At 37.6% G+C, this 52,550-nt stretch overlaps 2 protein-coding genes across 2 annotated transcripts; one reads left to right on the plus strand and one right to left on the minus strand.

Annotated features, from left to right (window-relative positions):
• Positions 1–229: 229 nt before the first annotated feature.
• snx33 (sorting nexin 33) lies at positions 230–31,831 on the minus strand. The gene is made up of 2 exons (XM_033968157.2): positions 29,512–31,831; positions 230–1,355 (listed from the first exon to the last, which is right to left on the minus strand). The coding sequence occupies exons 1-2, from the start codon at positions 30,986–30,988 to the stop codon at positions 1,102–1,104; spliced, it is 1,731 nt and encodes a 576-aa protein (XP_033824048.1). The 5' UTR covers positions 30,989–31,831; the 3' UTR covers positions 230–1,101.
• Positions 31,832–33,052: 1,221 nt separating this feature from the next.
• Positions 33,053–47,134, plus strand: snupn (snurportin 1). The gene is made up of 9 exons (XM_033967900.2): positions 33,053–33,151; positions 34,129–34,293; positions 35,089–35,284; positions 37,793–37,897; positions 40,428–40,524; positions 41,446–41,543; positions 42,328–42,405; positions 44,328–44,408; positions 45,780–47,134. The coding sequence occupies exons 2-9, from the start codon at positions 34,136–34,138 to the stop codon at positions 46,098–46,100; spliced, it is 1,134 nt and encodes a 377-aa protein (XP_033823791.1). The 5' UTR covers positions 33,053–33,151; positions 34,129–34,135; the 3' UTR covers positions 46,101–47,134.
• The last annotated feature ends 5,416 nt before the right edge of the window (positions 47,135–52,550 follow it).

The raw sequence follows: 52,550 nt of genomic DNA on the forward strand, positions 1-52,550 counted from the left end.
AAAAACACATGTAACTGGGTAAAAGTTCATTGTCACACTGTGGAACATGTCCAGACAAAGCATTAACATCTTTATGGAGGAAAGTTACACAGCGTACCTTTAGTCTGTGCTTAAAGGGCCCATATTATGTGATTTTCTGACATACCAACAACAAGTTTACTGTAGATTTTATGCTAAATGAATATTCAAAGTGCATAGTGTGAGAGAAGGAGACACGATTTCCAAATCACACCCGTTGTATGGCTTTATTGTCATTATCTATAAACCACTATGAATTTAAAACCTAGATCTTCTTTTACATGAACATAAAACATTAAATTATGCGAGTCGACAGTTTGCTGCTGTTTGCCGATGAGTGGTGTGCTACATCAGTGAGTCTGAATATGACACGGAGTTTGTTTCAGTTATTCAGTTTAAAGAGGGATTGAACGCCTAAGCTCCGCCCACAACCACATGGAATTAGACCTGCTAAACTGGGCGGTGCCTGGAGGGGTAAAGGGGAGAGTGAGGAGGGAGGAGGAGGGACGGGGTCTGGAGGTATAAGGAACAGTGCAGCCGGATGTTTGTAATCAGAAACACCTGGCTGTAATCAGGGCAGTCTTGTGTGATGTTACCAGCTACTTGAAAAGGTATTAGTTTTGTGTCAGTGTGAATTCAAAATCTATTGTAACTCTGCAATTACAAGTGCTTCCAATTTGTAATTTTTAAAAACCTTTTACACAAATTCATCATCACTTCAGTATAATGTTTAGGCCTTATTTTTACAATTTCACCCCAAAAAACTGCCTTAAAAATATATATAGAGAGAAATTATTTTACATTCCATATAGTGAATTTTTAAATAACGTTTAAAAGTTTGAACTACTGAAACAAACTCCAACATATTCTGTCATCTTAAGACTTAGAAGTATGTAAAAAAAAAAAACTAAAAAAAACTTAAAAATTACAGTAGCTCTTTAAAAGCATTGCATCAACAAAAACTGCCCAAGTAGTAGTGTCCATTTTCAACAACAACCCACATCCTTAATCCCATAATCCTTTAAATATTTGGCATTTTGGTCCATGTGTTTAGTCTATTTTGGTGTGTTTTCCTCCCATGGTTCACAGGGTCTCATACATGCGCAGGGTGCGTTCCAGTTGCTGTGTTACTCTCTGGTAGAATGCGATCTGCTCTCTGAGGTAGGCTTGCATCATGTCCTTAAAGTCCACCTCCCTCCGCTGATGGAAGTGGCTCATCTCGGCCTGGAGCGCGAATCCCACCGTACGGCAGCGCTTCCTGATCCCGTCCGCCTCGTTCTGGTCCATTTTTCCCTCGTCGCTCATCCTCTGAGACTCCTTCACCTTCGCGAAAGCACCTAAAAGAAACACAGAAATTCAAAGTTATGATTTATTTCCAAATAGGTTGAGTTCAGGTGATGTCATTCGATTATTCTGCACATCAATAGGTTGTGTTCATGATCCAGACTTTGATGATGTCATGATTTCAGATGGAGGGCAGGGGTCTTTGAAAGAAATATCTGAGGATATCATCATATTCACGATAAGCTGAACCTTATCTTAACTTGTTTGGAATTGACTACAGAAATTTGCCATATTGATCGTATGGTTTCAAGTCTTTTCACCTGACAACAATCCCGTTAATGTGGAAAAAAAATAACTTTTGATTATTTAAACTGACAGAGAAGACACTGAACTTTGTGCCAGCTTTTGTTTCATCTGAAAAACCCAGTAACTACAGAGTTATTAACCATAAACCAGGTCAACACATCTGGTAAATGGTAAATGGTCACTTTTTTATATAACACTCTCCCACCTTCAAGGCTCAAAGCGCTTTACATCAAGAAACCACTCACCCATTCACACACACATTCATACACCAGTGTACACAGACACGGGGGTGAGGTGGGTTAAGTGTCTTGCCCAAGGACACAACAACAGCGTTCATTCCACCATAGAATTCTGACCCATCTCCAGCTCCATTTTAAACTCTTGTGATTCTTGGATGTGATGTTACGTGAAAACAACCAAATCACGCGCGGTCAGATTCTATGGTAGAATTTTGCTTTTTAAAGGTTTAAAGCTGTGTAACTTTTCTGGTGTTGGGTCAGCCACCTGCTTGTCTCCATGGCGACTGTCTTGTCTAAGAATAAAAATCAATTTATTTATCTTGGAGAAGTTATAGCTTTACCTGGAATATTCCACAGTACAGCATCTGTTTTTTCTCCATTTTTCAGATTTTAGCAATTAAAACAGCTCTAATTTAAACCTCTAACTCTACTAACGTTGAATAAAAGTTTGTAACATTTAAAAATATCTCTATGTGGTGGCACCCAACCAGAAAAGTTGCATAGTTTACCTTTAAGGATTGTATTACATGTATGATGTCTGTGTCAACACTGGGACTAAAGCATCGGCTAAAACGGATTGGAACAAACAACACTGAACAAAGAAAAGTGAAGAGTTGAAATCAAAAGAATAACAGTTTAAAAGAAAATCCTTGTCATGTTATTAAGAGTAAATTGATTATACGCTGACAGTCGGAAGTGCTCCTTCTTAGTGAAATGGGAGGCTACACAGCTGTAAGTTGTAAATGCCAAAGTTTTAGAAAGAAACCCATAAACTGCACTGAATATAATGTAATAAAAACCCAAACTCTTTCACATTTTACTGCGCTGCTTGGGCTCGGAGGGTAATTTGTAATACATTTTAAAGAGTAATAATCCAACGTTTTGTTTTTTTTTTCAAATAAAGACGCTCTGACGTAAGCTTTCCACATTAACTGCTCTTACACTGTAGCGGCCTGAGAGGACACAATCCCTTTCTGTTTAAGCACATACCAAACCTCCACGAGACATAACCACAATTGGCCAGACCTGTCTTACCTCACTCAAACCTGGCAACCCAGAGGAAAGAAAGTAGATACTAGAGCTCGGAAACACAAGTACACAAGAAAATACCACAATGAACAAGAACCACAGAAACAGTGCTTTTAGTATCCTATAAATATTATGTGAATTTAAAGTTGTTTTGTATAAAGTGGCTATGACAGGTTCAACTGCTCAATCGACAAAAACGCAGTTAAGATCATTATATTTAAGATTTCACTATAAATTTTACAATTTCTTTCCCAGTGCTGCCATTTTTTAGGTTTAAAGCAGACCTATTATGCATGTCAATTCTTTCTCTGAAGTTGTATGTGATTCCTTTGCGTGATTCGTGCATGTTTGAGCAATCTTTAATCGCTTATTTTCACGACACTATATTGCCGATATATCTGTTTTCACCGATACACGCCCACTGTGACGTACGCACTTCGTTCTCCAATATTACTTTCTTAATCGATGATACATGTAGGATTTGGATTTAGATTTGTTTCTTTTATGAAGTTGTTTTAAATGAATATTGCGATTTAAAATGTGCAAATTACAACATAATGATCCACAGGTGTCATAGATTAGAATTACACTCACCTAAAGGATTATTAGGAACATCTGTTCAATTTCTCCTTAATGCAATTATCTAATCAACCAATCACATGGCAGTTGCTTCAATGCATTTAGGGGTGTGGTCCTGGTCAAGACAATCTCCTGAACTCCAAACTGAATGTCAGAATGGGAAAGAAAGGTGATTTAAGCAATTTTGAGCGTGGCATGGTTGTTGGTGCCAGACGGGCCGGTCTGAGTATTTCACAATCTGCTCAGTTACTGGGATTTTCACACACAACCATTACTAGGGTTTGCAAAGGGAAAAACATCCAGTATGTGGCAGTCCTGTGGGTGAAAATGCCTTGTTGATGCTAGAGGTCAGAGGAGAATGGGCCGAGTGATTCAAGCTGATAGAAGAGCAACGTTGACTGAAATAACCACTCGTTACAACCGAGGAAAGCAGCAAAGCATTTGTGAAGCCACAACACGCACAACCTTGAGGCGGATGGGCTACAACAGCAGAAGACCCCACCGGGTACCACTCATCTCTGCTACAATTTGCACGAGCTCACCAAAATTGGACAATTGAAGACTGGAAAAATGTTGCCTGGTCTGATGAGTCTCGATTTCTGTTGAGACATTAAAATGGTAGAGTCAGAATTTGGCGTAAACAGAATGAGAACATGGATCCATCATGCCTTGTTACCACTGTGCAGGCTGGTGGTGGTGGTGTAATGTGTGGGGGATGTTTTCTTGGCACACTTTAGGTCCCTTAGTGCCAATTGGGCATCGTTTAAATGCCACGGGCTACCTGAACATTGTTTCTGACCATGTCCATCCCTTCATGACCACCATGTACCCATCCTCTGATGGCTACTTCCAGCAGGATAATGCACCATGTCATAAAGCTCCAATCATTTCAAATTGGTTTCTTGAACATGACAATGAGTTCACTGTACTACAATGGCCCCCACAGTCACCAGATCTCAACCCGATAGAGCATCTTTGGGATGTGGTGGAACGGGAGCTTCGTGCCCTGGATGTGCATCCCACAAATCTCCATCAACTGCAAGATGCTCCTATCAATATGGGCCAAGATTTCTAAAGAATGAATCAGCACCTTGTTGAATCAATGCCACGTAGAATTAAGGCAGTTCTGAAGGAGAAAGGGGGTCGACCACCATATTAGTAAGGTGTTCCTAATAATCCTTCAGGTGAGTGTATATAGCACACACAAGCTCAACAGGTCTGCTTTAAAATTTTACTTCCTGGTTGAAAATCATAACATTGCACTAGGGAATTCCATAGCTGTTACCTAGCAACCATGTTTCCTCTAATTTACACAGAAACACAGGTCCAGTTGTGATTGTAATAGTCTTTTTACGAGTGTAGTGTTCCGAGAAGAGGACCAATATCCCCATAGCTTCCTCATTATTTTCTCAATAAAAAATAAATACATGCATGAGTGATATTATATAGTTTTAATGCTAGGTTGGAGTTGTGTTTCGTTTCATTCACACATGTTTGAGTAGGTCTGTTTGTGATGAGGAAACAACATAGATCAGAAAATAGTGTAATATGGGCTGTTCACGTTGCTTATTGCAAATGCTTTCTCCACTTAGCATCAGATGAGTGTCAAATGTTGTCTCGGCCCCTTCTGTTTCTTTTTATTTTTTTATTATTGTCACATATTTGTATGCCGCAGTGGGCTGTTACCGTGGCAATGTACACTGTAGACTCTTCTCATGTGTAAAACAGCAAATGTAGGTCACCTCCATAGACTGGTGCCGTGCCAATCTCTGCTCTAAGTGCTTAAAGCTTTCTCAGGCTCCTGCCAAGTCCTCCGCTACATCTAGAGACACAAACCTAGATGGTGCATGTTTAGACCGCTCTAGTTCAACAGACTTCACCCAGCTACACCCATTGACTAATCTATTGGGAAATATAAGGGTGGAGAATGTATTTAGATCTGCAGTAAGTTAGCACGGTTGCTTGAAATATTATAATCTGAAGGAACTGTATGTTGCCTACGCTTTACAAGTTTTCACATTCTCAGGATATGAACCGGCCGTGCCTCATGTGAAAGCTCAGAATCTGCGTCCTGATTGGATAACCGTTTTGAGAACCAAAACACCACATGATTATTTCTTCATCTATATCTTATCAGTCTATATTTGTCCCTTAAGTAATGCAAAATACAGTCACATATAATAGCACTTGTAATGTCACATATTTGCAGTGAAATAAAAACAGCTTTAAGGGAAAGAATGTTATGGTGCTTGGAGACTGAACTATGGTATTTCCCACACAGTCACAAGGGTCAAAGGTCACTGAAATCTCTCTCACAATCTGTCTTTATCTTACATTAGGCCAACACTCTGATTTTAGAGCCAACACATCTGTATATCACATTACAAATAACCCCCAGGTGTAAACATAGGTACTTCACGGGTTTGTTTTGAGTTCACTGATTTAAAAAGGAAGAGCTCTGCTGATAAGAGGAGCACTGCTAATGATGGAGGTAAGTGACAGATGGGGGTGATATCTGCTACATCAAATAGTCGTGTTTTTTAGACATATAAGCCGTTAGAAAATAAAAAATACAAAAAACTGAAATTGAACTTGCTGTGTAATTATACCGTTACATTTCTTCTGCCTAGATAGCTAGGACTAAGAAAAAAAATCAGGAATCAGGTATCAGACACAGTCCAAACATGCCAGTTTACAACAAAAACATTTCCATTCACTTTTTGTGTGATGTTTTAACCAAGATATTTACAATGAAATTATCATCCAAAAAATATACGGACAATTTACACATAAGAACAGCATTTTTTCTAACTGTTTAAATCTTCATTCACCAAAAGGAATGGGTTGATGTCTAATTTGAATAGTCTAATGATAACTATTGTACAGTTTAGACCGGTTTTGGTCTTTGTTAACATTATGGTTGTCAGGTAAGAATGGTGGAATAACCTATATATGTCACATCTGCTGTTCATGTTCAAACAGGAAGTAAAAATGATAACCCAGATGAATAAACTAGAAAAAACTAGGCCATATGTTTGGTTAATTTGGTAAATATAATGACGTTAACAATGTTTTAGTGAAATGAGTAGATTAAACTGTCAGCTGTCAAGTTTAAGTGTATATTTAGCCGCAGTGGTGGCTAAGCTCTTTCTCATCTCGTCCATGTGTCACAGTGACAGCTCATTAAGGCGTCTTGTTAAAGAGGAGTCAATGACCCAGAATGTATCCTCTGGAGCTGTTCAACGATAAAAACAATATAAAAAAAAACAGTAATTAAATAAAGACAAGATATAGATGTTTAATGCTTACTGTGGAACATTTCAGGCATAGCATTAACACTTCCATGGACACTAGAGCAAAAGTTCCATAGTGCAGCTTTAAAACACAGGTCTCAAACATGTACAGCTCCCTTTGGTTTTCATGATCTTTTTGGGCGTGATCTGTAATCCGGTCTGTCAGAACTGTGCATGACCTCAGCTCTGCTCCAAACCACTAAACGTATACCCACACCATTCCCCTTAAGACCCTCTGAAAGAAAAGGGGAAAAATTACCAGGAACATAATGACAACATAATGTACTGCACTTTGGAAAGAAAATATTTGAAAACTGTAACATTACTGCAATAGGCTGTGTTCACGGTCTAGAATTTGATGACGTCATAATCTCAGATGGGGGCGAGGGCTGATGTGAGTCTATGGGGGATTTACTGATTTTGGGAGGAAAAAAGTTGGACCTAATCATTATTTCTTAGGGTTTGGGTCTAGCTCTTTCAACTGACAACGATTATGCCTTAGAGTTGAATAAAGGTGCAACTTTCTGAAGCAGTTGTTAACAGATATTTCACTTTTGTTTATTTATGCCATCGACTGTACAGTTGTCCCTCACTATATCACAGTTCACCTTTCGTGGTCTCGCTGTTCGTGGATTTTTTTGTGCAATTTTGTATGCCTTTTTTTTACAGCATATGAACGTGCATTGTGTTCTGCGTCCTGATTGGCTGAGGGACTCCTGTACAGTACAGAATGTGTTCAGACAAATTTGCATATACGTTGGATCGCAGTGTGACTCTGAAGTGCTGTATGTTTGGAAGTTTTCTCCCCGACAAAACCCACAATGTCGATGAAACATTCTGCACCGACAAAGGCGCCTACGAAGGTTTGAACTTTAAGAGAGTTTAAACAAGAGAGAAATGTGAGAAAATGTTAATGCTTCTGTGAGAAAAGTGTATAAAGTGTGTGGTGAGGGGTTTTACAGCCGCAAAACATATAGAATAATTGTAAAAAATAAAGCTGACTACTTCGAAGATTTCGCCTATTGCGAGTTATTTTTAGAACTTAACCACTGCGATAAACGAGGGACCACTGTATAATGAAGTGGATCAGTGAAGTGCGGTGTCACCCATAGTGTTCAGCTTCAGTCAAATGATGTTCGTTGAGGCTAGCAGTTACAGGGGTTAATTTGGAGCTCAGCAAATATGGAAATATTTGGAATCTCGGCCGCACGCATTAGAGCAACCAAAGAGCCAATCTGGAGCGAGGCTGTTGAAGGTAACGCCTGCACCCTGTGTGTCAGATGCCCTCTCTATGTCTCTAAGGTGCAAAAAGCTGCTAACCCTGTAGCTTATACCTCTACAAACATGTTCTTAAATGTCCATGTGTGTCAGATGCCCTCCCTGTGTGTCCATGGGGGTTATTCTGTGCAAAAAGCTGCTAACCCTGTAGCTTAGACCTCTACAAACATGCTCTGAAAGCTTTAGATTCTTGTATTAGCTCAACAGTTCATATTTCAGTCTCTTCTCAAATGTCCCTGCAACACAATCGCTACACCATACAAATCACAATTACATAAAACCACTCAGCTGCAGTTCAAACCAAAGAAAAACATTGTGAAAGAATGAGATTAGTGGCGACTGCTGCTAACTTACTAAAGCAATAATTAGTGACATTTTTCAGTGCAGACAAATGGGGTTTGTGACCACAGATACTGAAGCTGACGTCAGTGACAAGCACAGCACTGAACTCATCGGATCAACCAGCGACTCACAAGGGAGAGAGAACAGTACAGATATGAGACTGCTCTAAGTGTGTTTATATTCACTAGTGTTTACATTTACAAGATGTTGTTGAAGACAGATAAGATAAGAACTAAGATTTTTACATTCCACAGACATTAAAGAGGGAGTATTTTACTTTTATGGGGTATTAACAGCTAACACAACATATTTAGATCACATGTTACCTCTTATTGTTTTGAAAATGCATTATTTGCCAAAAACAACATATTAACATGTTTTATAAGTGATCTTTTTTTTTTTTTTTTTTTGATGCTTTGAATGCCCTCTTCTCTTTGCTCTCTGCACTAAGTCACCCCTCCCTTCAGAGCGCTATTACCACACAATCAGCGTGCATCCTGCTAATGAAACTACTGCACATAGCATCAGGTTTGTAAAGTTGTAGTGTACAGTTTTGTATCATATTTTGGTATATTTATGGAGAATTGTCACGTGGGAGCGTGGGTGATACAGGCTTGTGGGCGGAGCCTTGGACAGAAACTTACAGCTAACGGTAAGAGGAGCTTGAATAGGGCCCGGGAGAGATTGCTACATTGCTCAAACATGCATGGATGACACATAAAACCTCTTCAGGCATGTTTTTGATAAGAGAACAACGTTATAACATGATAGCTCAATAAAATAGATTCTGCAGAGACACAGCAGAAATGACATAAGTAATTCCATAGCTCTGGCCTGACAACCATAATGTTCACGGGCCAAAACTAAATATTTTAGATCAGACTAACAGAAACAAATGTCAACATATTTATTTAGTGAAATGAAACTTTAAACTGGAAGAAAAAATATGTTCCTTGTGCGTAAATGGGCTCTGTGCACAACAACGCCCAGCAACCTAACTGTTAGCGTCACTACTTCCTGTCCAAGTCAAGCTAAAATGAATACATATTTAAAGATCAAGCAGTGCTAACGTTGTACTGGACACAGAGCCTATTGTCTCTGTATTTTGGACAGAATTTTTCACATTGATGACATAGACAGACGTGCTGTTTTAAAACTCAAGGCTACTTCCTGTATATTTGTACTTTTCTAATCAACTTTTACTTTCTGCCGCTTAACTGATGTAAAGCTATGATAAATATTTACCACATTCTATCCCGTCAAACTATGTCATAACAAGAAAAACATGACAACCTGTCATATAACATTTCGAATGCCGTTTTGATAGAAAGCACTGACGCAACAACAGAATCGCCTAATGAACCCTGTATGTTGTAACTCAGATTTCGGACGTTTTTGAATTTGTTTACCAGCTCACGGAACAATTGCAGCCCACAAGAAGGACCTCAGGCTCTGTCCCAAATCTTTTTTATGAGGGTTTTCAAAGGCATAGCACAAAAGGGCTTTAACACGGTTTAATATACAACATGCCGAGAAAGACAACACACAAGAGGACACGTGGACATCGAGGAGGGTCCAAATGTAAGGCATCAGGGCCGGCCGGGATGCTGATGAAAAATGAACTGTGCTGCTCATGATTCAATACTTTTCGCTATAATGCAGCTCTATGCTCAAAAATAAACACTTTACCCACCCATTCCTCTTATGGGTCAGGCTCAGTCATGCTGAGTGACAGGTGGAACACAGTGTTTTCTGTGTGAGAGACGAACTCAGCCTAAATATGCAGGGGTTTTGTGTGTTAAACGTGTGTGAATGAAACAAAACACACCTCCAGGTCTGTTTGTGATGAGGAAACATTATAATATTGATCAGAAAATGTGGTGGCATTGGGCATTTAGCATGGACTGTATATATAAATGGACATAGCTAACCTGCTAGCCGCCACATTTCCAATAAGAAGTGAGCGTAGGTGCGCTTCCTGCTCCAATTAACTATTCTATTCAAAACTGTCACCGCTCTGTCTGTAGTTGCTGCAGTGAGTCTCATCATTCTGGTCTCGTATTAACCCACTTTACATGATCTTGGTATTTTTATTCCACTGTTGGGTCCGTAAATCAAGGTATGAACATTAATAACAGACAAATCAGGCACCTTCTTTCCCCGAGGTCGTTCAACGTTAGCAGTAGGTTTGGGTGGGAAGGGGCATTGACTTAAACAACCTCGCTCTGGATTGGCTCTTTGGTTGCTACGATACTCACGGTCGGAATTCCAAATATGGAACTCGTCTCCAAATTCGCCCCTGTAGCTGCTCTAGCCTTGACGAGCTTCATTTGACTGAAGCCAAACGCTGTGGTTGACGTCACACTCACTTAGTCCACTTCTTTACACAGTCTGTGGTATTTAGTCATAAGACTGTAATTGTATTTTAAAGTTTAATCAGTGAACATCTAATCCAGTGTAACCCATATTTGATCATATTGTTTTAGCCTCGTTTAGTTCAGCCTTTATTTGAAGGGACAATGCAGAGAGACATTAAGATTATTATAACCAGAGCAGTTCTGTATCAGATTATAGCCAAATAACTCATTCCCATTAGAGATAAATCAATATAATGGTTTGCAGATATTTGTACTTAATAGTGTATCAGCTATCAGCTTTAAATCTCCATAGACAGCGTTACTAAAGGAAAGAACATTTAGTGTAATTATAAAAACATGACCTAATGAACCTAATCTAGAGCAGGTTTGCAGACCTTGAGTATAACGTTTGTTGCAATTTCAAATGATATTTTTTGAGTGAAATGATCTAAATTAGCCCTCGATCATCAGCGGAGCTTGTCGACCATCGTGGCTCCGGTTTTTAAGCCTCAGATTAACAGCGTTTACTGCTCTACTCTCCTTTGGTATCATTTGTTCCCTTTTTTTTTTTTCTCATAAACCACTATGCTTGTTTTTATGCAGACAAACCATGCGTGTCCCTGATTGGCTACTCCACCTGTCAATCACGCCAAACTGCACTCTGGGAGACAAAAACCGGTATCCAGACTTCACAGTTTGGTAAAATATTAGAGATGGATGTATTGTTGACTGGCCGGGTTATATTTGACCAGCCTGGTGAGCACAAACTTTCTTTCCTCCTCTGCAGAAGGTTGAAGGGAAAATGAGCTGAAAGAATGCGTGTCGGGGTCAGGGCTCGGAGAACTTGGCAGTCGACTTTAAAACAGTCCTTAAAAGCCTCCAGCAAAAGACACAAACATGAAAAGTCCACTGCTGAGTTAGCTAACAGAGACGTGTTTACTGTCAGGCTTAAGACCAGAGTTTATGCCCCTTGAAGAATGTTCTCTGTTATCCCCTATACATAAATGCTAATGCTAACGCTAATGTCTCCCTGTAGGACTGGCGTTACACAATGATTCAATCGCTTCTTACTTCAGTGACAAGGAATGTGCAAAACAAGAGGCAGATATGAAACCTGGAAGAAGTCGAGTCAATGAAAGTTGGATTATAAAGCAGCAGCAATCTCATTTTGCAAGCTAAAGTGATTCATATTGTTATTTTTAGTCAAACAAAGGTTCAGTGGTGCCGGCAGAGTGGTTAGCCCTAGAAAGATCCACTGAGATGTGAGTCTGGACCCTGGTGAATCTGCTGGAGTTCAGATGGGTGTGATTGACAGGGGGATTAGCCAATATTTTGTACATTTTAGATATGCAGAAGACATGAAATATATAAAGCGAGATGTGTGGAATTAGGTTTATGAAGCAAAGAAAAAAGTCAAATCCTCAAAGTGTCCACCCTTTACCTTGTCGACAGAGCTCCAAACCCTTGTCCTTCTCTCATTCAGCTTCAAGAAATGCCAAAAGAGCAAAGTAGTGATCAAAGCAAGGTGTGATTATTTTTAACAATCTAAAATCTAAAACACATTTTGAGTTATTTTGAGTTTATTTTCTGTTTGCTGTGTTCCATCAGTGTCCATTCACAGTTTTGAGGCCTTCAGTGTAAATAATCATGGAAATAAAGAAGTCAAAATAAGTCCACTGTGCACTGTCTGCATCTAATTATAAAGCGTTTTATTGTCATGAAGTGCATATTATCCTGCTAGTTGTTAGGATATAAGGATAGTTAGGATGCTTGAGATGCAAAGAAAAAAAGATAATTTAACTTTTTAAATATTTTTTTTTCATTCAATTCCTCAAGGTAGCCACCCTGTGCCTTGCCAAAAGTGCAAAGTAGTGATCAAACAAAGTGTGGATATTTGTAGCAATGTAGAATCTAAAACTATTTAGAGTTATTTTGAGTGAATTTTTTGTTTAGTCTATTCCATATGTATCATTCGCATTTTTTGATGCCTTCAGTGAGAGTCTACAATGCAAATAATCAAGGAAAATAAATGGAAAAAGTGTGTCTTTTGACTGTTAGTATATATTTCAAAAACAGCTATTGAGGTCAAAATAAGTCCATTGTGTACTGTCTGCAATTATCAAGCGTTTTAATGTCCAAAAATCATGAAGTGTGTATTAGCATGCTAGTTGTTGTTACCTTTACCATGACTGGTCTCTGAAAGTCATAAAAAGTGTTTAAACTTGCAGGGGAATAATGAGGATGCTCGGGATACAGCTCTGTTTCTCACATTTTCAAGATGGTAAAAATCAGGTAAAGCCCTTTTAAAAAATGACTTCAGTCATTATTGAAATCTCTGTTTTGTTGTGGTCCATATGTAGTCGAAGTGCATACAGGGACACACACTGACAGGATGAAAAACGCATTTCTTTGCACAAAACATAACATACACAATGTTCAGTGGCTCCAGTACTCCAGGCTGTACATGCTGTGCATGTGCTTGGGCCTATAGCTTCTATAGACAAACATCTGTATGTAGTTTGGGTTCATCTGCCCTTTATCCAATAAGCTCCTTCACTTCAGATAACACTTGGTTTTGTTTCCAGTGAATCAGAGGTGGAAAAGAACTAAGTGCAAAAGTAAACTACTGTACTTTTTACTGATAATTTTATGTATCTGTTCTTTACTTAAAGGCCCCATATTACGCTATGTTCTGCTATGTTATAATGTTGTTTTCTCATCAAAAACAGAGTTGGAGTTGTGTTTTGTTTTCATTCACACACGTTTAACACACAAACCCTGCATGTTTAGGCTGTGTTCTTCTCTCAGACTGAAACACTTCTTGTGATGTCATGTGGTAATACAGGAAGTGCTCCACTGTGCAAGATTGTTCAAATGTGCCTGAATGAAACAAAACACAACTCCAGGTATGTTTTTGAGGATGTAACAACATTCTAACAGTGCTTATAGCTCACAAGAACCAATTTTTTATAATATAGGTATCCAAGTAAATTTTACAGTGTACAGATAAAGTAGAGTGGGTAGAGAAACCAAATATTCTACTTAAGTAAGAATGGCGTTACTTCAAAATAATATTACTCAAATAGAAGTACAAAGTAGTGGTCCAAGAAATTACTCAAGTAAAAGTGAAAATGTATTTAAGAAAAGTGCTATTCAAGTAGGAGTAACTTAAAGAGTTACTGCTGGGACGTAACATCTGATTTATAATTTAATGTAATGTGAAGGACAAAACATAAAATAATCCACAAAATCTGGTATGGTCAAAGGACAGACACAAAAATGAGCCAAATTAAATCATATCTAAAGGAGCGGTGCCAGAAACACAAATGTTCAAATAATTTCATATTGTCAACATACAGTTTTTGTCACTTGTAGATTCACTCATAGTAGGAAGAGGAACCAAAACGTTCTATCATCTAAAACTTATCTCCTCACCTAACTCAGGAAAATGTTTACATGGAGCCATAAACTTGACATCCACCACTTATACATCTTCTTAAAAATGGATTATTACTATAAAAAGACAAGAGTTTACACAAATAGCTCCATGATTGTATTGTATTGTTTTGAGGCCCCTGCAGCTCTTATCTGTTTGTGATCTCGATTTATGACTGTCCATGTTTTTATTATTGAACAGATGTAGGATTCTGGGGCCAGTTTCTGTCCTACAAGCGTGCTTTTAATAAGAGTGCACAGTCACGAGAGTTTCTAAGATGTTCTTCTACTAAAGCCGGTTCGCATGTTTTCAGTTAGCCTGTTTAGATGGCCGATCAAACGTTGGGTTAATCCTGCAGAATAGTGCACTGAAACTGATGCAAAGGAATAGAATAAATGTCAAATTAAAATGAGTAATGTACAAATAACAATAAATCCAGAGGTATTTCCAGGGAGCGGCTTTTTACAATCACAACTGAAGAAAGGTCCAATATATCAACTGAACTGAACCTGCAGATGGAGGGCACATACGAGAGAGTATTGAAACTGGCAACCCAAATGAACGACTCACGTGAGGCTCATTCTGCTTTCTGATTGGATAATCGTCTCGAGAAACAAAACACCAAATTATAACATTATTAAAAAAACAGCATTACCATTGTTATCAGTAAAAACTATACTTGATTTGAAGATGTTTACCTCGTATCTGGGCTGACAGGTCATGTTTATGAAATTTTTAATCTTACATAGAGTTCTTTTAATTTTTACTGCTATTATTTTACCAAATTACAACAAAAAAGCACGCTAGAAACATTTGTATTGATCTGGATTAATTTTGAGTAAAAATTTTCACTAGTTACTCGCTAATAGGAGAACTTGGTCACATGGTCGCATTTTTATATAGCGCTTTTCCATCTTCAAGACACTCAAAACACTTTACATCAAGGAACCACTCACTCATTCACACACACATTCATACACCAGTGCACACAGACGCTGGGAGCGAGGATGGGGTAAGTGTCTAAAATTGCATCGTGAAACTGTTGGTGGGAATAACTTGATTATTCAGTACATTTTTTGATAGATTAATGCCATTTTTCTTTGTATCTGAAGTACAACATTACCACATTACATTACAATATGAATCTTAGCTATAACTGAACTCATAGTGTTGTTTTTACCCTGTGTTTTTTTCACAGACACTACCATCCTTCCCTTTATTCAGCCTATTGTTCTCACTTCTATACAGACTACAGTTAAAACAATAGCCCTATTATTATACTGTAATGCCATGACACTAAAACTCTACTGAGGAACCTGGGGTATGGAGTAAGCTTGGTGTTACCATGGCAGCAGCTCCATTCTTTTTGGCAGACACCCACGTACAACAAACCGGCTTAAATCTTCATTCCTGCCTGAGGAGGGAGAGCCTCAGTGATTCTATCTGTTGAGCCAAAGATAACAGAGGACAGCACATCAACACAGGCCAAAGGAAGTTACCACACAGACCTATGGGACCTATGGCTGGATACATGCGTGTTTTGTTTAATAAGAGCTTCGCCTAATTTTACATGTGGTTTGAATCAGAACTTTTGTGGTTAGGTCTCCTGCCTCACAACAACAGGGTTTGGGGTTTGATTCACAGATAATATTTTGCAACTGTGGATTTTTCAGCCAGTCCTGGTACAGATACTTGTCTTATTGTTGTAGCGATATTTGCTGATATCAATATTAACATTTTAAGATTTGTAGCCAACAATTGAACTTTTATTTCACTTTTTAGCTCTTCTATTTCCATCTTAAAGTCTTAAAACATAAAAAACACAGAGCTGGTTCATTTTAAACATTGATCCGTGAGTATCGAGTATCCTAGTTATTCACTGCAATGAGTTTATAAGCACTTTTCACAAGAACAGTGCAGAGTTTTGCTGTCACGGTAATGCTAACAACTACTAGCATGCTAATCACGCACTTGCTGATTATCGTACAATAGACAGCACGCAGCAGACATATTTTGACCTCGAGAGTTGCTTGTACAATATATCTGTACTAGGCCCAATTTTGCTGAAATGCATGGGGAAAAAATTGAGTACAGAGCCTTTAAGTAAGTGTAAGTATCAAAGAAGTATCAGAAAGTAAGTAAGTAAATAAGTAAGTAAAGTAAAAGTACGTAAGTAAGTAAAAGTAAAGTAAAAGTAAGTAAGTAAATAAGTAAAGTAAAAGTACGTAAGTAAGTAAAAGTAAAGTAAAAGTAAGTAAGTAAATAAGTAAAGTAAAAGTATGAAAGTAAGTAAAAGTAAAGTAAAAGTAAGTAAGTAAATAAGTAAGTAAAGTAAAAGTACGTAAGTAAGTAAAAGTAAGCAAGTAAATAAATAAGTAAAGTAAAAGTAAGTAAGTAAATAAGTAAGTAAAGTAAAAGTAAGTAAGTAAATAAATAAGTAAAGTAAAAGTAAGTAAGTAAATAAATAAGTAAAGTAAAAGTACGTAAGTAAGTAAAAGTAAAGTAAAAGTAAGTAAGTAAATAAGTAAGTAAAGTCAAAGTAAAGTAAGTAAATAAGTAAAGTAAAAGTATGAAAGTAAGTAAAAGTAAAGTAAAAGTAAGTAAGTAAATAAATAAGTAAAGTAAAAGTACGTAAGTAAGTAAAAGTAAAGTAAAAGTAAGTAAGTAAATAAATAAGTAAAGTAAAAGTAAGTAAGTAAATAAGTAAGTAAAGTAAAAGTAAGTAAGTAAATAAATAAGTAAAGTAAAAGTAAGTAAGTAAATAAATAAGTAAAGTAAAAGTACGTAAGTAAGTAAAAGTAAAGTAAAAGTAAGTAAGTAAATAAGTAAGTAAAGTCAAAGTAAAGTAAGTAAATAAGTAAAGTAAAAGTATGAAAGTAAGTAAGTAAATAAATAAGTAAAGTAAAAGTAAAAGTACGTAAGTAAGTAAAAGTAAAGTAAAAGTAAGTAAGTAAGTAAATAAGTAAGTATCAAAAAGCTGCAAAAAGATCTGGTGTAAACAAACAGAGCATGCTATCTAATTGTTCAAAACAGGGAATTAAGAGATATTTTGCAGTCCACTCACAATTTGAACATCAACCCAGCCTTGTTCTAGCACATTTCTGATGGACTGCAAAAAATATCATTTGAAATAGTTACAATCCCCCAAATATCTAAATATTAATGCCAAAACAGAGATGTCTTCTTATGCATGTGTGTATAGAACATGTTCAAAATATACACAGATTGGCAGTTCTGCTCTCGACATAAACATCATTGGTAGAGCAGTAAAATCCACTGACCTAAAGGTTAGCAGTGCGATTCCAGGTCACAAATGAATACTGCCATTGTGTCCTTGTGCAAGACACTTAACCCACTTCGCCCTGAGTGTCTGTGTACACTGTTGTATGAACATGTGTGTGAATGGGTGAGTGGTTTCTTGATGTAAAGTGCTTTGAGTGCATAGAAGTTGGGAAAGCGCTGTATAAAAATGTGACCATGACGATTTACTATTACACAAAAAAAACCTTAAAACTCTTTTACATGTTGCCATCCAAAAATTCCACAAAATTCCATGGAAGAGCTGACCATAACATATTTGCTGGTTTCTACTGACACAATAAACTGAATTGGAAACATGCCATTTGCTCCTATATCTTTACATCCCAGCCCTGTACAGTCTTCCACAAACACATCCCTGTAAAAATAATGACAGTCCTGGTAACTGCAAAACACCAACTTGAGCAGGAATGTGCAGCGGATCCGAGACAGTGTGTGAGAAGGGGCCCTGAGGTGGCACTACTGAGATTTACGGATGAGAAAAAACTTTCCGAAGTCACTGGCCAATGAAATGTTGGAACTAAGACTCAAGATTTCAAGATTTGAGGTATGTTTTAATGAACTCATGTTAACATTCAAGACAGGACTAAAATCTGAACTAATGCAAGAACAAATGTCATGAAGTTTGGTACAACGTAGAAGTCTGAAAATAATTACAGAATATTTTTTTGTTTGCAGATAATTGTATTAACAGTATTTACCAGGTTATTTATTTTGTAGGTTATTTGAACAAAATGTGTCATGCCCCAGTTCAGATATATTGTATAAGCAGCTCTTGAGTAAAAAAAAAAGTCTGCTGTGTACTGTCTGCATCTAATTATAAAGCATGTTATTGTCCAAGAATCAGGAAGTGTCCGTTAGCATGCTAGTTGTTGTTGGCAGTACTGTGACACTCAGGGAATAATTAGGATGCTCTGAATGCCTAAGGTAAGTGAGGAATAACTTTGAACCACTAATCCTGTTTCTTTCCATTTTTAAAATAGTGAAAATCAGGTGCAGCGTCTTTAAACGGTTATGATCTTTACGATTCGCCAGTTGGGGTTATTCGAATTGCAATTATTATCCAATTGTGATGAATCTTACGAGTCTAATAACTATATCATGTTGTACAAAACGTGTAGGCTAATTCTAAGCAGGTTCTTCGTAACATCAGCTATGCCTGGAATTTTTATTGACAGCATAAAGAGCACATAAAACACCACATGCTAAGCTAACTCATTCATTCTTTCTTTCTCCAAGAGCAGCTAACAATATGGTAAACCAGTGTGCATATCTGAAGCAGTGTGTAATGGGTAAACAACAGTGTCAAATCGGTATGAGGGCTGAGCGATGTGGGCGAAATATTGAATTGCAAGTTTTCTGACAAGCGTTGGATTCGCGATTTATGTTTCAATAATCGAATTCTGTTCAAAGTTTGCATTTTAAACGTCTCTGGACAGTGAAAATCAAGTACAACACACATATATTCGCTTACAGACAGACTCCAATGGGAACTGTAACTAATATCTTGGTTAGAAAACACTGCAGAGCCAAGCCTCAGACTGCGTTATGTAGAATGGCATTTGGTGAAGACATTTCCTGCTCTTCTCCTCTGAGCTGATGTAGTCTCCATGTGCTCTGGGCTTGTGCAAACTGGAGTGTGACTGTTTCGTTGGATTGGTCCCAAAAGACGGGATCATTTCTGAAACTCCATAAGGCTCGGCTCTAGTGGGGTTTGTCTTATACGCGGAACAGCTGAGGCAACGATAACGCTGCAGTTTTATCAAGACGTTAGTACAGCCAATTTGTGATGCCGTAGCGCTCTCTTTTTGGCTTGGAGAATGAATTTAAATCACATGTTGTTGCTTACGATTATGCGGTTTATCAGATTTTAATTAGGGATGCGTCGATATGGATTGTTTTGAGCCAATACCGATGTTGTTGCTGTGGCTGATAATTGATATTTGCTCATACACGCAAATACGCAATAAATTACGCAAAATTTAAGTCATGTTATAATGTTTTTACCTAATTAAAACATACGCAGTTGTGTTTTGTTTCATTCACACACGTTTGAGTTACACTTTATTTGTATTCTGTCTACATCGCCAAAGCTCAAAATGCTCTGTTCCACTTTATGATGTCATGAAGTGGTAGTTTTCAAGTTAACAGTCACTTTTACCTTTAGTTCAGTAGAGATTGGCAATTCCAGGGCTGAAATTATCCAAATGATTCTAGTGAAGGTGTGTGGAGTTTAAAAACACAGTGAAGCACTTCCTGTATTACCACATGATGACATCACAAGGTGGAATGAAATGTTTTTAGTATGAGAGAAGAACTCAAAGCCTAACAAAACACAACTCCAGGCCTGTTTGTGATGAGGAAACAATATTATAACACAGATCAGAAAATAGTGTAACACGGGACCTTCAAGTTGATGTAAAAATCACAAATGAACTTTTCGCTTTTGTAAAAATAATGAAAAAATGGATTTACCTGGGATATAAAATCATTTGTTACATGACTGTGTAAAGATACAGCCTGATAACTCTGGCACCTGGGGACAGACTGCGGCTACGCTGGAAAAACACTGGTATCGGATAACGTTATCGAACAAAAAATGTATTGATATCAGCCGATACACACACTGGAACCGATATATTTCCAATTCCTACTATTAATCGGGATTTTAATTATTGCTCCAAACGTTCAGTGTCCTAGATATGGGGTAAAGGTGGAGTACCTGATTTTGACAGTGCAGAAGGAGGAAGTAGGTGTTTAAATCTGTCTAACTCGCCTGTAGCTCTCACAATCTCTTTGGCACAGTGTTTCGTTTCTTTCTTTCTTTCTTTCTTTATCTTTATTTACACAGAGGAACCCTAAGAGAGCACTTGGGTTCTCTTTTTCATGGGCGCCCTGTTTAAAATGCAATACAAACAGAAAACCAAACAAGTATACAAGTCCATATAAAACATTAAAAACATGTGCAGGTGTTTATAGCCACATGCATTCAGGCCTGTGCACGGCTTTAAAACAGCTTTTTACAAACGGCAAAGTGAAACTGGGGTCGAGCGCCCAAGCCCAGCCAATCAGAGCACTCAGATGATGAGAAATAAAAATACTAATTACTCTGTTGTTCAGATTATTGTTTTTATTTATTTAAAGGTACAGTGTGTAACTATCAGGATTATTACATAAAAACAGAAAGTTAAAACCATACTTTGGGAACATTCTCCATGGAGATAGATACATTTTCATGCCATATGTGGAGGAATATAGACAAAGGAACATTTCCATGGAAACAAGGAGGAAGAAAATAAATTAGGCAAGCCCATTCACAGCAGGAACGCACATTTGTTCAGTTTTTTCAGCGCAATAAACACCCAAACTGAAAAAACATGTTTATATGTGTGCATTCTTGGCTAAAAATATGACATACTGTGGCTTTAATGACTTATTTTTGCTCGTCAGTCATCTTGCTCAATTATCTGGCTTCGTTTTCAAGGGGACCAGTTACATTTTCATTTAACAACCTGAGTGCATCATCTCATTCTGTCCCTCTGATAGAAGATGTTAAATATTGATAAGATCTAATCACACACATCATCGATCCTCCCAGAAAACAACCTTAACTTGATCCCCAGACAATTAGATCCAAGGCTCATATTTCACGGAACAGTCCAGATCCCAGCGGTGGAGGGAGTGTCAGTTTCACTCTTTTGTGTTTCGGTTTGAGAGCACGTTGTCCCAGATTACAGATTGTGCGGTTGCCGGGTTCAAACAACAATAAACCTCTCTATAAGTTTCACAATACACTTTAAATGCCAACGCAACTTCCATTCAGAAACCAAAATACGGTACAATATATTTGCCATGTTAAAAGGTAAAATGTGGAGAAGATGAGTGATAAGTGATTGTCAAGAGGGGCCGATGGCTCAGAATGGCAGCCTCGCTTCTGTCAGTTTACCCCAGGGCAGCTGTGGTATCGAGAATGAAGCGGTTGAATAAAAAGGATGAGACCAGATCTTTCCAGAACAGCATGTGCACATGAGGAACATTATCTGCTGAGATATGTTTAATTGCCTCATATGTTTGCATTTGGATTGGACTGGCGAGTTAACATTTTGAGAAAACAGTAATAAAATAAATGAATAATCGTCAGGCCAAAATTGTAAACTGTTTAATGTAGTTCTGATTTTTAGCAAATAACATTTTTCTTCTATGTCTGGCAATGCAACGATACAACATTTCAAAGCTAATCCTAAATGCAAAGTTCTCAATCCCTTTTTCTTTGACATCAGGAAAAAAAAAAACTCCAGATGTGAATGAAAACAAAAGTTATTGCTCGATACTGCTCGATTAGGGAAAAACATAAGCAGGATTATTACACAACAACCCTAAAGTAGAATTATCCCCTTAAAACTATTCTAAATAGTTAATATTTAAAAACATGAATTGCAATAAAAAAATAAAAAAAAAACTACTCAAGTATTTCTATCTATAATGAGTCATAGAGGTTATTTATTCAACCCACTGTACCTCAAATCTAATCGTAGAACAGAAAAATAACAAAAAGTTCCTCACTAGTACGAAGAAAAAGTGCTCACGTTAATATTGATCACCTAAAATGTTTGTGGTTTGTCATGTTTTCAAGTCGATATAGTGATTATCATGACAGGCCGACCCTCTGGTACAAAGAAAAAGAAAAGGTACACATGATATACACTGAAGATGGATCTGTAATACAAACTGGCTAAGACGCTCCCCCTCTGTCCCGGGGCGAGATCGACTAGTGGCCGCTCCGGGTACTGCCGCTTCCAGGAGCTTGGGCCCAGAAAGAATTTTCCCATAGAGCACAATGCATTTTGAGGGAATTCAAACTGCCTGTGTTCGGCTGACAGAACATCCACAGCTTTCACAAAGATTGGATTTGTGGGGATTCTTCTCTATTTTCACAACAGGAACATTTGAAAAATTTTAATCCTCCAAAGCGCTTAAAAGTTAGCTTTGTAAGATTTAGTCTGTCCAAGCTCTGAGTGCACGGCAGCTCCGCTCTAGCAGCTCTCGCTTTAATTCTAACACCTTCCAAATTTGATGATTCTTCCATAGTACTGACCCCAAAAACGCTTGTTCAGTCTATCACATATTGAACGCTATAGTAATCATTCTGACCTAAATAAATGAAACTGTACTTTTACTTGCGTACAAATGTGAATTCTGTTTCATCTTCATATTTGTCATTGAATTTTGATTAATTGCAGACTTCTAAAATGTCCTTGAGGAAAAACATACAGCAGGTCAGTGTTTGAGGATGCACAGCCCGGGACATACTTATGATATGAGTCTTTCCTCTTTAAGGCCTTGTCGTGATCAGGACCACATGCATTCAGACACACCACATTCCTCCTGCTCACATGCTCTCTGCAATCACACTCAAAACTGCTGCAAGACAAACCAGCACAGCAGAGAGGCTTCTCATGCAAAGAAATCTGAAAAATTTCCACTTGAGATATTTTCATTTAAAAACAGCTGCAGTCACGTTTAAGTCCTGGTTAAAGGGAATGTACTCAATTATTTTCGTGCCATCGTGCCATTACAGATGTATTGTAAGCTGTGTAATGTGAGTGTTTTATCCTCCGCTAACCAGGAAGTAATGCTTATGCGCTGTTAGCATGCTAGTTGTTGTAAGCATTACCGTGAAGGCCTTTGTAAGTTGTGACCTTTTTTCATGTATTTAAGCAAAATTTGCCAGCCTCAGTACAGATATAGTGTATAAAAATCTTTTGAGGTAAAAAAAAAAAAAAAAAAAAAACATTAGGAAGCGCACGTTTAGCATGCTAGTTGTTGGCAAAACTACGCCCTTGTCTGTGAAGTTGTGAAAAGCACTTATAAACTCCTCATGGTGAATAATTAGGATGTTCTGTATGCATAAAGTGAGTGAGGAGTAACTTTGGACCACTGCAAACTGTTTAAAATGAACTAGATGTGTGTTTTTTATGTTTTAAAACTCAGGTAGCGCTTTAACTTTCTAAAATGGACTAAAATCTTGGACTAAAACAAAATATGAAACAATACTTTTAACCTGAGTCAAAATCATATCAAAACTCTGATTAAATGAAGAAAGTTGAGCTTAAAGGGAGGAGCGTTCCCCGGAAAGGCCGCTCTGACTTCACAGAGTCCGAGTGTTGCTACAGCTGCAGTGAGTTTAGCAGAACACTCACATGAAGCAGAGCTAACAGGACCAAAGGGAGGATGCACAGGAGGAAGAGCAGTGTAAACAGACCTGATATCTGAGGGAAGGGCCCGGGACGGCTCACAGAAAGGAGCCCGCACTAAGACAATACAGCAGGGATGGGACGAGAATATTTCGACAACGCAAGACATGAGATTATCACTTTTCATGTTTTTCTAATTATTGCTTGGTTTGGTGGGATAGTGTCTGTGGTCAAGTTTGTTAAGAACACAGGATACAGGAAGTAGCTTTGAGTTTTAAAGCAAAATCCCTCGACCTATGTCATTGAAAGAATCTGTGCACACAACAATCTCAGTGTTAGCGTCACTACTTCCTGTTCAGTTTTAACTCTGTTGGTTTTTTTTCAGTGTCACAATAATTTTGAGGCATAGTAAATATAAAAACAACATAACAAACTTAAGTATTCTACATATAAACATAACTTGTGTAGTCTGTTTATCTGACAGTTTAAACATTGATTTAATAAAATAAATTCGCTGTCATTTATGTTTATTTGCCACATCACTTGTTTACACTATGGTTGCTAGGTAACAGACCTCTACCTATGACATAACTGTTGCCCAGGTCCAACCAGGAAGTAAAATTATAACCTTCATTAAAAAATAAAAAACTAGAAAAGACTAAGCAAGCTTTTTAGTAAAATCTGGTAAAAATATAATGATGTTAACGATGTTTTAGTTAAATGACTAGCCTAATCTGTCATATGCACTTTACAGAGGAGGTTAATATTCAACACTACTGTTATACTGGTGATTCCTCATTATTAGTTGTATTTCAATTGATTCATGTTGGAGTAACCCTGTAATGTACTGTTTTCAAGGCTTAAGTGCACAAATATCTGTTTTCACCTACCCCCCATCTCCGCCCACTTCCCTGCACTTAAACAGAAGGAGAAATGAGCTCACGATTTGATTTTTATCACCGTTTTTATCACCCAACCCAAATGCCAACCCTTTCAGTCCGAGTCTTAGAGTGTTCTGTGATTTGGGTGGACATTTTCACACAAATCAAACCACTCTAATCCGTTTGGGTGGAGTCCCTGTGCTCTTTGTTATTCCACTGACCTCTGCTATAATAGAGCACAGCTGTTTGAAGAAGATAGGTCTGTTTACCATTGGCTACTACAGCAGGCCTTTCCTCCCTCTAATCAGCTGATATGACTGTGTTTAATGTTTGCTAAAAGGGTCTGTAGAAATGCCAATAGAGCAGACTTGTCTTTAAAGGGTAATTAGGGTGAAAAGATTTGGGTAAAAATCACGAACTGCAATTTTTCTGATAAGATTTGTGATTTTTGTTTTAAAGGTCCCATATTATGCTATTTTCTGATCTGTTGCAATGTTTTTTCCTCATCACAAAAACACCTGGAGTTGTGTTTTGTTTCATTCACACATGTTTAACACACAAATCTTGCATATTTAGACTGAGTTCTTCTCTCAAACACTCCACCTCCACCTTGTGATGTCATCATGTGGTAATACAGGAAGTGCTCCACTGTGTTTTTAAACTCCATACACCTTCAGTAGAATCATTTCGATCACTTCAGCCCTGGAATTGATGATCTGGACTGAACAAAAGGTAAAAGGAGCTGTTAATATGGAAATTTCTGCTTCATGACATCACAAGGTGGAACAGAGCATTTTGAGCTTTGGAGATGTAGACTAATAATAAAGAATTACAGAAACATGTGTGAATGAAAGAAAATACAACACCAGGTATGTTTTTGAGGAGGTAACAACATTTTAAAATGGGTAAAATTTCATTTGTGTCCATTTTGCGTAATATAGAGCCTTTAATAATAGGATTCTGTTCAAAGTTTGCATTCAGGAGAATTGACAAAAAGATTGAAATATGGATTGACAAACCAACAAACGAATCATATTTCAGAACATGTTTGTACAGATCTAAACTACAGGGTTAGCAGTTTTATGCAGAATAAGACAGGAGGTTTGGGTATTTGTGGGCAAACGTTTGGTACTTCAAAAATTGCAGCCTTTGCGATTTTATTTTGGACATATTGACTCAATTTCGATTAATCTTGTAATCCAAGGTGAAGTTTGACCTGAGCGGAACTGAAGTGTTGCTGTGGGAGTATGGAAATCACCCTAGGTAAACTAAGCACATGTATTCAAATCAGGAATGTTACAGTTAAACAGGTCCAATGACAGAAGACAGGATGTGACCGTGAGGTTAAACACGACAATGATCTGAAACTAAGACTTGGGGTGTGTTCACATTTGACCTGGTTTGGTCCTGGTCTAGTTCAGGTTAAGGTCTGAGTTTAGTCCCAATTTAGTTCCAGTTTAGTCCCAGTTTTGATGTGCAAATGAACACAGCCATAAGTTCACACTCTTTCTGGTTTGGTCCTTGGCCCAATTCCAGTCCTGGTCTAGTCCTGCATGGCTTAGTTTCCAGGTTTTTGTTGTGGTGTGTGTGCAAGGGAAAGCACTCTTCATCTGACCAGGATGGGAACAAAAATTGTGTAAAAAAAATAAGATTTTAAATGTACCATATTGTTCTTTAAATGGCAGCGCTACATTTAACCAAAATAATTCCTGATTGACTAAAACGAGTCTGTCCCAAACTGCATAGCAGTGAAAGGCACAGACAGGTATTTAACCATGTCTTTATATGTAAAGAGCTCAGCTTCACGGGTGCATAGAATATAAGCCACAAATCAACCAATAAAAAACATACGACTCAAACACCTCCACCCAATAAGTCAACAGGCGCAGCAGACACACAGCTCGAGCTCATGGAAGTATGTGTGATAGTGATCTTTTACACAATGATTTGGGCCTTGTTTGAACCCAGCTCAGCCCTGATGTAGACCTGGATTTATTCTGATTTAGGCCCAGTTTTGACGTGATGTGTACTGAAATTGATTAATCATCCCGAAAACTATTTTATATTTACAACAATGTTCAAACTTGAGCTGCAATAAATGAAACACTTGCCTAAAATGAGTCATCAAACTTATTTATTCAACCCTGTACAGCTCAAATCTTATCGTAGTGCAAAAAAAGAGTTCCTCACTAGTACTAAGAAAAAGTACTTATAATAAATATTGACCCACGAAATGTATTGTTCTGTCTACCAAATAACGATAAATGAATATAATAATTATCGTGGCAGGCCCAGCCCCCAAACACTCAGAGCTGTTTGGGGGCTGGGCTGTCAAAAAGTCTCATTGTGAATTCTGCATTTTACTTTTGTCTAAATGATTTTAAAACACCACTAACTTACAGTAGCCAACATATCGTCCTAATAATAACATTTCTGTTGCCAACTCAGATAATGTTTTTACATGAGAAAATTGACTCCACCCATTTGTAATACGGACTCTTATCAAACATGCTGTAACCTGCGTCTCTGCTTCTGTTTGAACAGTGAGAGCTCTGACAGTTCCTGTATGGCACATGTTGAGCCGGCGACACTCCCTTTTGAACTCTAGTGGTCAGGCCTGTTCTGGTATCAGCTGTTTTAATGACAGAACCATGTTCTCACTGTATTCATGGGTTTAAAGCTTCCGGTTAATCTGAGACATTTTGAGGACTTTTCACCACTCAATAGATAAGATATTTTGTTGGGTTTCAGATGACATCGCAACATTTTACAGGCCAGTAATATTTAATAAAGAGGGGGTGAAGTGTAAAATGAATAAGTCACGAATAGATGGATTTATATTTTGGATATTTTATGGTAACTACAGTGTTTTCAATATGAACACAATCAAATCCATGCATTTGAGCACAATGTGTCTTGCCCCAGTACAGATATATTAGTATCGGGTAAAAATAATTCTGCTGTGCACTGTTAGCATCTCATTTTAAAGTGTTCTATTGTCAAAAAATCAGGAAATGCCCTGTTAGAATGCTAGGAATTATCATGACGGCAAAACTCGACTCTGGCCTGCTGTGAAAAGCGCTTTTAAATTAATTGTAGTGAATAATTATGATGTTCTGAATGCATAAGGTAAGTGAGGAATAACTTTGGACCACTGCAAACAGTTTAAAATGAACTAGCTCTGTTTTTCTAGTTTTTAAAACAGTAAAAATCAGGTATAGCACCTTTAACCCTAGACCTCTGAAATGTGAAAACATGTTTCTGTAATTCTCTGTGTGTAATTCCTAGATGACCAGCCTCATTGTGTTGACGAATCCCAACATCCTTACAAAAATATCCTATTCTCACCAGTTCACCCAACAGTACAATGAGAGTCTGTCTGTGTGGATAAAGGAAGAAGAGGAGGAGGTGGAGGGGGAGGAAGAGGAGGAGGGGGTGTATGGTGTATTTGACCTCTGCTGCTCCAGGCCAAAACACTGACCTAATATATCTGTGTGACCAATCATAAACTCACAGTGGCAAAAAGTATTATTGGGCATAGACACGGGAGCCGGGAGCAGTGTTAGCTCAGACTATGCTGTGATGATGTCAGAGTCTCAGCTGTTGGACAAGGGTCTTTCTTTATCTTTATTTATACAAGGAAACCCACTAAGATCACCTGGGCTCTCTTTTTCATGGTGCCCTGTTTAAAATACAACACACGCAGAAAAACAAGCAAAACTAACAAGTACACAAGTCCATATAAAACATTAAAAGCAGGTGTAGGCGTGTGTATTAAAGTTTGTTACCAGATTATTAAATTGCTATATAACTCTAAGGGAGATTTACTGTTTAAAATCCACAAATGTTGAACCTTATCACTATTTGTTAGAAACTGGGTCCACAAATCTGCCATATTAAACTCGTGTAATAAAAGAACAATGGAAGCACTTTCTGAGGCTATTGTTAAAAAGAAAGGGGGAAAAAACTTTTGTTTATTTACACTGACAGGGAAGACGTTGAACTTTGTGCCAGTTTTGTTTCATGAGGATAAGCCCAGTAATTACAGAGATATTAACCATAAACCAGGTCAAAAAATCAGCAATCCGATAGTTGAACAGTTAATTCCACCATAGATTATAAGAACTATTATACTTCTGACCTGCATATGTCATGAAAAGAAGTTACTGTATTAAACTGAACCTTAAATGTGAAATGTTGGTGGTGTTAAGGGCATGCAGCAGTGGGACACATAGACAACTGTGTGTTACCATGAAGGGAGCACTGCAATATGTATGTAATCTACCACCTGCATGCAATTTAAAGGTGGGTAATATTGAAAAAAAAGTAAGTATTAAGTTTCAGACAAATGTGAACCTACTATAAAAGTACCCACAAACTAGCAGAATATGTTTTACTCTCTTATTTGGAAGGTTGGTTTGTTTTTTCAGATTTCCCATTTTAATTTGCTCTTTTTTTTAAACAATGTAGTCAACATGCAAGTTGCTGGTTCATTATTGTTCAATAAGGAAACTCAGAACCAGCAAAAAGCAGCAGTTCAGACCTGGACATCCAGCCATCAACAATCTGGCTTTTGTCGAATACACACAAACTAATATATCTCTCCATTCCGGGAAGTGCTCAAAAATGGTTGTTTTCACCTACCCCCTATCTCCACCAACTTCTTCAAATGGGTCTGTCAAAAGATCTGTTTCTATTATTAATGTGAGTTGAGAGAAGTTTGATTTTGTTCAAAATGATGGGTGACCAATGAGCTCCTTTGTTTCACATGTGTCACTGAAGTAAACAAATCTGATTGGAGGGCCACGTTTGAGCCTGGCTTGAGGACGGAGGGAGTGGGGGCCAGACTGATGTCCCTCTGTATAAAAAATACAGAGGGACATCAGTCTGGACTTACCAGGCAAATAGTTATTCAAATAGTCACTCTTTAATGTGATGAGAGTTGTGTTTCTGTTACCTTTCTGCAGGTGGATGATGTCAGGGAAGTTGGCGAGCAGGCCTTGGTACAGCGACAGTTTGTCCAGCATTTGGAAGAGGTCGTATTTGGGCTGCTCCGCAAACATCTCTCCAATGTTCTCGTAGGTGCGTCCCGTGTGCGAGATTGCATTGTTGAGGGCTTCCGAACTGTGTGGCGGGTCCAGAGTAAACGAATGACTTACAGACTGAAAAGCGTTGCCCAGTCTCTGAAACTCCCGCCTAAACCCACCCAGATGTTTCCGAACCAGCTCCGAAGCGACGTGCGTTAGCTGCAAAACGCTATCGTCCATTTTTTTGGCAAATGATTTAAAAGTGTCCACTCGCTCCTCTACATCCTGCAAGTCTTGGTGTTCATTTGGGATTTGGAGCGTCAACATAAAGTGGGCACCAACCATCTCGTCCTTCTCCGCTCTCCTTTTGCCCAACTTCCATTGCTTGTCATCTGCACACATCAAAAAGTGCTCAAAACCCTCGTACTGGGACAGAACTGGGTGACTAGTCATGTGATTCATCCATAATACGAGTCGTCTTTTGCGTTTTTCAATAAAGTCCTCTTCGAACCGGCCCGTTGCTTGCTTTTCGGGCAAATGTGGCACAGAAATGACAGTGAACTTGTTCAATAGCCTGTTGTAAAGCCAGTCGAAATGTTTGTATCGTCTATACACGGGACGTCCCGTGTGGGTAGGGGTAACCCGGTACGATATGTAGGTTTTGATGCCTTTAAATTTGGTCTGCTTTGTTGGGTCTTCAATGGAACATATAAAGGGATTTGGGTTGTCTTTCCAACGTGGTCCAACTGGTCCCATCTCAATGGTATAGGACTCTGCTATTTTTGCCATCATGGGGACATCACCCAAAACGAATGCTTCTACCCCTGAGCGCACAAAACTAGAAAAGCGATTCAAGTTTCTCCCAACCATACTGCCACTTTTTCTGGAGCTGGAGATGCTGTCCTGGCGCTCCATGGGGGGGCGAGAGCGATAGTGCACGTTGGGATTGCTGGAGTTTGTGACATGACTCTGGTGTGCATGCCCATTGGCCCCCGGACCCCTCGTCGTGTGACTCGTGTGATGATCGATTTCCTCCACCACAGTCGATCGATCATCCCAGTCATCCCAATCGTCGTAGTCGTCATCGTCGTAGCTGTAACTTTGCTGCAAGTGCGCGTTGGTTGAGTTTGGCGTGCCGTGGATGTAGGAGGAGGAAGAGGAGTCGTTACCCAGAGATCCAGCCGGGCTTATCGAACAATCGTCGGTCACGTTGGAGTTGGAACGAGTGCGTATAATCTCCACGTAGGACGCAGGGAAGAGTCCTCGCTGTCCACGGCTGTTCTCGCCTTGAAACCATCCGTCCACCGAGTTCTCATCAAAAATCAGCACCTCTTCGTTTTCCTGTATATTAATTTCCTCTTTGTTTTCGCTCTGGAAAGTATAAATAGCTCTAGCTTTCACTGACATCTTGAGTGCTTTACTAGATCCTAAAATCTAGCATCTATAGTCTGTGAGATTACGCACTTACTCGCTCTTTCAATGCATGGTGTATTGGAAAAATCTGACACGGGTTCACTGTAAAATTTAAACTTCTATCACATTACATTGCAGCTGATGGATCAGGTGTGCCAAAACAATGTTAGGATTTATGTAAAATGAATAATCATAAACACAAAACCTGTCCTCTGCGCGCCATAAATATAAAATAGACCTGATATAATCCTACGTATCTTTATGCAATGTATTACCTATCGTCTTGTAACAACTTTACGCATTACCTCCCTCGTTACAACCGCTTCCCATTGACATGAGCAGACAACAGGTTGGCAAACAAAGCTGGCGTGATCAAAAAACCGCAGCAGTCCGTTGAATTAATCCACAAAAGAGATTTTATAGCCGTGCGTAATTCTGTTGTGCCAAAAACGTCGCCGCGTATTCCTGTGCGTAATGATTATCCTCGGTGCGAATATTTCCAAGACAAAGTGTACTGGCGTGACAATATGCAGCCCTTGGGTAATGCTATCCGTGCGCATTCCCCTGCACTGGGACTTGGAGCTATTTCCTTGTAAACAGGTCCGCGCGCATCTTCTATCGGTCCTACCTCTTTAAATGAAATCCAAAAGGGGCGAGATGAAAACAAGGCGAAACATTAAAAACTAACGTGACTAAATCCAACGTTTTGGTAGTTTAGAGCGGTTTATTTGCGCAGGAGAGACTCAACAAAGTAACTATTTCCATGACGTGAGACTGGACAATTGGAGGCAAGTTAGTTCGCCCCTTTTTCATCTGCTGTTTCTTTATATTCCCTAGAAGGCACGAGCTGCTCGATGCTGCCACCACCTGGACAAACTGAAAACTGCAATAAGTAAAATCAAAGGCATAGGAGTGTCTTGTAATAAAAGAAATATTTGCTATTATGGGCGTAGACTGGGTTTGAGGTCCAGAGAGAGGGCTAAGCTGTAAGAATGCGGCTTGTGGCTTAACATCTGTCTGTATTTTGAATGGCATTGTGGGTAATAACCTGTGGGTAATAACCTGCAGCTATAAATAATAACGTGACGGTTAAAAGGCTTGTTAGAGAAAAATGCAGTTGAATTATTTTAAATTGGGGTGAAATTATAATTGGGGTAAAATTATAATTGTATTATAATTGTGTGTGTGTGTATATATATATATATATATATATATATATATATATATATATATATATATATATATATATATATATATATATATATATATATATATATATATATATATATATATATATATATATATATATATATATATATATATTCTTCATATGACTTATTTCTCCATATTATACACAGGGTAGCAATCATGCAAGTTGAATATTTTATTATTTATTTGTGAGCAATATGAACAAAAACAACAGCAGGGCAATAGTAGGTTAGTGGTTTGGGCAAGACACCCCATGCACAGTGTCTGTGTACACTGGTGTATGAGTGTGTAAATGGGTGAGTGGTTCCATGATGTAAAGCACTTTGAAGATGGAAAAGCGCAATATAAAAATGTGACCATTTGCCAATATAGGCTAAACTTTTGACTGACTATCTGTAACTGCATTTAAAAGAAAATATACATTTATTAATTAATTTTTTTTTTACTTGGTCTGCAATATAGTTGTAGTGGCAGTGTTTTCAAAAAATTGTATGGGAATCACAAGTGATATGAGGCCCTCTGCAGATTTAGTTCATTTATGCATAAAAAAAAAAGTTATTCTCTTTTGGTTAGATTTCAATTGGAACTTCATGGTATAGTCCCATTTTAGACAGGGTTTTGATCTGGAATAGTCCCGTTATATATACATTCTAGCCTTTTTTTTTTTTTCTTTTTTTTTTATAAAAACCTATGCTGTGGGGCTTTAATTATATTGTTCATAAATAGGTAGTATGAATACTATCTTTAAGTTCAAAGTAGTATATGTAATATTTTTCCTGTGGACTCTGGTGCATTGGACCTATGCGTGCATCAAATATGAGTCATATCCTGCTGTTTTGCGCTAGGGGGCGGTGGCGCACTCTCCTCTGTTCTCTCGCTGTCCCCAAAGAAGAATCCAACATGGCGGAGTAGCTACTTGCCGATCTGCTGCAGCTTCCCACCACCACGGTTTGTGTTTTTATCTTTTATTCTCGTAAATCAATCTAATAATATTTACATATACATTTATTACACATACATTTAAAACTACTGAATGTTACTATTTAATAAGCCCTGTATGTTCACTGTGTGTTTAACTTCACTGGTGCAGGTCATAAGGCTAAAATACCGCCTAAAATAATCACTCGAACACATTCAAAATATTCAGTTCAGACAAAACTATCATTTATATTGTTATGTGTGATTTTTAACATGAATAAATTCATCTGTACGTAGTTGATTGATGCGATGAGGCCAGTTTTGTGTGTAACTTAAGTGCTTTGTATCTTTGTGTCTAATTGTGATGGCACCTTTTTATTTGTGTGTGTTTTTTGTTTGTTTTTTGTTTTTTTCAATGTATGACCTGTACTCAGATTATTTATTTATTTATTTAATTTTAATAATTGCATGTAAATTTAGAGCCTGCATGAATCAACTGAAACACAACTATGAGTAAGCAAACAATGAGGAGACTAGCACAGGTCTTAGTGAATGCTGAAGCAGGACTTGGCAAGCCAAAAGACTCCTCAAGAACCTATTCCATGTAGTAAAGTTTGGGTGCACATACATTTGTTCTGGTTTGATCCTAGTTTAGTCCTGGTGTAGTCCAACTTGAGTTCTAGGTTTAGTCCCAGTTTAGTAGTCCTAATTTTAATGTGGTGAAGGTGCAAGTGTGAACGCACCCTTAGAGAATCACCACAGTTGGATAAGAAGTGTTTTCGTTGATGGTTTCTTAGTTGACTAATTGTTTTATTAGGATTATAATGATTAATATAACAGCAGAGAGGAGAAGGTCTGGAGTTTTCACTTGAAGATGCTGTTTATTTGTACTTTCATAGTTGTTAGTTAATTAATTGAGTCATCTGCAGTCCTAAATGACAGTGTAAATATGAGTCAAGTGTATTTTCAGTAGTTCTAACAGCACTTTCTGATCTGCCCACATCTAGAGCCCCCATGGAGGACCTGACCTTTGCCCTCTCGGCCAGTTTCTCTGTGTCCAAAGAGCCCAACAGCACCGCGGCCCCTCACCCTCGGCTGGCACAGTACAAGACCAAGTACAGCGTGTTGGAGCAGAGTGAGCGGAGACGACGATTCCTCGAGCTGCAGAAAATGTATTAAACTAAGCTATGGTTCTGTTTTTTTGGGTTTTTTTTACTATTTGGAGTCACGTGTTTTGTAGTTAACCTCTTCAACATTGAGTCTTAAGAAAGATACGATTTCACAGACCAACAGACAAGTATTAAATAAAAACGAATTATTCCTTTCATATACCGGTACAAAAATCCAGTTTTGGCGAACCTCTTATATCGCTAATTATTGTCACTAAGCAAATTTGTACCACATCATTTTTCTGAGCATCCTGCTCATCTCCATGGAAATGTTATGTTACAGTGTATTTATCTTATTTATCACCATAGAGATTCATACTTTTTACTTGTTAATGCTGTTAAAGATGCACTTTGTAACTTTTGTGGTGGAGGATCTGTTACCTGCTTGCCTCCACAGAGATGTTATTTCTTTGTCTGGAATGTTCTACAGTATGCCATTACACGTAAAAAGCATGTGTCACCACCAAGCTAAGTTACAGGTCAGATCTGTGGAGAGGTGACCCTGCTTACACTAAGAATTCAAGTTTTCTATTATTGTGGCATTAATAACTGTATTTGAAAAAACTGCAAGATATAAAATTTAGTGCCAAATTATGAAAGGCAAAGTTGTAATATCCCAGTGGAAACAAGGAGGTAGTAGGCCAGAAAAGTTCCATAGTGGACATTTATGGCATAAGTTTAAATTGAAATCTCAAAAAGTTATGAAATGTTTACGAACTTGGGCATTACAAGTTAATTTATGCATCTATTTTGCTTTTTAAAAACTTTAATACTTCCATATTTCTTTTTGACTGTCAGTAAAAGGTTGAACTATGTGAACCATGCACGGCACTTGGCTGATGGGGACTGGACCAAAGCAGATAGCGACGGAGAAGAGCATGTGGAGGCAGAGGAGCAGGGAGACCAGCCTCGGGACGTCCCAGAGGAGGAAGAGGTGGAGGAGGAGGGGATGGAGTTGGAGAGGAGGAGATTGCCCAAACACTACGCCAACCAGGTCAGACCAAAATTTATGGGTTTGAAATAGAGATGACAGATATAGGCCCTGTATCAATTCTTTCTTCATTACATCACATTTGACATTAAAACTAATAAAAAATGTTCAAACACGTTTATCTGAAAGCAAAGACTTTGGAATCCTGGAATAATAATAATAATCCTTAGTGTAGTCCCTGTCACTTTGCTCCTCGCGGTGTTTCCTCTGTGGCCAGGACTTCCTTATCCATTTCCTGCAGAACTGAGGAGAAGGAAGCGAGGCAAGAGAAATGAGAAGCAGCCGCATTATCAATAGGATAATAGGACTGAAATGTTGTTTAAGAAATATGCAATGTTAGAATATCATGTAGATCATCTATAATAGGAAAAAATTTAATTACGGTAACTGCAAAATGAGTTGATCAGATTACAAAGGTAAGGTGATATTTCTGTACTTAAGTTAAGTTTTACAATTCATTCACGTTGATGCAATACTCAAACTTCAACCAAAATATTTACAAGCACATTTTAGTACATTTCTGATGAGCTGCAAAAATATAATCTGATTCAGTTAAATGGAACATTGCATTAAAATCCAAATATATTTTTTCAATTCACATAAACACATGTAATATACTAATAATAAAATCTGTGTTGTGTAAACGTTATTGTAAAAACATTTAGCAGATGTGTGAGTCAATGAGAGAATCAAATCAAGGTGCCACTAGTATATATGTTCATATTTTGTCCAGTAGGTGGCGCTGGTTCATCTAATATAGAAGTTACATACAATGCAATGATTAGATTTCCATTCTCCAAAAAATTCTCATTTCACCTAAACCGTAAACTGTATTCCTGCGTTTCAGACGACATCAGAACATTCTATAGGCCAATAATATTTAATCCAGATGGGGGTGGGTAAAATGAATATTGTGAAATTGCACATTTTAGTTGGAATTAGGCCTATCATGATAATTATGCACTTATCGTTCAAGACATGATAGATGGAACAAGTGGTTTTAGGGAATCAACATTTATCATGGGTACTTTTTCGTTGTACTAGTGGGGAGTTTTTGGTCATTTTTTTTTTGTAGTATGATGAGATTTTAGCAGAAGAGGTTTGAATTATGAACCTTAATGACTCATTATAGACACAAAGTAACTACTGTTGCGTTCTGTCATTTAGTCATTGCATCTCGTATTTTTAACATTCTTGTACATTTAGAATAATTTTTGTGAGATCATTTGTTTATTGTCTATATTTAATTCAACAGTATGTCGCATTTAAAATTTGTAATTGGGACAGGCCTAGTTGTAACATAGTGAGTTCTTGGCTCTAGTCTAGTCATTATATCGACTTTGTTTTATAAATGAAAGCAAAAGTTGGCAGATTTTTGTTATTTTTGTTGTAATATGAAAAAAATGTAGTTGTCGAGTTGGCCTGTCACGATAATACATTTTGAAGTGCGATGTACTGGTAAAGTAAAATATAGATGATAAACGATAATACTGAAGCTAATTTATGCCACTGACACACAAACCCAAGAGCAGATTTAAACAACAAAAACTATTTTAAATCTACAATATTGTTGAAAGACCATTAGCTGGAATGAATGAAGAATGATTAAAGCAGAATGAAACACTTTAATTCTTAGTTTGCTTCTGTAATGAGTCACAGATGTTATTAATTTAACCTTCTATGGCTCAAATCTTACCATACAGCCAAAAAATAACCCAACATTTCCTAGTAGTGCAAACAACAAGTCCCCTAGATGAATATTGACCCATAAAAATGATTGTCCCATCTCTCATGCATTGAACGATATATCAATTTAGTAATTATCACGACAGGCCTAGTGTTGAGGGTTAGCATGGGCCGATATTGAAATTTAATTATAATTTTAATCTCATGAATAAGTTCCATGTTTGAAGAACTGTTATAGTCTTGTACTTTGTCATCAGTGAAAACAACTACAATTTAGCCGAGATGTTATGAATATTCTGGATGAGCAGGGCCGTCAACTGAAATTTGGGGGGCTGGGGCAAGAATCCTCACATGGGCCCCCTCTAATACAAATTAATAAGTCTAATTCTGGGCCCGTAAACCCTGGGATAACAGACCCATTTGTCCTCCCCATTGACTCCCCTGTGGATAAGTAGTTTTTTTCTGTACATTCTGGTGATACATTGGCGATTATCTTTGTTTATCACGATTATATAAAATGTCCCACGAATGATTATTGCCGATCCTTTTTTGTCACGATAAACAATATTATTTCTAGTTGAAGGTCTAAAAGTGACTTCTGTGACTTATTATTGGTTCATTTCACTATTTATTTGTTGCCGCTCTTGTCTTTTATTATTATTCTGTATGTTTAAATTTGTTGTTGACTGGCCTAATCTTGCTTTATTGTTGTGTTGTCCGCGGCATTAAGTAGTTTCAATATTATCGTGTATTGCAGTATATGTCTGTTATTGTGACATGTCTACTGGTATGTACATTTATGCTTATGTCCTGTGTCTTCTGTAGCTGATGCTGTCTGAGTGGTTGGTGGACGTCCCCTCAGATCTGGGCTGTGATTGGCTGCTCGTGGTTTGCCCTGTGGGAAAGAGGTCGCTCATCGTCGCCTCAAAGGTGAGACCCTCTTCTTCTGCTTCTTCTTTCATTCTAGATTACACAACGACTGTTACTGGAACTGTTACACAAGATCATAATACAGGGACGTAATGCAGTACACTTGTACAGCACTTTTCATAACACTCAAAGATGCTTCACACAGTTTAAGAAAAAAAAATCAAATGAAAGAAACAGGAAAGAAAGGAGATGTAGTTATTCCTCCAGGTCTTATGAATATATATATATATTGACCCTTTCTAATTAAATGAGCACTATGTAACTTTTAGGGTGATCACTGTGATCTAACCTGGCTGCAACTTGGCCAAGTGCCGTCAGCTGCTGATCTATACGGAGATGGCTAATTTTGTGTAATATGGGACCTTTAAATGTGTCTGTTACAATGTTGTTACCTCACCTAAAACATAACTGAAGTTGTGTTTTGTTTCATTCACACATGTTTGAGTAACACTTTATTATTAATCTTTCTTCATCTTCCACCTTGTGATGTCATGAAGTGGTAGTTTTCAAGTTTACTAAGCAAAAGATAAACTGTAGCTGTTGAGAATAGCAATTCCAGGGTTGAAATTATTCAAATGATTCTAGTGAAGGTGTATTGAGTTTAAAACACAGTGGAGCACTTCCTGTATTACCACGTGACATCACAAGGTGGAACAGAGTGTTTTCTGTTTGAGAGAAGAAATAGCGTAATATGAGCCCGTTAATGCCATACTGGTGAACATTCTAGGCAAAACAGTTGCATTAATCCTTTATGTTTTCCTATATTTTATATATATATATATATATATATATATATATATATATATATATATATATATATATATATATATATTATATATTACCTATTTGTAAAAAAAAAAAAAAAAATCTTTTAAATAAGTGTACAAAATTTTCAACTATCCTAAGACATTTCAGGTGGATGTAATAATAATGTTATATAAGTTTGTTCTTAGCTTGTTTATGTCTTATTTCCTGTATAAATCAGATTATAGTAAGAGTTTTTTTGAGCACCACTGACACAATCGCACAAAAACAATAGCTCTCTAATAACACTGTGTGAACTGACTCTGCACCCACTTCACTACTTCCTCTTTTAGTTATTGACCTATTTCGCATCAGATCACAGAGACACAGACACGAGCTCATGGGAAAGGCCATTTCAAACTGAAAAATTACAATTTACATAAAAAAAAAACTTTTCCAGTTGTGATTCAAATAAAAAATAAACAGGCTCATTCATATTATTAGATTTAGTCGATATTGAATGAATTGAATTTAACTTATTTAAACTTTAAAGCTAAAAATAAAGTAAAAGCGTGTTTTTTTTTTTTCATTTTGGTTGTGTTCATTCCACTGAAAAACTTCTGAATCATGTGTCAGTGAGTGGGCTTGCATCTCCACAAACGTGACTCTTAATTGTCCTGCTTTTTCCATTGAAATGTTGTTTCTTTGGCTATAATATTCCACAGGGTAGCATAAAACGTATCTATTTCCATGGAGAATGTTCCAAAGTATCATTTTAACTTTTCATGCTTATGTTTCCATGGACTTGTGCACTTGGTGTGGCATCTTCAAAAAGTTACATACTGCTGCTTTTAATCTTAATAAGGACATTTATTGCAACAATTTCTCTAAAAATATATATTTATTTTGTCAGTGTCGTCCATACCAAAGGTTAAGACTGTGCTGTGCCAATAAACAAACACTTCAATGTAAACTCAGTTCTGCTGCAGTGGTAAAGTCTTCTGCCTCACGATTATCACAGTTTGAACAGTACAACCTGTGAGACAAACAAAAGTCCAAATATCATGACCACACGTTCACTCGTCAGCATTTGATTGAGATCTGTTTGTATCTCTCTCTCATCTCTCGTCTCTCTGTGGCTCTGTCTCTCTTTCTTTCTCTCTGTGTCTGACTCCCTCTCTCTGTCTGTCTCTCTCTGTTACTCTGTTTTTCTGTCTGTCTCTCTGTGTCTCTGTCTTTCTCCATCTGTCTGTCTCTGTTTCTTTGTCTCTCTCAGTCTCTCTCTGTCTGTCTCTCTCACTGTCTGTCTGTCTCTCTCTCTGTCCTTTTCTGTCTCTCTCCCTGTGTCTCTCTCTCTCTCTGTCTCTCCATCTCTCTCTGTCTCTCTCTGTCTATCCGTCTCTCTGTGTATCCGTCTCTCTGTCTATCTGTCTCTCTCTCTCTCTCTATCTATCTGTGTCTCTGTCTATCCGTCTCTCTCTGTTTCTCTGTCTATCTGTCTCTCTGTCTATCTGTCTCTCTCTCTGTCTCTCTGTCTATCTCTCTGTCTATCTGTCTCTCTCTCTCTGTGTCTCTGTCTATCCGTCTCTTTGTCTCTCTCTCTGTCTATCCGTCTCTTTGTCTCTCTCTATCTGTCTCTCTCTGTCTATCTGTCTCTCTCTGTCTCTCTGTCTCTCTCTCTGTCTATCCGTCTCTCTCACTGTCTCTCTGACTCTCGTCGCCTGTTGTGAATCCCTGGAAAGCCATTGAAATAGCGCGTTGTTTGTTTGTGTTTATTTTCCTTCAGGGCTCGACTGCGGCCTACACTAAAAGTGGATACTGCGTGAGCCGCTTCCCCTCGCTGCTGCCCGGTGGGAACAGGCACAACTCGGCCATGGGAAAAGGTGGGCCCTGTTTGGGTTTGTGGGTTTACAAAAGACCTAAACGGCAAAAACAAGGACAATAAAATCTGCCTTTGTCTCACTGTTGAGTCACTGTGGAATGGTGCAGGAGATGGTTTGTATTTCAATGTAACTATAAAATGTGTATGACAGATTTTCACGTTTTTCTAATTACCGGTACTTGGTTTGCTGGGACGGTACCTGTGGTAAATATTTATGCTAGTTTTTCATCAGTTAAAGATGCTGTACCATAGACTGTATATATATAAATGGACATAGCTAACCCGCTAGCCACTATGCTCCAAATAGAAAGTGAGCATGGCACGTTTCCCGCTCTCTCATAACTGCTGCTCTCAGACTCGTCATTTTGGTCTTAAAATGTCCATATTAACTCGCTCTACACGATCCTGCTATTTGTATTTTGCTTTTGTGTCAGTGAATCAAGATATAAACATTAATAACGGACGAATCAGACGTCTTCTTTCCCTGAGGTTGCTCCAGCTACTGTTAACAACAGATTTGACTGACAGCTTGGCTATTAAATGCCCACTCCCTGCTAAACCAGCGGTGTAGATGGGAAGGGGCGTCACCTTCAACAGCCTCACTCCGGATTGGCTCTTTGGAATTCTTATCACGAGTATCATAGCAATCAAACATGGAACTTGGCTCACGGAACACTCTCTTAATCCACTTCTTTATACAGTCACCTCGCTGTGCCTGATTTTTACACATGAAATATTCAACTAGTTAATTTTAAACTTTTTGCAGTGGTTCAAATAATAAGCCTAGTTCATCAGTTGGCTTTGTTTTCATTCCATAATTAACTGTTAAACTGCAAACTCTACTCTTTCATTACATATAAGATCACATTACTCCTACATTTGCTTGTAAAAGTTAACAGGGGACATGTCTTTTGTGCTTTAGACTACACCATCCTGGACTGCATCTACAGTGAGGTGGACCGGACATATTACATTTTGGACGTGATGTGCTGGAGAGGACACCCCGTCTACGAGTGTCCGGTAAAACTCTACACTTTATTACTGGGAAACGTGGTATGGACACACAGACTGTATAAAGATATATATACAGGCCATGTGTGGGCATTGTAACGTTGACATTACAATACAAGAAAATTTTAGTTATTAGATTTTTAGTTATTAAATTTTCCTTTAACTGTGGATCATACCTAGACAACTGCTGATTGGTAAAGCCACTCATGTCTTTCCTACAATGGGTTCTGACTGAATAAAATAAAGTTAATGTGACAGAAATTGCCAGATACAAAAGCGTTTTATTCTTAGATCTAAATGTTTGGCGTAGAAAATAAATAGAAACATATTTTTACTATTATTTCGTAACCAAAATAAGCAATTAAAGGTACAGTATGTAACTTTCTGGAGGTGGCACGTCACCTGCACGATTCCATGAAAGTAGGTTTGTGCAGATGCAAGCCCGTTCAGAGTAAGGACGCATGTTTTTCACTGCAATAAAAACAAACTTGCTTTTATTTTCTATTCTTTCTGTGTTATTGTTTTGCTAAAAAGTTACATACTGTGGCTTTAACTGATTCAACGTGGCATCCCAGTATCAAACCGAGTTATTGAGCCTCATGTTAACAGTTATTCTCACTGACTGTGGTATAGAGCGTTTTCCTGTGCCCTCACTCACCCCGACGCTCTGAGATGCCTGTGTAATGGCTTAAGGAGCAGAGCCTGGGCTGCAGATGTGTTTGAGGACGCGCTGACCACAGTTTGGCCTGAATTGTCCAAAAGGTTGTTTATTCTCCTTGTTTTCTCATCACAGACCGAGTTCCGGTTTTACTGGCTCCAGTCCAAAGTCCAGGAGACCGAGGGGCTGTCGGAGATCGCCAAACGAAACCCGGTGAGAGCATCAATACTGTAGATTAGAAGAATGAAGGATTTTATATTTGTGTCTCTTTTTTCATCAATCTATGGAGTTTAACAGATGAGCTAAACAGACGATCACTGTAAAATATAATATAGTGATGGACGGAGTCATCTTTTTCCATTTCAATATAAGATACCCTGGCAGTAAATATCTGCCAATATCCAGTGTTAATATACACCAGTGTAGGGATTAACTCTACTCTGTATTCTCAACACACAGTTAACGTAATTACAAAATGGATCCATGTGTTTTATATAACTGATATCCTGCAAGTAACTACTGAACACCTTTTATATGAAGTTCAAACCTTATCAGAGTTTTCTTAATTGGCTTCACTACATGTTATGATTTTAATAGATTTTTGTATTTATTATGTAAGAGTGAGTATTATGCAAAATCTTTTTTTAGCTTTCTACCATGTTATAACATTGTATCCTTATCAACATGACTGAAGAGGTTTTAGATGTCATCCATGTATGTTTGAGTAATTTAGTGATCTCTCCCAGGCCCAGTTCAAACCCTCCTTACACTTAGCTGTAAGATTCTGTGCAGTGCTTAGACCACAGGCCTACGCATGCTCCCACACGACAACTGCACATAAATATACAAAAACGGTGGTACAAAACAGTACACAGCAACTTGACCAACCTGATGTGATGTGCGGTCGTCCTTGTTGTTTTCAGTGAACAAAGCATTTTCAGAACAATAAAAGGCAACATGGCGATCTAAAAATGTTGTGTGTTAGCAGTTAATACCCCACAGAAGTAAAATACCCCCTTTTTAAAACTCACTCATACTTTATTTATAGAGCTTATGGACTTGTCTGCACCAGGGCATCAGAATGATGAAAATTGAGACCGTTTTCATGGAGATCACCTATTCATTCAAAAAGATAAAACATACAGAATATTTAGTTTTGGGTCTTTCTTTTTATACAGAGGAATAATAGTTTCTTAAGTTTTACCATGTGGTCAGTTGAGTATCTTGTTTTGACACTTGTTTTAGTATTTTTTTAATATCTGGGTGTTATTTTTTAAACATCCTACATTATTATTTTTTATATAATTTATTGTGACAGGTCTAGCAACATTGACTTATCGCTCAAAATATGTTAGACGTAACAATCATTTTTGGGGCTCAATATTTATTGTGGGGACATTTTCTTAGTACTAGTCGGGAACTTTTTGTAATTTTTCAGTTGTACAATTAGATTTGAGCTGTGGAGGGTTGAATAAATAACTTATATGACTTATTACAAAAAAAACAAACTAAAAACTAACTGCCAAAGTGTTTCATTTATTTATACCTTCTTGTGTGTTTTAACCATATCGTACATGTAGAATAGTTTTTAGGGAATAATTCTACTTAAGTGTCTTTGTGTCGGTGGGATAAATTTCATTATAGTTTTGTTATAGTTTTCGTTAAATATAGTTTCAATATTATTGTTTATTGTTTATATTTTCTTCAGCAATAAATACTCAAAATATAGCATCAAAATGTGCTACTGTGAAGGCCTAGTTATTGCATTTTACCTAATAACTTTCTTAATCTGGCATTACACCCGTGTCTTTGGATATTGGTAGTTGCCAATCAGCGCGTGCAAACTATTTGGCTAAATCAATTCATTTTTATAATCGTAATAACCCCAAGTTTTGCAAGGTCTCTCATTCCTGGCTTGCTTCATCTAAAAATAATGTTCTTTTCCTAAAACATTATCATTGCCTTAGCATTTCTTCTTGTCTCTCCTTTAACCCCAGGTGTTTCTGTCAGGACTTGTTGAACTAAATATTTCTTTTATAGTTCATCAGGGTGATCTCATTGGATCAGCACTTATTTTGATGTACCTTTTATGATGTGCTTGATGATGTGTGTTTTTTTGTTTTTTTTCTGCACAGTTCCGGTTCGTGAGCCTCCAAAGTACAGACTGTTCCCTTCAGTCCATTCACAAATCTTTGGCAGCCGACTACAACTTCACAGTAAGTATTCTCCATAATTTCAGATGGAGGCAGGGGTCTGTATAACTATAGGAGATTCACTGTTTTTGAAAGAAATATCCAAACTTACGATCCACAAATGTTGAACCTTCTCATTATTAGTTTGGGATCGGCTCCACAAACTTGTCATATTAATCTTATCTTAAAGGCCTTTCAACTGACGAAAATCACGTCTTTGGGGTTGAATAATGGTGCCACTTTCTGAAGCTGTTGAGGAAAGATAATTAACTTTTGTTTATTTAAGCTGACAGAGAAGCCGTTGAAGATATTAACCATAAACCAGGTCCACACATCTGCAGTCTGACAGTTAAACCGCAAACTCCACCATAGAGCTTGGACCCGTCTCCAGCTCAGGTTAAACTAGAGGGATTATAGAAAGTTATGAATCCATGTGAACGCAGCCAATTTTTTTCATCACAACCATTAGACATTTCACTTTTTAAATGACCAATTTCGAAATGCAAGAGTTGTTCCTGTTTTTTGCTTTTCAGGGAAACAGAGGAACCTAATTTGAACTTAAGAGGACATAGATGCAATGGCTCATGACAAATCGGTTGTGAAAGTGTCGGCTAAACAATATTGTATCGCTCTGTGTGTTTTGCAAGATCTTGGACACATTGGAAGCTGCTGTGTCGCTTTGTTATCAGTATTATCCGTGTAATGCCTCAGTCGCCGTTCATCCACGTGGCTTCATACATCTAATTAGGAATAGGCCTGTCATGATAATTACCATATCAACTTATTGTTCAATATATGAAAGCTGGAACAATATATTTTAGGCCTTAGCATTTATCGTGAGGACTTTTTTTTTTTTTGTAAAAGTGGAGAGATTTTGAGTATTTTTGTGGTAAAATGATAAGATTTGAGATGTATAGAGGGGTGAATAACTCCCTTTTATGGATAATTATGGATAATTATTGGTACATTCTGCAGTTTATTTGTTGCAGGCCGTGTCTTTTAATGAAACCGTCTATTTAAAAATGATTTACTGAGATTATCTTGCATTACTTAAATCTTAACTAGTGGTATAAATTACGGTACTTTCAATATTATCATTTGTCGCACTATTTCTCTGTAGCAATACTTATCGTTCTTCAACATTTGTTATTGTGACAGGTCTAATTAGAAAGCATTTTATCATCCAACAATCAGGAAGTGTGTTAGCATGCTAGTTGTTAGCTGTACAGTGAAAACTATGCTGTCGTCTCTGAAAGTTGTGAATGGTGCAGAAGGTGAGTGAGGAATAAGTTTGGACCACTGCAAACCGTTTAAAATTAACTAGATATGTTTTTCACGTTTTTAAGACAGTAAAAATGAGGTACAGCTCCTTTAATGTGAATGTCCGTCTCTCAGGTGGACGGGCTGCTGTTTTACCATAAGCAGACTCACTACACCCCCGGCAGTACTCCTCTGGTGGGCTGGCTGCGTCCGTACATGGTCGCCGACATCCTGGGCATTGAAGTTCCCGTTGGACCCTTAACACAAAAGCCAGACTACGCCGGGCACCAACTGCAGCAGATTCTGGAGCACAAGAAATCGTCCAGCGAAGTCAGACCCATCGAAAGCAACGGAGGCTACGAACTGGAGCATCTGTCAACGCCAAGTCAGAACGGAAAGAACGACGACAAGTTTTTAAACCAGCGGCCAATCAGAGAGGCACAAATGGACATGTAAATGAGGGGAAAAAGACAAAATATAAATTTAAAGATCCACTGTAAATTTTTCGGTGGGGGATATGTGTCACGTGCTTGTTTCCATAGAGATTTCATAGCTTTTTCCTGGGATTTTCCACAGTATGGCATTAAACTTATCATTTTACTCAAAACTAACTTAAAAAACATGTATTCTTGCAGTGAGCAAAGTCGCCTCTCCACAGATCTGACCTGTTGGGAGATGTGCAAGTTTAATGCCATTCTGTGGAAAAACCCAGACAAACCTAATTAATCTCCATGGAGACGAGGAAGTGAAGTGAAGAAACTAGAAAAGTTACATGGTGTATTCATTTCATCACGGGTGTTTTTATTGGTCAAAAATAACTTGCATCCTTACTGTGAACAGGCTCGCCTCTCCACAGATCTGACTCATAACATGACGCTGCCTGCATGTTCCACTCATTCAGGAGCATGTTACATATTTCTGAGATGTTAGTGGCTTTAATAACACTGGAGCTCATAAACTGTAGTGTTCAAATGGCTTTAGATAAACTTTTCACACCAACTGTAAGTAAATATTTACCTGCTCTAGAAGGTTTAAATTTTACCAACACATGTGCTTCTTTTGGTTAAGAAACATCTTCAAACAAATTCCCAAATTATGGAAAGCCTAGTTTGGACATGACAACACAAATGGACCATTTCACAAGTTTCAGTCCATTTTTATTTTACTACGGAGCCCGTCTGATGACCTGTGTGAAAAAAAGATACAAAATTGTGTTCTTGAAGTATGAGTTTGTTGTAATCCGTTCCCATGCTTTAGCCAATTTAGCTGCGTTTTGAGAATCTGACCGTCCTAATCAGTGGTGGGAACAAATGAGCAGTCACATAACCCTACAACTGTTTCATAAAAAAACTCCAACAACCACAAAACGGTGTATTACAAATGCACTTGGGGAGACTTGGGTGATTTTTACAGTGTAATGTCCACAAGTTTAGGATTTTTAAAATATGTCATGTTAAATAAATTGTTTTTATGCATGTTGTTGAGTAAAACTGATTTTTTTTTTTTTTTTGTTCATTTAATTAGCTCTGTTCATACAGTTATTACGTTTATAAGTAACAGGTTTTGCAGTTTTCAGATTCAGTCCATAAAATAAATGTAAATCTTAAAATTTGACAAAATGTTTTAATAATGTTTATGAAGGTTTTTGGTTAAGTTTATTGGGAAAATCAATGTAAATGTGTGCCTTTAGGACCCGTGGTGGGCACTCACTGTTCTTGCTCTGTTCTATTAAGTAGTGCTTTTGTTTCATTGTACTTTCAAAATTAATACTGACTATCGAAACTTTTCCTGAGAATCAAAATCTTCTCGTAACAATATGATACAGAAAAACATGTTTACCTTAATAATGATTTGGATTTTTGCTCCTGAGCCCAGTGGTGGAAGAAGCACTCAATTTTGTTACGTAAATAAAAGTACAGATGCTGGCAAAAAAGTACTCAAGTAAAAGCAAAAGTATGGCATGAAAAAATGTACTTAAGTAAAAGCATTAAAGTACCTGTTTAAAAAGTACTGCTGATTTTTAGATCTATAATAAGGCTTGATAAAGATTTCTGTTGAATTTGGTTGAACAGAAACAATTGAGTCAGTTGTTTTTTTTTAGCTGGATTTATTTGTATATTTTTTATTTTCTCATATTAAGTTGATAAAACTAAACCTCTCAGCCTTTTTAGCAGGTCTCAAACAGTAATTTAAAAAGTATTTTTACTTTTCTGTCCTGTTCAAAATGTAGTTCAGTAGAAAGTACAGATACTGCTCTCAAATATAGTGAAGTAAAAGTAAAAAATATCCACAAATAAAGGCACCCAAAAATTTTACTCAGTGCAGTACTTCACTACTTACTTTATTTTGTTCCGATATTGCATAAGCCCTATTCAAAACTGCATGTACTTGTTTTTGTTTTTGTAGTATGGTAAATGACAGGATTCATTGTCAGTTCTTTTAGCTCATTAAACCAATTCACAGTTTTATTTCATGTTCATGTATTAAACTTCCAGGCAGTACATGGGTGCCAGTGAAAATCAGTTTCTATTTGTTAACCTGATCCAACAGTGCGTGCAGTAGACTTCAGTAATGAGTAACTCTGTAGTAGACATTATTCATAAAAAGTCATGTTTCTTACAACAGTGGAACATATGGGTCTATTTGAGTGTTTTTTGCAGTTTTTGCTCTGCCACCTACATGGAACATTACCTGGTGAAAATAACAGCTTTACATAACACTTCTGAGTCATTGTGGGAAACGTAGGAGTTTCTTCAGAATTCTACAGAAAGCTTACATTAAATTCAAGTATTATTTAATGTTTTGGAATTTTAAGATTTTTTTTTTTTTTCAAAATAAAATAAAAATGTAGTTATGTGCATTTTTAAACTAAGATAAGATTCCAGTTTGATGTGGGTTGTGGAGCTTTGTTGAGCATTCACATTCTCACATCATTTATTTTGGGCATAATTGGGCTTTTGAGATTATTTTAAAGCTGCACAATGTAACTTTTCTGGTGAAGCATCTGGCATCTGCTTGTCTCTATGGAGATAATAATAATAAATCACACTACACTTGCAGGTGGTAAGCTTATCAACACTCACACCACTTTCATACTAGCCACTGGGAGTGAAGTGTCTTGCTCAGAGACACAACAACAGTTTTTGCCTCTAGCGCCTCACGGTGGCAGCTGGTGTTCACAGCGGGCTCCCATCCAAGTACTAACCAGGGTGGGCCTTGCTTCTCTTCAGACATCAGGCGTGATTAGGCTTTGACATGGAGATTTGGAGATGTTATTGCTTTGCTTGGAATATTCCGCAGTAGGGCATTAAACTTAGAGATAAGCGTAATGCCATACGGTGGAACATTTCAAGCAAAGGAATAACCTCTTCATAAAGACAAGCAAGTACCATAGGGGGGCACAATTTGGAAACTGCTAAACCACAAAACACAACACATTTCTAAACCAAAACTGTGCAGTGCTAAAACATGATTAAATGCGTTGCTGTATGAGTTGTTTTGTTTGTCAGATACTTGTTCCTGTCACAAAGTTGAGTGAAAAGGCTGTAGTGAGATGTGTGGTTACTGTAGTGCAGGTATTACTCAGCACCACCGCGACTGCTTTCCAGGAACTACACACCTGCAGTTCTGATGAATGCTGCTTCAGCTCTGGCCCACATCGCTCTGACTGTAATGAATCAGCTTTGACAATTTAACCTTTTCGTGGAAATCGGAGAAATACTTGAAAACGCTCATATCTGAATGATTTGCTAAACATTTGCACTCAGCAGTTACACGTGCGCTTCATAACTGCAGAAGGGAAGTTTTCTTTTGTTTTTCATTTTCACAGTGACTATTGCTGTTGTGTTGTTCGGTCTTTTTTACGTCTAAATTATTATATTAAAGGTGCTTTTTTGCAGTGCTCCAAAGTCACTCCTCACTTACCTTATGCATTCTGAACGTCCTAAAGCAAGCAACAACTAGCATGCTGACCGTGCACTTCTTCATTATCACACAATAAAACGCTTCATAATTGGATGCAGCCACATGATTTGTTCATATTTTTGGCCATAAGTTTCTACAAAATTTTAAACTAGGCTCTATACAAGTGCAATCTTCACTTAGTCTACATTGTCCAAGTGTGACTAAAGATTTCTGTGTAAAACGCCTTAGTCACAGCATAATCAGAACCTTTTGTTTCCAATTACTTCAAAAACTAGGTCATAAAGTGTAAAATAATCACATTTTTAAACAGCACTTTTCCACCTTCAAGGCTCAAATCACTTTACACCAGGAGTCTCAAACTCGCGTCCCAGGGGCCAATTGCGGCTCGTGAGATGATATTTTGTAGCCCGCAGGACAATATGAAAGTTTAATGTTTGTGTGGCATGTAGAAGGTTCTGCCAAATCGGTAAACACACGTGTCACTCGCACTGTGTACTCCCGTCACAAAAGATTCAACAAATAATGATGTAATGTAAAATCCATAAGAATATTTCCTCATATATGTATGTTGAAAACAGTGATGACGTTTGAGAGGACAAAGCTTTTTTTTTGTAGAATACTTGATGCGGCCCTGCTTCACCCAGACTCTGCCTCCTGCGGCCCCCAGATGATTTGAGTTTGAGACCCCCGCTTTACTTCAAGAAACTACTCACTCATTCTTACACCAGTGTACACAGACACTGGGATGAAGAGTTGTTAAGTGTCATTGGGCAAGACACTTCACCCACTTTGCCTACAGTGTCCACTTTGAGTTAAGGATAAGGTACATTTGACTCATTGCTTTATGAATCTACGAAAAGTGCCCAGAAAAGTGACTATTTCAATAGACATTATTTTTATAATTTCCTTTAAAGGTCCTATAATGTGCAAACTGTATTCTTCTGAGCTTTAAGACATGTTATAATGTTGGAATTGTGTTTTGTTTCATTCACACATGTTTGAGTAACCTTTTATTATTAGTCTGTAACATCTCCAAAGCTCAAAATGTTCTGTTCCACCTTGTGATGTCATGAAGTGGTACTTTCAAGTTAACAGCTCCTTTTACCTTTAGTTCAGTAGAGATTGGCAATTCTGGGGCTGAAATGATCCAAATGAGTCTAGTGAAGGTGTGTGGGGTTTAAAAACACAGTGGAGCACTTCCTGTATCACCACATGACATCACAAGGTGGAACAGAGCGCTTTCTATTTGACAGAAGAATTCAGCCTAAATATGCACTTTTTGTGTGTTAAACATGTGAATGAAACAAAACACAACTCCAGGTCTGTTTGTGATGAGGAAACAACATTATAAAATAGATCAGAAAATAGTGTAATATGAGCCCTTTAAACTATCAATTTAGATAAAAAAAAAAAAAAAAGTGAGGGTTTGTTAGTGTCTTAGAAAAACCTTTGATAAAAATAAACTGAAACTGCTGTAGGTAATTTTAACAGCTTCCCCTGAACAGAAATACAACATGGAAATACTGAGGCGTGAGAAAGTGGAAAAGGCTTCCTGAAAGTCCCTTTTGCCGAGTCATGATTGGTCAACCCCACGGCCCCGCCCACTACACAAGTTTAATACTTCCTGGAACTATTTAGAGGGCATCAAAGAGCCATTTAATTATAAACAAAAGACGATAATGTACAACAGACTGAGGGGCAAAGGCTGGTTTGAAACAGCTGAAGAAATAGTAACTTGAGAACTTCAGCTTTTGGGTTATTTCTGCTTATCTATGAACATTTTAATTAAAGTATTTATATTTTTGCACTGTTTAAGTTTTTTGGTGAAGAGTACAGATCACTTTCCTATCTAGATGAATGTTCCACAGCAGGCCCGGGTCTACAGGGGGCAAAAGGAAGCGTTAAAAATAATGCAACTTAAAGGGCCCATAGTCCAATATTCTCTGATCTGTGCTATAATGTTTCCTCATCAAAAACAGACCTGGAGTTGTGTTTTGTTTCATTCTCACATGTTTAACACACAAACCCTGCATATTTAGAGTTTTTCTCTCAAACTGAAAACACTCTGTTCCACCTTGTGATGTCATCATGTGGTAATACAGGAAGTGCTCCACTGCATTTTTAAACTCCACACACCTTCACTAGAATCATTTGGAATATTTCAGCTCTGGAATTGCCAATCTCTACTGAACTAAAGGTAAAAGTGGCTGTTAACTTGAAAACAACCACTTCATGACATCACAAGGTGGAACGGAGCATTTTGAGCTTTGGAAATGTAGACAGACTAATAATAAAGTGTTACTCAAACATGTGTGAATGAAACAAAACACAACTCCAGGTCTGTTTTTGATGAAGTAACACCATTATATCATGACTTAAAGCTCACAAGAGTCAGTTTTGTGTAAAATAGGACCTTTGATAAAAATGTCTTATGCTTGCACTCCTTTGGTATCTAACTTCAAGGAGACAAGCAGATGATGTCACCAGGCCAAGTTACAAGTCAGATCTGTGGAACGGCAACTCCACTCACTATAATGCACGATTTAAAGGTATATAAAGTAGAGAAATTGAACGCCATATTGTGGAACTGATACTGCACCTTTAAATTAAATCTGAGTCAAACAAAAGTGTAATGTGTTGAGAACTATGTTTTAACTAATGTATATACTGTATCTCCCTCTTCACTCCAAACGTTTTATTACTGTTTGAGACCTGCTGAAAAGGCTGAGGGTTTATTTTTATTAACTTCATAGTTTGAGCAAAAAATATATACAAATAAACAACTGGAAAAAACTATGGATTCGGTTGTTTCTACTGAACAAAATTCAGCACAAATCTGCATCAAAATCACCACATTTGAGGCTTTATAAGACTTCAAAATCTGCACAAAATACTTTTACTTTTTACTCTTTAAGTACTTTTTTAACATGTACTTTAATACTTTTAGCTGAGTATTTTTTGCTATAGTTATCTGTACTTTTA

This window comes from Periophthalmus magnuspinnatus, chromosome 6 (genome assembly GCF_009829125.3).
Source record: "Periophthalmus magnuspinnatus isolate fPerMag1 chromosome 6, fPerMag1.2.pri, whole genome shotgun sequence".
Taxonomy (NCBI): Eukaryota; Metazoa; Chordata; class Actinopteri; order Gobiiformes; family Gobiidae; genus Periophthalmus; species Periophthalmus magnuspinnatus.

Excerpts from the sequence above, each read along its gene's own strand:
- snupn (XM_033967900.2), top strand. The coding sequence starts at position 34,136 with ATGGAGGACCTGACCTTTGCCCTCTCGGCCAGTTTCTCTGTGTCCAAA. Across the intron at positions 35,285-37,792 it reads CCAAACACTACGCCAACCAG|CTGATGCTGTCTGAGTGGTT; the intron begins GTCAGACCAAAA and ends TGTCTTCTGTAG. Across the intron at positions 37,898-40,427 it reads CGCTCATCGTCGCCTCAAAG|GGCTCGACTGCGGCCTACAC; the intron begins GTGAGACCCTCT and ends ATTTTCCTTCAG.
- snx33 (XM_033968157.2), bottom strand. The coding sequence starts at position 30,988 with ATGTCAGTGAAAGCTAGAGCTATTTATACTTTCCAGAGCGAAAACAAA. Across the intron at positions 1,356-29,511 it reads CATCATCCACCTGCAGAAAG|GTGCTTTCGCGAAGGTGAAG; the intron begins GTAACAGAAACA and ends TGTTTCTTTTAG.